This window comes from Eretmochelys imbricata, chromosome 1 (assembly GCF_965152235.1).
Source record: "Eretmochelys imbricata isolate rEreImb1 chromosome 1, rEreImb1.hap1, whole genome shotgun sequence".
Classification (NCBI taxonomy): domain Eukaryota; kingdom Metazoa; phylum Chordata; order Testudines; family Cheloniidae; genus Eretmochelys; species Eretmochelys imbricata.
In genome coordinates this window covers 213498800-213569916 of record NC_135572.1, presented here as the reverse complement: position 1 = coordinate 213569916, position 71117 = coordinate 213498800, and the positions used below count along the sequence as shown (strand labels likewise).

The following is a 71117-nucleotide window of genomic DNA, read 5'->3' as shown; positions in this document are numbered from 1 at the left end:
TAAGGCAAAGTCTCATTGACTTCACTCAGATCCCATGCCTAGGCTGGCAGTGAAAGAGTTAATCCTATTCACCCGAGGAAGGCCAGAGCTGTAGGCAAAGACACTGGGGGAGGGGGCAAAGAAAGCTGAATGCTGGGGTGAAGCAAGCCAACACCCTCACGGGGCTGGGTGAAGATTTTTCAGACAAATATTTTATTCACCAAAAAAATGCAGTTTCAAATCTACCAAAACTATTTGTGAGTTTTTGTGAATTTTGACTGTCTCTCAAATCAAAAAATATTTGTTTGGAAATGCTGACAAACTGTTGCAATATTTCCAAATTGATTATTTTTGATTTTTGGGGGGAGAGAGATTTGCAAAATGGCCAGAGGAGGAGATGGTGGTGTCCCACCTTATAACTTTTAGTCCAAGTGGTTGGGGGTACTCAGGTGGGATATGGAAGACCTGGGTTCAATATCATCCTCATTTGAGGTGCAGAAGGGAGTTGATTGGGGTCTCCTGCCTCTCAGTAGAGTGCTCTAACCAGTAGGCTATGAGGTATTCAAGAGGAGGTTTCTCTGTCTCGCTTATTGAAGCTGTTCCACTGTTCCACTCCCAAACAAACACACATACTGTTTTTAAAATTGCTCAGAGGAGTTTGAGGTGTATACCACAGAATCCTCTCAGTAACACTCCCCAAAATCCCCAGGCTGGCCGTGTGCCTACTGGGCTGATCATGGTGAAGAGGATTCTATGTCCTCTCAGGGCCTGGAGATGGCAGGATGAAAAAGCCATTGTTTTGCTCGCCTGCCCAAACAACACCTAAGGCCAGCTCTAAGGGTGAGAGCTGAGAAAGCAGTTGGAGAGTCTTGAACGGAGATCGCCCTCTTGGCAATCCTAAAATTTTACAATATACAGCTGAAAGAGTTCAGAGTAGCAACCGTGTTAGTCTGTATCCGCAAAAAGAAAAGGAGGACTTGTGGCACCTTAGAGACTAACAAATTTATTTGAGCATAAGCTTTCGTGAGCTACGTGAGCTACAGCTAAGGTGAGCTGTAGCTCACGAAAGCTTATGCTCAAATAAATTTGTTAGTCTCTAAGGTGCCACAAGTCCTCCTTTTCTTTTAGCTGAAAGAGTGGGACTCATGCTTTATAAATACTAAGATCAGATTTAAATGAGATTCACAAAACAAGCTGTTTATCTTTTCTATTTTTGTTGCAAAATCGCATCCAACAGGAAGTAATCCCTACCTTGATTAAAAGTCATATTGGAACCCTTTCCTGAAACGTTTGCTCACTATTTGAACATCTTGCTTTAAGGCACTCAGAATTATACCTATGTTCTTCTTCAATTAGAACACTTATGCAATGATGGAAGAAGTGGGGGATTTTGTTGAGTACTGACCTTAATGAAGTAGTTTGTTCCAGCAACCACCTGAGTTTTATATTTTATGGCTACAAAGACTGGATACGTCTTGTTCTCTCTCTCTTCCAGCTGTGGCTTCACCTGTAGAAAAAAGAAAGAGGGTTAGGTGGTGTAATGGGGTCAGCAAACCCCCTTCTCATTGTATGTCTACGGCCTCAGTTTCTTCTTCTCAGCTTCCCAAAGAATGCACATAGACTGACATGCAGCACATAAGCAAGGCCCAAAGAAGGGAAATGTTATTAACAAACAATTCAACTCAACTCAGATCTTGCAGCCTTATTCCCTAGGCTCCACAGTTCCTTGCAGCCAGGCTTCACACCCCTGTGAAAACTAGGATTGCTGCCTGGCTTTACCTGAAATATCTCTCACCTGAAGCTCCTGTTTTCTGCAAACATCTCCCCCAAAACACCTGTCCATCCCCTGACCTCAGAGTCTGTCTGACCCAGCTCCCTCTTAAAGGAGGCACCACCTCCAGTATGCCATCGCATGATACTTGGTCACTGTGATACAGAGGCCCATTGCTGCCAACTGGCAAAAGGTTCGTTGTTCTCTACAAGCAACTCCTGTCTAGACCTGACAAACTCACTACACCTAACACACTGCTTTCATGGTATTCACCCATGAAGGTTAGCATGTGAGGTCTCTGTTGAAAACTTGTAACTTATCAAACCCACAATCAGTGTGAGATGTGTGTATGGGTGATATTTAAAGAACAATGTAACTGTATTGAAACTTATGCCTTTATGGCGGTCTTGGAGGGAAAGTGAGTGACAAGGGAATAATATGTCTCGGTAACGGACAATTCAAGTGGGAGGGAGTTGTCACCCATCCTGGGCTAGCCAATTATGTATTGCATTACTCATTGTCTGCCTTGGCACCAACCCAGAAAAATCAATTGAAAAAACCATCAAAGACAAACTAAGCATTGAAACCACTTGAATGTGAAAAGGAATAATAGGACATGGCATGTTTGCTGAATAAAGACAAAAGACTGATTTGGTGTATCACAGGGTGGAGAAAGATGCTCTGTATACATTGACTAAGGAGGCTCCTTCATGAGCAGGGGTGCTTCATGAAAGATTGGGTCCTGGCTCCTTGGGGCTAGTAAGTGCAGCAAAAGACTGAACTGTGGGCTAAGAATCTACATGATTAGACAGGAAAGGTAACTTAACTGTAGGCCCTAGTTTGCAGTTAATATGGAACCATTGTTTCCATTACTCACACTTGTTTCCATTTCATCTTAAATACATTTTCTTTTGTTTTACTGGAAGTGAACTGAAGTGTTGGGTGTGCCACAGGAGCTGTGATCTAAGGTAAACCTGGGGTCCACTGTTCCTTTTGGAGTGGAGGAACTGGAATTTCTGTGGTGTCCAGGGATCAGGGGCTGGATACCACAAGGGGACACTTCAAAGGGACTCGGAAGCTGGGGTGCACCTATGTTCAATCTGCAGGGCAAAGGCAGGGCTCGTACAGCCCAGAGGAGAGTGGCTGAGTGGTTGACAGGCTGGTTGTGTTAGGGAGCTAACACCCAGCTGGCAAAGGCAAGACTCCCTTGTGCTGGAGGCAGGTTTGGGTAGATGAGTTTATGCAGGGGAACAACTTTAAACGCCGTGGATTTTTAAAATTTATTCAGTGCCAGTACTTCAGAAATATGATGTAGAACAAGGAGTGTTTCCCCATGATACCATACATCTGAAGGGAAGGGAAGTTTGGGGCTCATCAGTGAATTGACAGTGACATTATCAATGACCTTCTCAAAGGCTAAGTACCCACTATCACAGTTCAGGGCAACTGCACCTGCAGTCCCCCCTTGTGTCCACCAAGCGGAGGCCCCCAGCTTTTCAGGCATCACCTCTCTTGGGCAAAGGTGCATGTCTCTCTCCCTCCTGGCCAGGGAGTTCAGGCTGCACAGCTTCCTAATCTACACGGTGATATCTCCAGCAAGCCACACTGCCTAAACAGGCCAGCGTCTGTGTGGCTTTCTCTCCACAGGCTCTGAACACGGAGTACCAGCAGTGACAGGTTATCGCACAGATCTTTCTAAGCAAGCACATTTATTCCTAAGGTAAAAGCATTACACAGGAAGCATTAACTCAATAAAAATGTACACATGCTAAAAAATTTACCAGAGGTCACCCAAGCTCCAACCTAGGGCTCTGGTAGGTTAAGTCTGTCCAAGCTTTCCACAAGGATTGGACAGAAGGTCCTGACCATTTGCTGGATCAGAAAAAAGGCCCCAAATCAGTTTAAATTATTTATCTAAAAATCCTTTTAACCAGTAAATACAAGTATCTCTCCAGGTGGTGTTATAATCTGAATTAATTTGCCTCACCTCCCCACACTGTTCTTAGTTCCTAGAGGGCTATGGTTCCCCTCCCCCATTGAATTATGTACAATCCCTCAATCATACATAAATGTTTGCATTTTTAATTCAATGAACTCCTATAATACTAATTTAATTCAATATGCTTTGTCCAGGATATTGCAGGTGAGTGTCATATCTGTCACAATCAAGTGACTTTTTAAAATTTTCCCTGAGACTATTGTGATTACACTCACCTGATGGGGTCATTGGAATGAGATCTACAACCTATCCTGAAGGACGACCCATCACTCTTACAGATCTTGGGCAACAGGCCAGTCCTTGCTTACAGACAGCCCCCCGCAACCTGAAGCGAATACTCACCAGCAACCACACACCACACAACAGAACCACTGACCCAGGAACCTATCCTTGCAACAAAGCCCGTTGCCAACTGTGTCCACATATCTATTCAGGGGACACCATCATAGGGCCTAATCACATCAGCCACCCTATCAGAGGCTCGTTCACCTGCACATCTACCAATGTGATATATGCCATCATGTGCCAGCAATGCCCCTCTGCCATGTACATTGGTCAGACTGGACAGTCTCTACGTAAAAGAATAAATGGACACAAATCAGACATCAAGAATTATAACGTTCAAAAACCAGTTGGAGAACACTTCAACCTCTCTGGTCACTCGATTACAGACCTAAAAGTGGCAATTCTTCAACAAAAAAACTTCAAAAACAGACTCCAGCGAGAGACTGCTGAATTGGAATTAATTTGCAAACTGGATATAATTAATTTAGGCTTGAATAGAGACTGGGAGTGGATAGGTCATTACACAAAGTAAAACTATTTCCCCATGTTTCTTCCCCCCTCTACCCCCCACTGTTCCTCAGATGTTCTTGTCAACTGCTGGAAATGGCCCACCTTGATTATCACTTCCCCCGCCCCCCTGCTGTTAATAGCTCACCTTACCTGATCACTCTCGTTACAGTGTGTATGGTAACACCCATTGTTTCATGTTCTCTATGTATATAAATCTCCCCACTGTATTTTCCACTGAATGCATCCGATGAAGTGAGCTGTAGCTCACGAAAGCTTATGCTCAAATAAATTTGTTAGTCTCTAAGGTGCCACAAGTCCTCCTTTTCTTTTTGGAGTGCTCTGGTACATCAGCCCTTCTCAGATTCAGATGTTCTGTGTCTCAGAGGAAAGCATTCAAGAGACTTCAGCTGTGAGGCAGCATGGACTGCAACAGCTAGTGGGTCCCAAAAAGCTCTGACACCCAGCACAAAAGAAATACTAATTTACTAAGGCTGCCAGAAAAGGACAAATACCCTCGGCTCACTCAACAGCTCAGAGTCGTTCTCAGTTTATCCTTTGTGGGACAGTTAAAAAAAAAAAAAGTTGGGGTCCTCAAGCCTCACTGTCTGAATATCTTACTCCATCCACACAGCAGAGGTTGTTGGTTAGAGTTCAGTTCTGTGGTATGACTCATAGGGGGCCCCCCTGCCTTGCTCTTTCACACTGATGCAGCATCTTCTGCTTGAGTGTCAACTCTGGAGCAGCTGTTCTTGTGCGTCACAGGCTGCCACTCTCAACCCAAATGCTGCAATCACTACACTCCTCCCAAAATCCCAATACACCCACTCTTGATGAACTATTCTCCCAGTTCCCATGGAGCCTTTCCTTTCTGCTGATTCACCACACTACACCCAGGCGTCCCACTTCTTTGGAAGTGTTGAGTTAAGTGTCCCCTCAGCACCAGCTGTCCTTGTCTCAGACAAATAAACTGTCATCCTCCACCCCCACCATTCATGATCTTCCCAACCTCCAAGCACTATTTACCCATCAGTTATTTATTGAACGGGCCCACCCCTTCAAGGGAGGTCAAGCAGCCAGCTGCCTAGTCCCCAGATGGACAGTTTGAAGCCCTTGGCTCATGCCTATTTAATAAGTAATACATTCCTGAACAAATGTATGGTTGGTTGTTGTTTCTGGACTCAGCTAGGATTAGGGCAGAAATGAAGGTATCACTCAGGGGTCAACAATGCTACAAGAAAACCTCTCCAAAATTGATAGGGCTAGGGGTTCTGGGGCTAGGTTTCACCAGGGATCTTAGGCACACTGCTTACTAGTGTAATTCTTAGCCCTGAGTTAGGCACCCAGGTTCCCCCTGGATTGTATGGGGAGACTTAATTGCTTAAGAAAGGGATTCCCAGAAGCCAGCAGGCAGAGTGGGGAGCCATCTAAGCTGGCCAAAAGTAAAATGGAGAGAAGAGGGGCAGGGCACAGGGCCCAGATCTACAAAGGTACTTGGGCACCTGACTGACAGGCCGGAGAGAGGTGCCCATCTCTGCTTGGGATTTGTGCTTTCAGATTGCCAGATGAAAAGTGCCTTGTACGTGCTGAGGAAATCAGGGCTAAAATCCTTTTCTCTCAGAAGAGCTTTTGGCAGAGCATCATTTCCCTTTGCTGTGATTTTAATTGTCTGCTTTGGAGCCTCTTTTAGGAGCATTTGGATACTACAATGAAATCCAACATAATGACAGCATTGTATGTGGGGAAACTGAGGCAGAGAGCACTGAAGTGACTTCCCCAAAGTCAGGCCACACAGTGAGTCTGTGGCTGACACAGGAATCACATCTGTCTCATGACTACCAGTCCCAGGGCACCAACCACAATCCATTTTGCTTCATTCATTAGCTAACTGGGAACTTTGACCATTTCTTTAAAAGCATCTAGTCAAAGGCAATTCATGTATTTAAGCCAATCGGCAATGACATTTTTCTGCTGGAAGCCATTTTCCCTTTCCATAAAAGGATGCATGAAGGGTGGGGTGAGAGCCACCACGCGTCTTCTCGTCAGCAGTCTGGTAGTCAGACGCTCTCTGTTGCTAAGAAATACCATGGAGTTCCCAGGTGACGCACAAATGCCAAGTACTATTCAAAATCTACCTCTCCAAGGCACACACAGATCTAAGCACAAGGTAAAAGTTTCACCTTTTAGAAAATAAAGAGCAATGAATAATTGTATTTACATGTTTAAAAGATCACTGAACAGACGAGTGCTTTAAATGAGGAGTTCTCAACCTTTTCCTTTCTGAGGCCCCCCCAGCATGCTATAAAAATTCCACAGCCCACGGTGTGCCACAACTGTTTGTCTGCATATCCAGTAGATTAAGAGCCAGGGCCAGCGGTAGGGGGTGGCAACCAGGCCAATTGCTTGGGACCCCAGGCCACAGGGGGCCCTGCAAAGCTAAGTTGCTCAGGCTTCGGCTTCAGCCCCGGGTGGCAGGGCTTGGGCTTTGGCTTTCTGCCCTGGGCCCCAGCAAGTCTAATGCCAGCCCTGTCTCTGGTTTATTTAGGCAGACCCCCTGAAGCCTGCTTGCAGCCCCCCAGGTTGAGAACTGCTGCTTTAAATCATTCCAAATACATGACACTTTCCTGAAAGTAGTTCAGAAATCATACATATCTGCCCTCCAGAGGCAACACTCTGCTCTCACTTAACAGGGGAGTCAATTTTGGAACCTCAATTGACCCGTGTGAATGAAAGCAGAATCTGACTTGAAGATTCACCTTTTGCGCCATATTTGCATCCACTGAAAACTAAGAATTGTGGCCTCATTTCTGACACATGTTGGGAGCACATTTAAACTTGGATTCTAAGATTTTTTTGGACATAGACCATCTGTTACGTTTCTACAGTGAGCATACACACAACAGCAGTAATATTTTGTAGTTCTATAGTGCCTTTCGAGGAAGAATCTCAATGTGCCTTACAAATAGGAATTAACAGTCCCCATGTGCGGAAGGGAAGTGTTATCCTCCGCTGCCCCCCTCCATTTTACAGCTGAGGAAATTGAAGCACAAAGAGGCCATGTGATTTGACCAGGGTCTCACAGTGAGTCCACAGCAGAGCCAGGCAGGCCCAGGACAGTTCCCCCTCACCCCCCAGCCCAAATAACCTTCAAGGGGCCCTAAATCATTGTCAGAAAGGCCAAAGTTATAAATCACAGGAAAATACTGACTTTCTTACACTCTTAAAATCCACGATTTTCCAGGGATCCAACTAGCTTCTGGACTTCTAGAAGGTTATTTGTTTACAGGGCCCCTGAAATACCCACTCTCCTCCTCTGCCCCCCCAGTAATGGGACCCTAGAGCTAGCCCTGGCAATAGGAACAAAAGCCTGACTCCCTGGCCTGCTCTGCATTAGCAAATGGGACCTCCGATTCACCGCCGGTGCAGCTCCATGAGCCCAAGTACACAAGTACCAGTGTAGGCAGAACAATGATATTTTTACTGCCCTGTCAGCCAGTTCTGTACAGATCAGGGTTTGATGACACAGTTGTAAAGACACTTAAAACCCTGTCTACACAGGTGCTTCTACCGCTGCTACTACCCGTGGAACTGTACTGGTGGTTAATTAGGCAGTGTAGACTCAGCTTCAGGTGCCCGTACTGACCACTAGAGCTTGCTGTCTTTCATATAGTTCTATCTGCAACACAGCCGTAAATGTCTCTAGAGCTCCCAGAAGACTGAAAAGCAGAATAGCAGAAGACTGGAAGAAAGCTAATGTGCTACTATTTAAAAAGGATAAATGGGGTAACCCAGGTAATTATAGGCCTGCGGTCTGACACTGATCTTGGGTAAGAAATTGGAGCAGCTGATTCAGGTCTTGATTAATAACGAATTAAAGGAAATCACTATACTTAATGCCAGCCAATCAATGGGGATGTATGGAAAATATATTCTTTCAAATGGATTTGAAGTCTTTTTTGATGAGATTATAAATGTGGTTGATAAAAGGCAACACCGTTGATGTAATAGATTACTCTATGGCATTATACTTGGTGCCGCATGACATTTTGATTAAAAAGCTAGAACAATACAAAATTAACATGGCCACCTTAAATGGATTAAAAGAATGAAAAGTTCTATGCCTATGCTATACAGGAGGTCAGACTACATGGTCACTTCTGGCATTGGCAGATACAAATCGAAGAATTTCCTGGACTGGAGTCCGTGCAGTCACTTCTTTAGCAATTTTTCCATGCCACATACTACATGCTTCTAATCAATCAAGAGGGCTTCCATTTACAATGCTTCTTGTTCAATTTTAAAGTAAATTTTAGCTTCATTCCATAATCTCTCTGGAATTTGCTTTTGTGCTACTAGTTTCTGTTTTGCATCTTTCATGGGATGCAACTCACCTGGTCAGCAATCTCTTGGATTTCTGGAGTCGCGGGTTTGGTCTCGGTTAAGCCTCCAGGCATCATAGTGGCAAATAACTTCTTAGGATGTTTGGAAACTCTGACAAGCAAAATCTAGAGCAAATGTGACCAAGAATAGTCAGACATCTGATATTATATAGTCACACAGTCATGTGGTTTGTATAGGTGGAGTTTACCATTGTCAGCCTTGTGAGGGGAGAGGAGGGAAGAAAGGAACAAAACAACATTTAAAAAATGCAATATTGTCAATAGTGAGAGAGAGAGAGAGAGTTCTTTAAATATCATTATGTGAATAGTGCTCTGTGGACACCAGAAAAGCAGAAAACAAATAACTCCCCTACCCCTATTAATTATGGTAGTTGGTTCAGGCTGGTCTGGCAATTTCTTGACTCATCACCAGTTTCAACACCTCTAATTGGGGTGTGACTCTTTGTGCTTAGGGAAGTGATTGTGAACACTGAGCTACACCCAAATATTTCCCAATATTTGCCTTAAAATTACCACACATTCTCCCCTGGTTTCATTGCAGCAATTCTGGTTTATCCCTAAGAGTGCAAACGTAGCACTCTTTAATTCTTTTATTTCTCTATTGTCTATTACAAAACTGAAAGGTTTTCTAACTGTTGAAAGGACAGAGATAAGAATGCTGGCACATGCTGCCACCTTAACCCCTTCTTTTCCTTGTGTTTTACCTTTTATTTGAAGAAATATGACCCACCCTCCAAAATGAGCATGCATGTAGATTCTTTATCAAACTTTTTACAAAACCTACGTCCATTTAGCAATTAGTCTTGTTTCTAATTTTGCACCAGGAATAAAATTTCCTTTTTCTACATTATTCCTTTCGCATTTGTCTTTAAAAACTGGCAGATAGACCCCAATGAAAGATATGCCTAATCTTTAGAACAATTTCCCTTATTCCTACTTAAAGTAATGTAGTTCTTCACAGCCTTTTGTATTTATTGAAAATTAGCACCTATTGGCTTAAATTGTATTAGAGGCTCTTAATTTTAGTACAGTGTTTGAAGGACAAATAAATTTAAAAGTTTTCAGCAAAACATACAACACACAAAGCACCACTCATGCCTCCACACTCCACCCTGCTCTATTTCCCAAAGCAATTAAGCATACATTCAAGCCAACTTGTAAACTATTTTATAGATAAATCATTGTAAGGATACATTCAAAATAATTCTATAATATTATATAGATAAGTCACCGACACACACGCACATGTTCATACTTGTTTTTCAGCATTATTTTATGCTACAAACACGCACGTATACACAGCCTAACTTAAGAAATCTAACAATGTAAAATTGGTTAATACACCCGACCGTAGACAAAATGAAGATTTCGTTTGAACTATTTATGTAAAACAGCTGATTACTTTTGAGATAAGGATGCTGCTCATCCCCTTCAACACACAACACCAACATCCACCCATCTGTCCTCCTTCCCAAAACCATTAAGCATACATTCAAGCCATCTTGTATAGATAAACTGCTATAAGCATACACTCAAGCTAGTTTTATAGAAAAGGCGCGCAGACATTTATACTTGTTTTTCAGCATTCACAGACACACACACCCCCCTCTAACTTACAGTGTATGAGTACCTACATGGGGAACAAAGAGTTGACAATTGGCTCTTCAGCCTACCAGAGAAAAGGATAAAATGAGCCAATGGCTGGAAATTGGCTACTGATGATGAGGGGGAAGGTGATGGTGATGAGGAAGATGATGGCTCACATTTCAGGTTGTCCTGCAAGGGATGGGGCGCGTAGATGGATGTTCAAATGGACGTTCTGTAGTCTATCTACCTTGATGGGATGGAGTGTTTGTGACTTCGCTAAATGTATTAATAAATTCGTCGTAAATATAGAAGAGTTCCTACAGTGTGAGTGTTGCAACTGTGCACACTGGGGTTCACAACTATATAGTAATTTTAATAATACTGGGCCTGATCTTGAGACAAGGATCTGTCTACCATCAAAGTGACAACTGGGAATTCTTAAGTAATCAACATAAATAATACTAGGGCTGTCGACTAATCGCAGTTAACTCATGCAATTAACTAAAAAAACTAATCATGATTAAAAAAATTAATCACAGTTTTAATTGCACTGTTAAACAATAGAATACCAATTGAAAAGTATTAAATATTTTTGGATGTTTTTCTACATTTTCAAATATATTGATTTCAATTACAACACAGAATACAAAGTTGACAGTGCTCACTTTATATTGTTGTTTGTTACAAATATTTGCAGTGTAAAAATGGTGAACAAAAGAAATAGTATTTTTCAATTCACCTCATACGAGTACTGTAGTGTAATCTCTTTATCATGTAAGTGCAACTTACAAATGTAGATTTTTTTTTTTTATTACATAACTGCACTCGAAAACAAAACAATGTAAAACTTTAGAGCCTACAAGTCCACTCGGTCCTATTTCATGTTCAGCCAATCTCGAAGACAAACAAGATTGTTTACATTTATGGGAGATAATGCTGCCCACTTCTTATTTACAATGACACCTGAAAGTGAGAACAGGTATTTGCATGGCACTTTGTAGCCGGCATTGCAAGGTATTTACGTGCCAGTTATGCTAAACATTCATACGCCCCTTCATGCTTTGGTCACCATTCTAGAGGACATGCTTCCATCCTGATGACGCTCATTTAAAAAAAAAAGTGTTAATTAAATTTGTGACTGAACTCCTTGGGGGAGAATTGTAGTCTTCTGCTCTGTTTTACCTGCATTCTGCCATATATTTCATCTTATAGCAGTCTTGAATGATGACCCAGCACATCTTCATTTTAAGAATACTTTCACTGTAAATTTGACAAAACGCAAAGAAGGTACCAATGTGGGTCGAGGTACCTTGGGTCGAGGTTTAAAAATCTGAAGTGCCTTCCACAATTTGAGAGGGTCTAGGTGTGGAGCATGCTTTCGAAAGTCTTAAAAGAGCAACAGTCCAGTGCAGAAACTACAGAACCCAAACCACCAAAAAAGAAAGGCAACCTTGCTGCCGGTGGCATCTGACTCAGATGATGAAAATGAATATGTGTTGGTCCGCACTGCTTTGGATGGTTATCTATCAGAACCTGTTATCAGCATGGATACATGTCCTCTGCAATGGTGGTGGAAGCATGAAGGGGCATATGAATCTCTAGTGCATCTGGCACATAAATATCTTGCATTGCCGGCCACAACAGTGCCATGCGAATGCCTGTTCTCACTTTCAGGCGATACTGTAAACAAGAAGCGGGCAGCATTGTCTCCTGCAAATGTAAACAAACTTGTTTGTCTGTGCAATTGGCCGAACAAGAACTAGGACCGAGTGGACTTGTAGGCTCTAAAGTTTTACATTGTTTTATTTTTGAACGCAGTTATTTTTTTGTACATAATTCAACACTTGTAAGTTGAAAAGGAGTACTTGTGGCACCTTAGAGACTAACCAATTTATTTGAGCATAAGCTTTCGTGAGCTACAGCTCACTTCATCGGATACATAAAGTGGAAAATGCAGTGAGGATGTTTTATACACACAGACCATGAAAAAATGGGTGTTTATCACTTCAAAAGGTTTTCTCTCCCCCCACCCCACTCTCCTGCTGGTAATAGCTTATCTAAAGTGATCACTCTCCTTACAATGTGTATGATAATCAAGGTGGGCCATTTCCAGCACAAATCCAGGGTTTAACAAGAACGTCTGAGGAACAGTGTGTGTGTGGGGGGGGGGAGGTAGGAAAAAACAAGGGGAAATAGGTTACCTTGCATAATGACTTAACCACTCCCAGTCTCTATTGAAGCCTAAGTTAATTGTATCCAATTTGCAAATGAATTCCAATTCAAGCAGTGTCTCGCTGGAGTCTGGTTTTGAAGTTTTTCTATTGTAATATCGCAACTCTCATGTCTGTAATCGCGTGACCAGAGAGATTGAAGTGTTCTCCGACTGGTTTATGAATGTTATAATTCTTGACATCTGATTTGTGTCCATTTATTCTTTTACGTAGAGACTGTCCAGTTTGACCAATGTACATGGCAGAGGGCCACTGCTTGCACATGATGGCATATATCACATTGGTAGATGTGCAGGTGAACGAGCCTCTGATTGTGTGGTTGATGTTATTAGGCCCTGTGATGGTGGCCCCAAATAGATATGTGGACACAGTTGGCAACGGGCTTTGTTGCAAGGATAGGTTCCTGGGTTAGTGGTTCTGTTGTGTGGTATGTAGTTGCTGGTGAGTATTTGCTTCAGGTTGGGGGCTGTCTGTAGGCAAGGACTGGCCTGTCTCCCAAGATTTGTGAGAGTGATGGGTCGTCCTTGAGGATAGGTTGTAGATCCTTGATAATGCGTTGGAGAGGTTTTAGTAGGGGGCTGAAGGTGACGGCTAGTGGCGTTCTGTTATTTTCTTTGCAAACAATATAAAGCGAACACGGTCAACTTTGTATTCTGTGTTGTAATTGAAATCAATATATTTGAAAATGTAGAAAAACATCCAAAAATATTTAATACTTTTCAATCGGTATTCTGTTGTTTAACAGTGCAATTAAAACTGTGATTAATTTTTTTAATCATGATTAGTTTTTTTAGTTAATTGCATGAGTTAACTGCGATTAGTCGACAGCCCTAGTATTATTTATGTTGATTACTTAAGAATTCCCAGTTGTCACTTTGATGGTAGACAGATCCTTGTCTCAAGATCAGGCCCAGTATTATTAAAATTACTATATAGTTGTGAACCCCAGTGTGCACAGTTGCAACACTCACACTGTAGGAACTCTTCTATATTTACGACGAATTTATTAATACATTTAGCGAAGTCACAAACACTCCATCCCATCAAGGTAGATAGACTACAGAACGTCCATTTGAACATCCATCTACGCGCCCCATCCCTTGCAGGACAACCTGAAATGTGAGCCATCATCTTCCTCATCACCATCACCTTCCCCCTCATCATCAGTAGCCATCATTCTGGCACCTCCCAAGGGCTATATCTCTCCTACTGCCCACAGGCTCAGATGTAACTTTTATAAATATGTTATGCTGACACCACTGTGTCTAATGCATATTCAGTAGGAGTTTCTCCCCTTTTCCTTATTTGTATTTCCTTATCCTACTAATGTTGAGGTGTCCTTCTTCTATAGGTTACTATATTAATACGTGTAACTACCATTTCAGCTCATGATCATACCCATCACCCCTTGCTTAAGCGGATTTGCGGATATTACTTCCATGTTCCTTGCAGTAGCACTTACTGGAACATTCTAACTCCTACCATCGAGCAGCTCTTCTTAGGTCTTGTCTACACTGCCATTTAACAGCACTGCAACTTTCTCGCTCAGGGGTGTGAAAAAATGCACTCCTGAGCGCTGCAAGTTTCAGCGCTGTAAAGTGGCAGTGTAGACAGTGCACCAGTGCTGGGAGCCACACTCCCAGTGATGGTAGCTACTCCCCTCATGGAGGTGGGTTTTTTATAGCATACCCTTAGTTCCCAAAATCTAAAGGTAACTGTTAATCTATGCCAAGGGTTCCAACCTACTTAACCACACTTATGCTAATTTATGCCTTAGCTAATGTCTTACAGGATACAGGCCTGTAGGTTTCCTGCATTACAGCTGAATATAATGAAAGCAGCTAAATATAATGAAGGCAAGGCAGTGAATATAGCAAAGGCAAGCTAGCCCTATGGGCTACACCATGTACAAGACTAAATGCAGGCCTAGTTTAAACTATTTGTGGAAAAAAAAAGCTAACACCACTGTCAAGTTTCCTTCCCCATTCTGAACGCTAGGGTACAGATGCGGGGACCTGCATGAAAACCTCCTAAGCTTACTTTTACCAGCTTAGGTTAAAACTTCCCCAAGGTACAAACTATTTTACCCTTTCCCTTGGACTTCCGCTGTCACCACCAAACGTCTAACACCAGTTACTGGGAAAGAGTTTGTTTGGAAACATCTTTCCCCGCAAAATCCTCCCAAATCTTACCCCCCTTTTTCTGGGGAAGGTTTGATAAAAATCCTTACCAATTTGCATAAGTGACCACAGACCCAAACCCTTGGATCTTAAGAACAATGAAAAAAGCATTCAGCCTCTTAAAAGAAGAATTTTAATAGAAGAAAAATTAAAAGAATCACCTCTGTAAAATCAGGATAGTAAATACCTTACAATGTAATTAGATTCAAAACATAGAGAATCCCTCTAGGCAAAACCGTAAGTTACAAAAAGACACAAAAACAGGAATATCCATTCCATTCAGCACAGCTTATTTTCTCAGCCATTTAAAAAAAGCATAATCTAACGCATATCTAGCTAGATTACTTACTAAGTTTTAAGACTCCATTCCTGTTCTGTCCCCAGCAAAAAGCATTACCCAGATGGACCCAGGCCCTTTGTTTCTCCCCCCCTCCAGCTTTGAAAGTATCTTGTCTCCTCATTGGTCATTGTGGTCAGGTGCCAGCGAGGTTATCCTAGCTTCTTAACCCTTTACAGGTGAAAGGATTTTTCCTCTGGCCAGGAGGGATTTTAAAGGTGTTTACCCTTCCCTTTATATTTATGACAAACACTTTTACTTTATTCTCCACAAACTATGCCCTTGTTGTTCAGATAAAATGCACCTCTTTCAAAATTTAAAGTATGAAATGTAGATTAATTAAAATGAGTAACTTGGATTTAATTAACATAAAAACAGCAGTGGAGAGAAACCTCTGATTTAGTGTTTGAGAGGCAGAAGATATAAACAAAATGTTCTTAAAATTCAGTGTGCCTTAAATGCTTTAGTAAATATTTTGCATGAATAACTTTTTTGGCACATTTAGCAAAATATAAAAAAAAGTTAAAAATCATGAAATACATATGTAACCCCCAAGGAGATTCCGTAGATGCCTGGGACTCTGTCTGCGGGCAGCTCTGGGAGAGGCACGCTGTCCCTGGTAGGGAGGGGGAGCCAAAGCAGACTCGGAGTCCGCCCAGCAACCAATAGGGAGTGAGAGGCCCTCCTAGCGAGAAGCCATTTGGTGGTCAGTCTAGAGCCGGCCAAGAAAAGGGCGGGACTGGCTGCGTGGGGAGCTGGTGAGTCCCAGGCCTGCATGCAGGGTTCCCCCTGAGAACAGGCCTCTAGGGACCCGACAGTAGATCCCTCAGCTGGGTTTTTCCTTCCCCACTGATGATTCCCAATTTGTAGCATATGCTGGGAAACTTCCCAGCCAGGCTGATTTCTCCCTCCAGCTCCCTAGGTGAGACCAGTCACCACATGGTCAGCTCTGCTGTGTCTGCTAGTTCAGGGAAGCTGCCTGAGTGTGTGACTGGAGGCTGGGCTAGGAGGCTACAGTTTGGATGTTAATGTAGTTGTGTAATCTACACCTTGAGCCCTGCACCCCTTTGTGGTGAGGGGAAATCCTGGGACCCACACAGCCTGATTCCTGCCTGAGGAGGATCCCTGCCAGCAGAGATCAGCCCCTCTGCAGTGACTGAGGAGTCCAAAGTCATCTTCGAACCTGAGGATCATTCATGGAGTTTGTGAGTGCACCATCGTTTAGTTAGTTAGTCAGGGAATTTGTTCTGGGGACCCCCTGCTCCCTGAACTGTATCCTCAAACCAGGGTGTAAGGGTTTGAGGATTTTATAACCTGCTGCATATTACACCTGTGGAGGGATTTACCACCTTCTCCCACTTGTGAGTCCTATGGGCTGTACTGAACCCAGTCAGCCACGCTGCTAAACCACCGCAAAGAAGAATTTTGTGGTTATAGGTCATCAAGGGCCCCAGCAAAGTATGCGTACCAACGGGACACTAATTTTGCATTTGCTACATCAAGTCACGGGTATTTGCAGTGTGGGCATGGTGACCCTAAAAATAGGGTTTTACCCTGTTCTGTTGTATTTGTCTCCTGTTTAATGTAATTAATTGTGTTAAATATATTTTTATGTGTTTGTGTTATTTCTTGGAAGTCTCCAACTATCTGGCAAGTAAGTGGAGATTACTCTGTAGTTAGAATTTTCTGCCCAAGCTGCCCTGGTGACCCTGCCAGGAAGGAGTGAGGGGAGTGGAGGCACTGCCAAATAATTTCAAAGGAAAAAAAGAAAAGAAGATTCACCCCGCTGAGTGGGTGGCAGGATCCAAAAGAACCCAGACCTGTCCATCAAAACCTGTAAGCAGATTGGCATTAAAGGAGGTAACCAGGTGGAGAGGGGGCACTACACACAGTAGCCCAGAATTTTAAAGGTACGGGGCGGGAGGGAAAAAAAAAAGTACAAGGTTAAGAGAGTTGGTCTGGATTTTAGGGACATTTTGACAAATGTTTCAAATATTTAGTGATTCAGTTTTGTATTTATTCTGTTAGTTTTCATACTTTAGCATGGCTAAACACGTGTCATAAAGAAACTCTGCCTAACCTCATGAGGCATTATATTATCCCTTTTGTTATTCTAAGTTTAATAATTGCTTTCACTGAGGGTCAGAAATAGTAAATAAATTACATTTACAAAGGCATCAGAAGGAATGTGTACACATACCCCCTCCCCCCACACACACCAATTTCCCGCATGCTGGGGAGGAGTGTACCCTTAACAGATTCCCAAAATCCCAAAGGGAAGAGAGAGCAGCAGGGGGTAAGAGTTGTCTGGGAAAGGATGGGGAAGAAGGGAGAAAGGGGACTGAAAAGAGAGGACACCACAGATAGGAGAAGAGAGGGGCTATGGGCAAGGGGAAGAGCTAGAGAGAGAAGATGAGAGAAAGGGGAGAGAATTGAGAAAAAGAGACAGGGTCATGTTGAAAGCAGGGAGTGAAAGAAGAATGGATTTAGAGCGTGCAGAGCAGGGGTGGCCAACCTGAGCCTGAGAAGGAGCCAGCATTTACCAGTGTACATTGCCAAAGAGCCACAGGAATACGTCAGCAGCCCACGCATCAGCTCCAGCCCCCACTTCCAGCGCCTCCCACCCACTGGCAGCCCCACCAATCAGCACCTCCCTCTCCCTACCTCCCGATCAGCTGTTTTGTGGTGTGCAGGAGGCTGGGGCGGGGGGGGGGGGGGAAACGAGGGCACAGCAGGCTCAGGGAAGGGGTGGAGTGGGGGCAGGGCCTGTGGCAGAGCCAGGGGCTGAGCAGTGAGCACCCCCCGGCACATTGGAAAGTTGGCGCCTGTAGCTCTAGCCCCAGCATCGGTGCCTGTACACGGAGCCGCGTATTAACCTCTGAAGAGCCGCGTGTGGCTCCGGAGCCCCAGATTGGCCACCCCTGTTGCAGAGTCTAGTGCATGGGGCACCTACAATGCTTGACTCCGTGCTGGTGGTACACAGCTACCGTACCAGACATCCAGAAGGGACTAGTGTGCCACAGGGCTTAGAGGAAACACCCTGCAGTGGGGTTGGTTACCATAGTTTGGAGCCAGTCCTGCAGACACGTAAGCATCTGCGGAACTTTACTCACACAGGTAGTTCTATTGGCCGCCTAGGGGCGTGTGGTGCTTTGGTGTATAGTGTTTGCATTACACTGGTGATGAAACTGGCCCAGTAAATGCAATCTTACCTACAGAATGGAAGGCTTTGTGCTGATTTATTCTGACATAAATTGGCAAAGTTCCCTATGGATGGGAACTCTAATGGGCACCAGGTTATAGCTGTATAAAGCAGTCATAATTCCACTGTTGCGTGATGAAAGGGGGATGTACAGCCCAGAAGTGGATGGTTCTGGCAGAGAATGGGGCCTGGCTAGGGTCTCCATTGTACATAGAGCCGACTGGGCATTTTCTATTGAAGTGATTTTTGGACAATTTCTTAAAAAAAGAAATCTAAATTTTCAATGGGAAATTTTCAATGTTGCTGAATTTTTTTGGGGAGAATCAAAACAAAAGGTTTCATTTCAGGGCTGTTCAACATTAAACTGCTTCCGCCCAGAGTGCCTGGATGGTTCATGGGAGTCAGTTCAGGTGCTTTGTGCCCCCATTCTTTCCCATGACCTGGACCCTTACCCAGACTACATTCCCCATGATGCACTGTGGTCTCCCTTCTGACAGGGCCACATGGCACCTCAGGGAGATGTATTCTTGCAAAGGAGCCTGCCCCATAGGGAAGAATGAAAGCATGAGGTACCCAAAACTACCTGTCCCATGAGGCAATAAGCAAATGCAGTTTAATGTCAAACTGACTTGAAACAAAATGTTTCAACATTTACTAAACAAATTCTTTTGTGAAAATTTTTGGTATTTTTCCAATTTGGGACATAAACAAATGTCAAATTATTACAATATCCTATGAGCCAAATTCCTGTTTTGTCTCAGCTGCATTTATGCAGTATATACTCACCTCCTGTTGTGTGTGCTCTTCCTCCTCCTAGCCCCAATTCAGGAAACCTGTGAAGATTAGACTATTACAAAGCTGCCTGAATATGGATTTAAGAGCCTAACTTCAGGCACTCAACTGAAAATGTTCATGTTAACCCCTGTGCCTTAGTTTCCCCATCTGTACAAGAAGAATATTAATACTTCCCTTGTTCTTTGTGATGATTAAGTATTTAAGGATTTTTAGCTTTGCTTTACAGTCACCTGAATTCACATAAAAACCCCCAGTGGCCAATCCCCCACTCTCTCCCACCCTACCCCCATTTTATTGGGACAATTGGCCGCTGCAAATGTTATAATGTTGATGTGCACAAAGCCCAGCACAAGCAGGTTCCGCTTCTTCTTCAGAAGAACTAAAGATCACAAACATGCATTTCCCTTACTGTATTTCTTTCCTATAACACACTGTTATGCTCATGGTTGGGTGTCTCCCACAAAGCGTGTCTTTGATCTACAGGCAGTCACACACCTCACTGAGGCTATGGCATCCACCTTTCATTCAGGCGGAATAACATAGCAGTTAAATACCCATTTGTTTAATGACCATTGAAAAAATGGAAGGCACCACCCAAGGACTAGACTGGATGCAAACACAAGGGCTGGGGATTGCTTTGTGAGGAGCTGTGTGTGTGTGTGTCTGTAAGTCAGAAGCAGCCACAAAGCAGGGAAAGAGTTGATCTTCATTCCTGTAATGTCTGCCACCCCTTCCTACAAAGTAAATATTCCCTCCCCTTCCTGTAGGAGCCACCTGCAGCAGCTAGGGGCTGCAGGGTACCCCTGCAGCTCCAGAGGCCTGCAGTGGCCAGGAACTTGGGGGTTCCTCCTCCACCAACAGCTCCAGGGACCCTGTAATAGGGTCCCTGCAGGGCCCTCCTGGCTCCTTCCCATGCTGGGCTGAGCAAGTCATACAGAAGCCTTGGTGCAGTGCTCACCTGGTGCTTTTATTTACAGGCTGTGCTCCCACCACCTTTCCACCATACACATAGTCCCCTTCTTATAATCCACAGGGGGCAAGGAATCCCTCTCTGCTTCCCCCTCACTGCCATTCCTCTACTACAACTTCCCTCTTTCCAGCTCCTTCCCCTGGGGCTCTTATCCAGCCCCAGCCTGATGAGGCAGCAGCTGTTCCAGCTTCCCCAATCAGGGCCAGGTGATCTACCCAGCTCCAATTCACCTCCCTTAATTGGACTGGAGTGACAGATGGTTGGCTAAGCAGTTTTCTGCTTAGCACCCTATCACAGACCCCCATGGCCTCTGGCGGCTGGGAGCTCGGGGGTAGCCCGCAGTTCCCTGCCCCCACGGGCAGCGGGAAACCCTGCAGCTCTCGACCACCGCAGGCTGAAGTCATGGAGGTTGCTGGAAGTCACTAAATCATAGTCTTACATAGAGCCTATCCGCCACTGCTGTTAGCAGCGGTCTCCTAAGCTCAGTAGATGGGGAGGGCTCTGAGTTATTACAGGCAATTCTTTCCCAGCTGTCTAGCTGGTGGGTCTCACCCACACACTCAGGGTCTAAAAAATCACCATACTGAGTTCAGGAAGGAATTCTCCCCCAGGTCAGATAGGCAGAGACACTGGGAGTTTTTCACCTTCCTCCACAGCATGGATCTGGATCAGGATCACATGCACAGAGTGGTGGAAATACATCACCATGAAGACCTGGGGTGACCAGGAGCTACCCCAGAATTTTCATAGGAGGGCCGTGTTCCCTGAGCTGTGTGAAGAGCTCACTTGAGCCCATGCGCATCAGGACATCAGGATGAAAAATGCAAATGCCAGGCCAGAAGCACGGTGCAACAACTCTCTGGAAGCTGCTACCCCAGATTGTCTCCCATCTGTGGGTAACCACTCTGAGGTTGGCAAGTCAATTGTTGTTGCTGTGATGATGGATGTTTGCCAGGCAGTTATTGCTGGGCTGCACCCACATGTGGTGAAGGTAGATAATGTCCCCGAAATCATTTCTGGCTTTGAACAAAGGGCATTCCCAAACCGTGCTGGGGCTATCGATGGCACACGCATGTCTGTTACCTGGGCCCCCCAAGGTGCACGAGTACATCAGCAGAAAAATAAATTACTCTTTGTTATTCAGACCTTAGAGGACTATCAAGGGAGATCATGGACGTCAAAGTGCAGGGTGTCCAGGTATTCCGGAGATCTGGCCTGTCTCAGGGCTGGTCTACATTACCACTTAATTCAATGTATCTTAACTCACTCAGGGGTATGAAAACGACGGCCCCTGAGCAACGTAAGTTACGTCAACTTAAAGCGATGTCCCCACAGTGATATGTCAGCGGGAGACGATCTCCCACTGACCATACTTCCACCTCTCGCTACGGAAGAGCACTCTGCCATTGGCATAGCATGTCCAGCGGCACAGCTGCATAGGTGCAGCGCAGTAGAGTAGATTTGCTGTCAGAGTGGGAAAGCAGGTATTTTGTTCCTGCTAAACTATATGGATATCAGTGAGATGTCTGTTATTTTGGCTGACCCCACTTACACTCTGCTACCCTGACTCATGGAGGCTTACCATGATGTGTGGCAACCTGGTGGGCTGCTGCTATGTAAAAAGAAGAGAAGTGAATGAAGAGAAGTGGTCCATTTGGCTAGGCTCTCTATGGCTTTAATAACACCAACTTCTAACTATCACTCGTTGGCAGGGCAGATTAAGACAATCCAGGACCTTAGGCACAGCACAGCACAGGGCTCCATACTGCCCCAGCCCTAAAACCCTGGCCTCACCTCCAGCTGAAGTGCCAGTTGTTCAGTGTTTAAGCATAAAAGAGAGACAGCCCAGACAGAGCAATATTTAGGCTTTATTCTTTCCTCTGACATCGTTCTCTCTCATCAAGCACTTCCTGAATTCCTGTAAATTCCTATACAGAATGATACTGTAGCTCTCTTTACTGGGAAGCTATTTATCGAAACATCCCTTTTGTCATGTTTATTGGAGACAGCAAATTTAAACATCAATACCATAACTTGCCTGAATACTTAACACTCTGTTATATACCAATACAGGCTATACCATCATAGATAAACAGGTTCCAGAGTAGCAGCCGTGTTAGTCTGTATTCGCAAAAAGAAAAGGAGTACTTGTGGCACCTTAGAGACTAACCAATTTATTTGAGCATAAGCTTTCATGAGCTACAGCTCACTTAACTCTTATTATTTTTAATTAACTAACTCTTAAATACCTTAGCTGCCAAGAAAGATTTCTCTGATTTTGGGAATGCTGGTCTTTCACTCCTTAGTTCTATAAAAACGCTCACGTATACCTGGCAACTGGGTTGATGTTGGAGCAAATGCACACCTTTCTTGTGATAAGAGACTGTCTGCACTTAGTGCTCCTTGTGTGGGGCTGTTTTGAGAAGCAGTTCCAATATCTATTAGTCACTTTTTAGCTCGTGTTTCTTTGTGTCCTGCTGATCAGGTCTCAAGAGAGTGTGTATTTCACCATCCTCCACATCTGTGTTTTTGTCTTGTGTTCCTAGTGGGTTTAGGTTTTAGGGTGTAATATGTTTTAGGGTGTAATATGTGCCCATCCACTACTATATTATATGAATGAGGATTTATCATAATATATCCGATTTCCAATTACGCTTGTTAAAAAGACAACTTTCATATATGATATTTTTGTGAGTGGAAAGTGCTTTTGTGGCGTCTGACAGATATAGCAATTTCCTGCAATATCTTTTGGAGATGTTACTGCATTAAGTTTATGCATCAGGAATCGTATGTTATTCCATGGGGAAGGGTGACCACAACCCTCCAGGAACTGAGAACAGTGGAGAGTGAGTAGGAAAATTCACTCAACACCTCCAGAGAGGCACCACCGCAGTGACAGAGTGCTTCTGGGTATTTACATGGATCCTCTAGGTCTGCCGCTGACATAAGCATATGCTCTTGGAGTATACAGGGTGGCTACTGTTATTTTGCTTTCCTTTTTATCGCGTCCCATTGCAATTTTCGCACTTTTGCCATTCTGTTCTAAAGAAAGCCCAGCTGCTAAACACGTCTGCTTTCATGTCCCTCTGCTCAGGGTCAGGGCTCTGGTATGCTGCGAGGATTCCTGTTTTCTCTTTGTTGTCATTGTATGGTTAGTTGTGGGGATTGGTTTTGCATTAATATTTTGTGTTTCTGGTTTCACGTTCCTGCAGGCACCGACCCACTTCAGATGCCATGTTCAGTGTTCAACCATCAGAAGAGAGAGAGTGCAACATACGGGCTTTATTCCTTCCTCCACACGCTCTGTTCTCTCTCACCAAACGCTTCCTGGAAGCAGAGTTCTCCAAATACATAGAAATTACCCCCTGCATAATCACAATATAGCGCCCATTTCTGGAAATGTATTTATCATAACACCAGTGGCAAGGGGGCCACTGCATGGGACCTGGAGGGGCAACTGCATGGGACCCCTTCATCCATGGCAGAACTGGTAGCCGGGCCCCCATCCTTAGCAGCAGCAGAGATGGGGATCCCTTCTCCCCAAATGGAGAGCCAAGAGTGGCAGCACCCAGTATTTATCTTCACAGGTGAGGCATATCTGGTAGGTGACCAGGCCTGCTGCACTCCTCTGCCCCACAGAGAGTTCTCAGATGGGGTGGTGTTGGCAGGGAACCCCAGAGTGATGTCTATTAGAATGAAAATCCCATGGGGATGACTGGGACAGTTCACAACTCTCAGAGACGTGGTTTTCAGCTGTCTGCAGAGCCAGGCAGACACCACTGCATCGGTTACACTTGGGTCACAATTTCAAAGTATTAATTTGCTAGAAATTTACATTTTAAAGTGAAAGCTGAGATTCTGACCTCATCATTTGACTCTAGGAGCTGGGGCTCTAGGCACAGCTCTACAGTGCTTATGCTTTATTCTGGCCAAGCTCTTTGGAATACCTTACATAGAGAACAGCTGTATACTCATTTATCATTGAGCTCTAAATCAAATCCACCCAAGTTAGGAAATATTAGCTCACCACACAGGGTCACATCCACCAATGTGATATATGCCATCATGTGCCAGCAATGCTCCTCTGCCATGTACATTGGTCAAACTGGACAGTCTCTACGTAAAAGAATAAATGGACACAAATCAGATGTCAAGAATTATAACATTCATAAACCAGTCGGAGAACACTTCAATCTCTCTGGTCACGCAATTACAGACATGAAGGTCGCTATCTTAAAACAAAAAAACTTCAAATCCAGACTCCAGCGAGAAACTGCTGAATTGGAATTCATTTGCAAATTGGATACTATTAATTTAGGCTTAAATAGAGACTGGGAGTGGCTAAGTCATTATGCGAGGTAGCCTATTTCCCCTTGTTTTTTCCTAACCCCCCCCACCCCCCGACGTTCTGGTTAAACTTGGATTTATGCTGGAAATGGCCCACCTTGATTATCATACACATTGTAAGGAGAGTGGTCAGTTTGGATGAGCTATTATCAGCAGGAGAGTGAGTTTGTGTGTGGCGGGGGCGGGGGTGAGAAAACCTGCATTTGTGTTGGAAATGGCCCACCTTGATTTTCATACACATTGTAAGGAGAGTGGTCACTTTGGATAAGCTATTACCAGCAGGAGAGTGAGTTTGTGTGTGTGTGTTTTTGGGGGGTGGGGGGGGTGAGAAAACCTGGATTTGTGCTGGAAATGGCCCACCTTGATTATCATGCACATTGTAGGGAGAGTGGTCACTTTGGATAAGCTATTACCAGCAGGAGAGTGAGTTTGTGTGTGTGTGTTTTGGGGGGGGGTGAGAAAACCTGGATTTGTGTTGGAAATGGCCTACCTTGATTTTCATACACATTGTAAGGAGAGTGGTCACTTTGGATAAGCTATTACCAGCAGGAGAGTGAGTTTGTGTGTGTGGTTTTTGAAAAAAAAGGGGGGGGCGGTGAGAAAACCTGGATTTGGTTGGAAATGGCCCACCTTGATTTTCATACACGTTGTAAAGAGAGTGGTCACTTTGGATGGGCTATTACCAGCAGGAGAGTGAGTTTGTGGGGAGGGGGGGCGGAGGGTGAGAAAACCTGGATTTGTGCTGAAGATGGCCCAACTTGATTATCATACACATTGTAAGGAGAGTGATCACTTTAGATAAGCTATTACCAGCAGGAGAGTGGGGTGGGGGGAGGTATTGTTTCATGGTCTCTGTGTATATAATGTCTTCTGCAGTTTCCACAGTATGCATCCGATGAAGTGAGCTGTAGCTCACGAAAGCTCATGCTCAAATAAATTGGTTAGTCTCTGAGGTGCCACAAGTACTCCTTTTCACCTTGGGATTGTGGTTGGTAACAGTTGATTTGCTGTTGGTAGGTATAGGCTCTCTGGTGAGTCGCTGTGGGTGTGTATGTGATGAGATAAAATTCTGCATGTAGTTGCATGGCTTTATTTGATTTTTTTGTAGTTTTGAGCTGGATGTTGGTCCTGACTTACCCTGTTTGTAACAAAGTTTTTTTGTGTTTGACTCAATACATGATGCCACATTGTTATTTTTACAGAGACCCTTTCTCAGCTATCCTGCAAAGCAACAGCTCTGAGAATGACTCAGGGGTCATTGTAGATAACCAGCTGTGCATGAGCTTCCAGTGCAATGTGTTGTGTTGGCCCCTTTTGCCACAGAGCTCATGTACAGTTGGTTCAGATGCAAAGTTGATCAGCCTGTAAGTGCCTCCATGGAGTAAGGAGGGAGGGTCCCAGTCCCTGGGCTCCAGGCCAAACCGAAACATCTAAACATCAATTTTTAGCCCCACAGCCTGAGCCCCACAGGCCAAAGTCAGCTGACCTGAGCCAGCCGAGGCCATGCCACGGGTCGTTTATTCCTGTGTATCCGTACCCTATGAATCTATTACAAGGGTTCCTGCTTGATAACGTCTGTTACCTATTCATTAACGTACACTTAGATTAACTTTCCATTTGCCACTCCACCAAGACTGTGCTGCACATTCTGTTGCAATGTACCAGCGGGCAGCTGTGTTAGTCTGTATCCACAAAAACGACAAGGAGCCCGATGGCACCTTAAAGACTAACAGATTTATTTGGGCATAAGCTTTCACGAAAGCTTATGCCCAAATAAATCTGTTAATCTTTAAGGTGTCACCGGACTCCTTATTGTTTTTGATTCTATTGCAATGGGATGCCCCATCAGACATGGGGGATATGAGGCCGCCCCACTCCTGCTCTTCACCTGACCCATCTCTATCCATGGGTCTGACCCTTGTGAACCACCCACACAAAGGCTTTGGTGGGATTGAGTTGGGGGAGGGCATAATGCAGCAGAGTCACAGCTCCCCTCCAGCAGTGCCACCCCAGGGGAAATGCGCTGGTTCTAGATTCATTCTGCTCTGAAAAGCAAAGTCCAGTCTAGATGAAGGCAGTTACTATGCAGGAAGGAGCTCTCCTGGGGACTGAACCTTTACTGGCTATCGGAACAGGAGACGATTAATCCAAGTTTTCTTGTAAATCACTTTATTAGAGCAGGTTAACAATAAATCATTCAGTGAAGCTAGCAGACTGGAAACCCTTCAACCTGTACTTGGGAGCAGATATGAGCATGTTGGGATGGAAGGGGCAGGAAACACAGCAGGTTTGTGGACTCACCTGCAGGCTGGAGCTTACTCCTGTTTTTGAACAATGCCCTGGGTGGGTTCTACACACCAGTGTGCTCTGGTGCACCACATGTGTGGTGGTTCTTCTTCTTCCATCCTAGGCGGTGATCAACTCCATCAATGCTCAGATGGCACATTCTCTTCTCAGGGCATGGATGACCACTGCTGTGTGAGGAGAGATCTTGGCCAGTGGAGCACCTTGACATTTTCCCTATTGGTGGGTGCTCATTTATCCCCTGTAGATACTGGGAGGTGCTGGAGGTTCCTATCTCCGCAAAGAACATGAACCCCTCCTCATCCCCTTTCCCACCTCCCTGAAGCTGTAGAAACTGGAGATCTCTTGCTGTCTTCAGATTGTGGTGATCAAGTTTTGCTGACGATCTGTTTGGTTGATTCCTTCTGTTTCATCTATGATGGCATTCCTTTCAATCTGTCTGTGAGTGCCACAGTGTCTTTGCAGTGATAATGGGGCAGCTAGTTCCAGTGTCAATCCTAGCACCTCTGAGGCCCCCTCTGTGATCCTAGAAATCATAGAAACATAGAAATGTAGAGCTGGCAGGGACCTCCAGAGGTTGTCTAATCCAGGGAGAAGGGATCAAAAGGAAAAGAAATGGCAGACAAGAGGCCAGCAGAGCCCTGAATAAGCCTCCTAGTTAGAGCTGTGTGAAGGGTCTGGGAAGGGAGGAAGCTGCCAATCAGGGAGAGCATGAAGGAGACTGGGAGGGTGAGGTCTGGGAGGAAGTTCTGGCATGGCCTTGGGGGACAAACAGCAGGACACAAGAATATGAAGCACTGCACAGGATGAGCTGCACTTTCCCAAATTCACTGATTCTGTGGTGTGTGGAGCAATGAAGTGCATGCATGGGCAGAGCTCTAACTCTGCGCCTCCCTGTGGGGGCTCCCTCTGATCCACAGCACCCCAGGATGACAAGGTCTGCAGCTCGTCAGATCTGGTACCGTACAGGTCTCAGGGGACACAGCAATGAAAGCTTGTCGTTGGGACTGATTGAGTTATAGTTTGGAAGACATTCAGCTTTCTAGGCAACATAACAGAAGCCACTTCTGTCACCATGCTCACACAATAGCCAGGCACTGCTTTGCCATTGAAATCTCCATTGCTCAGCTTGGTTCCTTCTCTGCGAACAGGGGGCAGCGAACAGGGGAGTATGGGAAGGAGAGCCCTACTGAAGAAGGAGCCAGCACTAATGCTTGGGGTGAGCAGCCAGCTTATTTGTCTGTTTGGTTTTTCTTTTAGCTTGCGTAAGGTGCAGAGTGTGGTCTGTTGGGGATTGTGGTGGAAGGCAGCGTGGCTGAAGGTGACCATGAAATGACTGAGGGAATGGTAGGAGTGGAAACAGCAGAACAAAGACAATGGACTTCAAGAAGGCAAACTTCAGCAAACTCAGGGAACTGGTAGGTAAGATCCCATGGGAAGCAAGTCCAAGGGAAAAAAGCGCTGGCAATTTTTTAAAGAGACATTATTAAGGGCAAAAGAGCAAACTATGCCAATGAGTAGGAAAGATAGGAAGTCTGGTGAGAGACCTCGCTGGCTTCACCAGGAGATTTTCAATGACCTGAAACTCGAAAGAGAGTCACAAAAAGAGGAAGCTAAGTCAAATGACAAACGATGTGTGTATATATATATATATATAAAACCCCCACAAGCACAGAGTCTCAAAAAGAGGAAGCTAAGTCAAATGACAAGGGATGTCTGTGTGTGTGTGTGTGTGTATAAACCCACAAGCACATAGGGACAAAATTAGAAAGGCCAAGGCACAAAATGAGATTAAACTAGCTAGTGATATAAAGGGTAACTAGAAAGCATTTTATAAATACATGAGAAATGGACAGGGTACAAGTACAGGGTAGCCCCATTACTCAATGAGGAGGGAAAGACAATAATAGAAAATGTAGCAATGGCTGAAGTGTTAAATGCCTTTTTTTGTTTCAGTTTTCCCCAAAAATTTAGCAATGATTGGACGACTAACATAGCAAACATCAGTGTAAATAGCTTAGGATCTGAGGCTAAAACAAGAAAAGAACAAGAATTACTTGCAAAAGTTCGGTGTCTTCAAGTCAGCAGGACTTGATGAAATACATTCTAGAATACTTAAGGAACTGGCTGAAGAGATCTCTGAGCCATTAGCAATTCTCGTTAAGAACTCGTGGAGGATGGGAGAGATACCAGAGGGCTGGAAAAGAGCATATATAGTATCTGTCTATAAAAAGGGGGAAGAAGGACAACCCAAGGAATTATAGACCAGTCAGCTTAACTTCAGTACCTAGAAGGCCAAAGGAGCAAATAGTCAAACAATCAATTTGCAAGCACGTAGAAACAAATAAGGGAATAAATATCAGTCAACATGAATTTGTCAAGAAAAAATCATGTCAAAGCAGTCTAACATCCTTCTCTGACAGGGTAACAAGCCTGGTGGAGAGGAGGAAGCACTTGATGTGATATAGCTTGACTTTAGTAAGGCCTTTGGTACTATTGTTAGGTGAGAAAAGCTAAACAGGAAGCAGTTATGCCAACCGAACCAAAGTCAGGCTCAGAGAGGCTGCTGGGAAAGTCTCTGAAAGTAGAATGAAGGAATATTTGTTTAAGTTACAGAGAGTGAGAAAAAAGGGGAGGCCTGCATTCCTGTATTTTTGTACCAGATGTGCTGGGAACAGTCCTTGAGATACCGAGGCGCTGTTTTCCACTCCCTGCTCTTGTGTTATGTGTGTTTTAACTCCTCGTCTCCTGGTTGACACCCATACTGATAAGAAAGTTAGTGAAGCACTATGATTTGCAAAAAGTTATCTACAATAAGGGGGGTAGAAGTGCATGCATACAGAGAAAGAGGATTTTAACTAATATAGTGGGGGTGGGCTGCTTTATGAATAAATCTGTGACGCGACGGGACTGTCTATAAAAACGTATGAGTTTTACTTAGAGGCTGGCTGGTTCTCTTTGGAGACAGGCTGCTCTCTATTGTTGTGTGCAGTCTTCAATAAAGAGCTTTGTGTTTGGACCTTGCTGGTGTTGCCTGTCTCTCTCTGGTCAGACAACGAACTGTGCCGTCTGGGGTTCGAGTCCTCGACACTGTCTCTCACGGCCTTCTCGTAAACAAACTAGAGAAATATACCCTGGACAAACCTAATATAAGGTGGGTGCACAAGTGGCGGGAAAATCTTACTTAGAGGGTTGTTATCAGTGGTTCACAAGCAAGCTGGAAAGGTGTATTGAGTGAGGTCCCAGCCATAGGGGTCTTTCCTCTGTCTGGTTCTAGTCAATATCTTCATAAACAGTTTGGATAGTGGCACAGAGAGTACACTTATAAAGTTTGAAGATGATACCAAGCTGGGAGAGGTTGCAAGTGCTTTGGAGGATAGAATTACAAGTCAAAATTATCTGGACAAACTGGAGAAATGTTCTAAATTAAACAGGATGAAATTCAATAAGGACAAATGCAAAGTACAACACTTAGGAATGAATAATCAAACACACAAATATAAAATGGGAATAGCTGCCTAGGAAGGAGTATTGCAGAAAAGGATCTGGAGGTTATAGTAGATCACAAAATAAATATGAGTCAGCAATATAACACTGTTGCAAAAAAAGTGATCATCATTCTGGGTTGTATTAGTCAGAGTGTTGTAAGCAAGACACGAGAAGTAATTCTTCCACTCTACTCAGCACTTATAAGGCCTCAGCTGTAGTATTGTGTCCAATTCTGGGCATGTGTGTGGATTTGACAATATTTCTAGAGATTTCTACAACATTTTGCAGACTGGGCAGTGATTTTATGCCATTCCTGGTGCGAAACCATTTGCACTGCCTGCAGACACAGGAAGGGTCAGATGTGTTGTTGCTTGGGATCTTAAGTGATATACCTTTTGATGTGCTCCAGCCTTTTCTCCTGCAAAGGCAATCACAGCTGACTGCAAGAATACAGCTTGTTACAGTGTCCCTGCAAATGAAGTTGCTGAAAGGGAGAAGTAGAGGCGGGGTGTGGGCATGTTCTCCCTTCCTGTAACAAAAGGAAAGCAGGGTTAAGCTCAATTTACCTTCCCAGCTTATGCAGATAGATACCAGAGACTGAGGGGAGGGGAGGATGACACCATCCCCTGCTCCCACACTGGATATTTTACTGATGTGAAAGTGCATTGCCTGGGTCCTGTAGCCATGGCCAGGGAGAACAGATCACTGCCTGCCCTTACCAGGGAAACTGAGGCAGAACAGAGCAAGGTTGTGGCCGAGACTCCAGCTGCAAGTTGGGAATCTGAGGTAGCTAAGGAGTTCTGCCTTTCCTGTGACACCAACGTCTAATCCAGGGAGAAGGGATCGAAAGGAAAATAAATGGCAGATAGAGGCCAGCAGAGCCCTGAATAAGCCTCCTAGTCAGAGCTGTGTGAATGGTCTGGGAGGAGAGGGAACACCCCAGAGGAAGCTGCCAATCAGGTAGAGCATGAAGGTCTGCAGCTCATCAAATCTAGTACTGGACAGGTCTCAGGGGATACAGCAATGAAAGCTTGTCATTGGGACTGATTGAATCACAGTTCAGAAGCCATTCAGCTTTCTGGGCAACATAACAAAAGCCACTTTCATCACCATGCTCACACAATAGCCAGGCACTGCTCTGGACCTTGGGGGAAGGCACTTGGTCATTGAAATCTCCCTTTCTCAGCTTGGTTCCTTCTCTGCGAACAGGGGGCAGCGAACAGGGGAGTATGGGAAGGAGAGCCCTACTGAAGAAGGAGCCAGCACTAATGCTTGGGGTGAGTGGCCAGCTTGTTTGTCTGTTTGGTTTTTCTTTTAGCTTGCGTAAAGTGCAGAGTGTGGTCTGTTGGGGATTGTGGTGGAAGGCAGCGTGGCTGAAGGTGACCATGAAATGACTGAGGGAATGGTAGGAGTGGAAACAGCAGAATAAAGATAATGGACTTCAAGAAGGCAAACTTCAGCAAACTCAGGGAACTGGTAGGTAAGATCCCATGGGAAGCAAGTCCAAGGGAAAAAAGTGCTGGCAATTTTTTAAAGAGACATTATTAAGGGAAAAAGAGCAAACTATGCCAATGAGTAGGAAAGATAGGAAGTCTGGTGAGAGACTGGCTTCACCAGGAGATTTTCAATGACCTGAAACTCGAAAGAGAGTCACAAAAAGAGGAAGCTAAGTCAAATGACAAGGGATGTGTGTATATATATATAAAACCCCACAAGCACATAGGGACAAAATTAGAAAGGCCAAGGCACAAAATGAGATTAAACTAACTAGGGATATAAAGAGTAACTAGAAAGCATTTTACAAATACATGGGAAGCAAGAGGGGGACCAAGGACAGGGTAGCCCCATTACTCAATGAGGAGGGAAAGACAATAATAGAAAATGCAGCAATGGCTGAAGTGCTAAATGCCTTTTTTTTTTTTTTTTTCAGTTTTCACCAAAAATTTAGCAGTGATTGGACGACTAACATAGCCGACATCAGTGTAAATAGGGTAGGATCTGAGGCTAAAATAGGAAAAGAACAAGTTAAGAATTACTTGGACAGGTTGGATGTCTTCTAGTCGGCAGGGCCTGATGAAATACATTCTAGAATACTTAAGGAACTGACTGAAGAGATCTCTGAGCCATTAGCAATTCTCGTTGAGAACTGGTTGAGTATGAGAGAGATATCAGAGGACTGGAAAAGGGCAAGTACAGCATCTATCTATAAAAAAGGGGGGAATAAGGAAAACCCAAGGAATTATAGACCACTCAGCTTAACTTTGGCACCTAGAAGGACAAAGAAGCAAATGGTCAAACAATTCATAAGCATCTAGAAAAAAAAAGTGAATAAATAACCATCAACATGGATTTGTCAAGAAGAAATCATGTCAAAGTAGCCTAACATCCTTCTCTGACAGGGTAACAAGCCATGTCGATGGGGGGAAGCAGTAGATGTGATATAGCTTGACTTTAGTAAGGCCTTTCATACCGTCTCACATGACCTTCTCATAAACAAACTAGAGAAATGTAGCCTAGACAAACCTACTATATGGTGGGTGCAGACATGGCTGGAAAACAATACTCAGAGAGTGGTTATCAATGGTTCATAGTTGAACTGGAATGGCCTATCGACTGGGGTCCCGCAGGGATCTGTCCTCAGTCTTGTTCTGTTCAATATCTTCATAAATAATTTGGATAATGGCACAGAGAGTACACTTATAAAGTTTGCAGACAATACCAAGCTGGGAGGGGTTGCAAACACCTTGGAGGACAGGATTACAATTCCAAATGATCTTGACGCACTGGAGAAATGGTCTGAATTAATAGGATGAAATGCAATAAGAACAAAGGTGTATTTACCTCGGGGTCTGTGACAACTCTCCAAATACCTCCCTGGGGAAGAGATTTCTCAGAGTATACAGCGCTTCCACCGAGCAGGAAGATCCAATGCTTAGCAGCTGATGCTAGATCAGTTCAGACTAGAAATACAGCACACATTTTTGACAGTGAGGGTAAATTCTTAGAGCTATTTAGCAGGAGCTTTCAGGGTTTCAGAGTTTGTTTTCATTTTGCATTGGAAGAAAACCCAAAACTTTTGAACATTTACAGAACAATGGAATTGTGTCCAAAGGCTGGTTTTCCATTCAGGAGAACGTCAATATCTGGGGAGGGGAAAGAGAGAGCCTGTGTGTGTGTGTGGCCTGGTATGTGGGAGACCTGAGTTCCAGCCACTGCTCTGCCCGGTTTAGAGTGCCCGGGGTGGGTGCTACACCCCAATGTGCTCTGGTGCATCTCATGTTCAGTCCTCCTTTTCCCGCAACAGAGGGTGGCAACACCAGCAGGACTAAGATGGCACTTCAGGGCATGCATGATCACCTCTGTGTGAGGGGAGATCTTGGCCAGTAGAGGCACCTGGACAGTTTCCTGATTAGTGGGTGGATCATTTATCCCAATTTCACTCATTCCATAGTGTGTGGAAGAATGAAGTGCAAGCATGGTCAGAGCTCTTCCTCTCCGCCGCCCCTAATCCTTGACACCCCAGGATGGCCGGTTCTGCAGCTTGTCAGCTCTGGCGGTGGCCAGGTCACAGGGGAGGCAGAAATAAAAGCTTCTTGTTGAGACAGATGGAACCATTGTTTGGAAGCCATTCATCTTCCCGGGCTACAGAACACCAGCCATTTCCATCACTGCGCTCACACAACAGCCAGGTGCTGCTCTGGACCTTGTGAGAAGGTGCTCTGTCATTGAAAAGTCCCCTGGCCAGGTTGGTTCCTTCTCTTACCCCCTTGCTCTCTGCTCAATAGTGTGGGTGTTTGTACAGGGTGATCTGAGGACTGTGCAGGTTTTCAGTAATCAGCTGGAGAGAGGTGATCTCATCATTCATATCATGACCGACAAAGGTGGTATTCATCTTCCCCAAACACCCTGATCTTGCCCGAACAATGATGATGCTGGTAGGCCACCCGGGAATGACCTTCAGCGAGGAGATGCAGTCCTTCCAGTCTACAGACTCCAGGTGGGAGATGTCAGGGGTCAATTCTCTGAAGTAACCGTTGAAATTTCCATGCTCATAAATGATGATCTTATTCATTGTGGTGGGTGTTGTGGAATCCCTGCAGTTGGATCTTGGAGCGAAAAGAGCCTGACCCGCTGCGGAGAGAAGACAGAAAGAAAGAGAGTCATGGTTTGGGAGGCAGCCCCTGATCAGTGGAGACTTGCTGTACTGTGAGGAAAATGAGGAAATTAGTGTCATTTGAAACAACAGATAAATACACGAGTAGCTGAACAAACTGAGTGGGAGCATGCTCCTTCCTCAGGTGATTAGCCAGGGGGGATAACAGGGCCTTTGTTCTGTCCAGCTGTCTCCAACAACTCTTGCTGACTCTCTACCTGCAACACTCTCCCTCCCCATCGCTCTCATCCTCTCCCAGCTACTAACCTCCCTTCTCCCACTCAGATATTTTTACCCTCTCCCTCTTCTAGCTCCTTCCCCTCACAAGAATGCTCCTTTATCTTCACAACACCAACCCTGGACCCACTCCTGCCTCTCCATTACTACCCACCACCCAGGAGTTCTCCTTGGTGTGCTGGAGGTTGGTCCTGGCGGGAATAACCAGGATCGGAGACCTCCTGGTCTATGACCTGGGGGGTTGGGTGGATCCCCAGGCGCTCAGTCGGCGCATGGGGCTCTCCACCCTTATGACCCCTTGGCACGTACTCCAGGAGGGAGAGGCAGCCCTGTCTCCTGTGGCTCAGTTTTATCTCAAGCGGGTCCTGCGAGAGGGTGCCACCCGCCCGCCCCTCACTCCAGGCCCTCCGGATCTTTCCTTTGGCCCCCTGCCCCCTGAGCCTTCCTGGCCTCCCCTTCCTTGTACCTCAAGCCGGCTGCGTGCTATGCAGCCAGTTCGTTTCCACACCGCGCCAAGGGACCATCTATACACACTTGTGCTGCACATGCTACATTACCCCACCCTCGTGTCCCGCCCTGATACCAAGTGGCGGGACCTTTCACCAGCAGTGGAGGGTGGGGAACCCCAGTGGGCCAGTTTACATTCCATCTGAGTCCCGTGGCCTGCTGGGGATATCAGCTGGTGGCTCCTGCATGAAGCCTTGAGCATGGGCTTGTACTTGGCACGGTTCACCTCCGTCCCTGAAGCATGCACCTTTTGTGGCGTGAGGGAGACCCTGGCGCATGCGTACCTTCAGTGCACCAGGCTGCAGCTCCTCTTCCAGCTCCTCCAGAACCTCTTATTGAGGTTCTGGCTGCACTTTCCCCCGCACTTATTTATTTACGCACACCCTATCCGAGGCCCCACAAAGTCACGGGACCACCTCGTCAACCTCCTCCTAGCCATGGCCAAGGTGGCCATCTGTAACACCAGGGAGAAGAGGTTGGCAGAGGTGGGGCCCTGTGACTGTGGGGCTGTTTTTCATTCTTTTATCTGTTCATGTATCCGGGCAGAGTTGCTCTGGGCAGCATTCACCATCTCTCTCGAGGCCTTTGAGGAGCAGTAGGTGCTGTCCAGGGTTCTCTGCTTGGTGTCCCCTTCTGGTTCCCTTGTTTTGGCCCTTTGACCTTCACGCCTGTTCCCGTTATTGCATTTGTTGTCCCCCAAACTCAGTTGGGTTCCGGGTTTAGTAGCCCCTCCCTATGCTGGGGGAGGGGCTTTTAGCAGTGGGTGAGCTAGCGCTCGCCCATGTCCCAGTGCTCAAAAGGACCACCCACCTTCCCTTCTTCGCTGGACCCAAATGAGCCATTTACAACTGTTCTATTGTGTTCTTCTCCAACCTTATCCTGCAGCCCCTTCATTCTGCCTTCCACCCTTTCCATTCCACCAAAACAGCTCTCACTAAGGGTATGTCTACAGTGCAATGTAGGAACTGGATCTAGGGGTGCTGGGGGTGCTGCAGCACCCCCTGACATGAAGTGGTTTCCATTATATACAGGGTTTATATACAGGGTTTCAATGACTCTCAGCGCCCCCACTATAAAAATTGTTCCAGCTCCCCTGAACTGCAATTGGGAGCTGTGATTGCAGTATGTGTAGATAGACCTCAGCTCGCTTTGAGCTAGCTCGATCAAAGCTAACGCAAGTAACAACAGCAGGGAGGTCTCAGCAGGACAGTCTAGCTCTGCCCACCCAGGGCTCTAGGTACAAATGATCAGGCTGGTCCCGTCCGACCTTAAAGTCTCCAAGTTAAGCTGGATACAGCCTGGTGACCTACATGTGAAAACCCTGGTTCAAGAGACTGTCAGACAAAGAACTGAAAATAATCTAATGATCCATTGACTGAGGAAAGGGGGACAGGGGTCGCTCTCACCCCATCCAAAATCTGATATGAGATTGTGACCCAAACAGAACCAGGTCCTGTGAGAGAACCTGAATTACTTTGAAGCCTACTGGGGTCCTATGTGGCATACAGGTATTGCGTGATAAGCATGGGTGTGAACTGTTTATTGTTTTATGATATCCTTTCTCTGTAACAGTTTTGTTTTGAATAAATAATACTCTGCTGTATAAGGGCTGGCTGGTCACTGGTTAACTCTGCCACTGCCTTGCAGGCAGCAGGATGGCAGGTGCTGGACTAAACTCAGGCCTGGTCTACACCTAAAACTTAGGTCAATCTAGCTTCATCACTCAGGCCTGTGAAAAATGTTATGCCCTGTGTGACCTAGTTAGGTCAACCTGACCCCCACGGTGGATGCAGCTAGTTTGACGAAAGGATTCTTCCATCCACCCAGCTACCGCCTGTTGGAGAGGTGGATTACCTACATGGGTGGAAAGCCCCTTCTGTCAGTGTAGAACATATTTACACAACAGTGCTACAGCTGCGTATCTAGGGCAGCATATCTGCAGCACCACAGTTGTGCCATTGTACTGCTGTAGTGTAAACAAGCTTCAGACCTGTTCAGGTGATCCCAACAAAGGACAGGAGGAGTTGCCTAAATCCCTGATCAGGACTGCGAAGAACGTGGGTTCTGCCATGAGAAAGGTGACAGCTAGAAGCCCGAGACCTAAGTGGGGTGCCCTCACGTCAGCCACAAAGGAGTCATTGGTGCAGTTACCTCAGGAACTGTGACCGGGTGGCCGTGTGTGTGTGGGATCTGTGACAGTGAAGAGGAATTGTCAATAAAAGCCAACAGCAGTAAAAGCAAGTGTTGTAGGAGGGAAAAGCACGAACAAAAAGTGTCTCCCAGCCTGTTCAGGAAAGGAAAAAGGAAGGATGAATATGGAGCAGCTGAATAAAATTCAGCTGGCTGAGATATGCAGAGTGAGAAAAGTAAGCTGTCAAGGGTTGACAAAGGCACAGCTAACTGAACTGCTGCAGTCTGAGAACCAGAAAAGAAAGGATGGTCCAGGATCGCAAGGTTCCTGGCAGAGGTTCCAGCAGCCAGGGGAAATTGTGGAGATGATTTCCGAAAGGGAAGCAGGGTAAGGACAAAAGAGGCAACAATCATGCTCCATCTAGACTGTGTCAGAGACTGGGACTTGCGCAACTGTGCCTAGTGGTTACAACAGGGGTTGTGCCTAGTGGTTAGAGCACGGTGTTGCACTATCTGGAGTGGCTCACAACCTTGCATGCCTACCTCAGGGCAGACTGTCAAAATCAGAACAGACACCCCACACTGCTGCTATGAAGAACAACATATGTGAAAAGTCACCGCAGTGAAAAGTCATGTGACTTCCTCACGTGGAAGCACTTGGTTTCATGCAGTCTACTTTTTACTTAGGCAGAATCAGAGACTCGCATGAGTCTGAGCTCGACCAGGGCGGATCTTAACTGTGAGGTGAACTGAGGCAGCCGCCTCAGGTGCCAGACTGGGGGCAGGGGCTACACTTGTTCTAGTTGAACCTCATCAGATTTCTTTTGGACCACTCCTCCAATTTGTGTAGGTTACTGTGGACCCTATCCATACCCTCCAGCGTATCTGCCTCTCTCCCCATCTTAGTGTTATCTGCTTATGTACCTCTCTAGCACCCCGCAGGAGCCTGGCCTGATTAACACTAACTTCTCGGGAGCTTCCTGTTTCCTGCTGCTTCCCTGAACCCACTTGAGGAGAACAGGAAGTCAACTGAAATAGTAGGAGCCAGTTAGGCCCTTAAGACGCTGATATCTTCCCTCACTCAGGCCCTGCTACCAGCCTGCTTATTTGTCCCCTTCAGTAGAGTGTTGAGAGCCACTATAGCTGGCACAGAACAGCAGTCATGAGTGAAAGAAGAAAAAGCCCCTCTGGGGCAGCGTTCAGAAAAAGAAAGAAAGCAAAGGAAGCTTTTCTAGCTAAGCAGGAAGGAGCTCTCCTAAGATACATAGACACAAATGTTCAGGGTGAGCCTTCTGGCCCCACTGAAGTGATGCCTGATCTGCCAGTTAGTCAGAGTACAGGTGACCTGGCAGCTACTGCAGCATCCATATCTCCATCTCAATTGAATGTAACCATGCAAATTCCTGAAGAAAAGTGTAGAACAGAGAAGAGTGTGGTGAAGGCGCAAGGAACAGGTGCTGCTGAGTTTACTTCCTTAAGTCTAGATGATCCAGGACTGTGGACCCACTTGAACAGTAGCCCGAGGGACTTCCTTGTACTGCATGGGCCACAGCAAGTAAAAAAAACCTTCCTGTTCCCCAAAGACAATGAAAATAGATGTTTCCATCCTACACATTACTGGTGTGAAATCCCCAATGGTGACAAAGTGGCGAGAACATGGGTACTCAAAAACCCAGAATGCTGCATACTGTTTTTGTTGCAAATTCTTCCAGTCTAATGTTCCAGCCACATTGGGTTCTACAGGAACAAAGGACTGGAAAAATCTGGCTAGAAATCTGGCATGCCATGAGAAGGCAGCAAATCACCAGAGAGCATTCCATAGATGGAAAGAGCTTGAGACGAGCCTAAGGTTAAAGGTAGATGATCAGTGTCAAGTTACTCTGAAACCTATCAAGGGAAGAGTGCATCAGAGTCTTTTTACTGGCCTAGCCCTTTCACTACGTTACTCATACTCGAAGAGGCAGTGGTACAGCAAACAGTGGGAGAGTTATCTGCTTTTCATGCTCTATAGGGCTAGGCAGGGAGAGGAGGCATGTGGAGCAGTTTGTTTCTGTACATAGACATGTCCCTTGGATCCTCCCAAGGGATCTCTAGGAAACTTCCATGGAGGTGTTCTGCAACCCTCTTGCAGAAGTTTCTAGAGATGGCTGCCTTATTTCTTCCTCCACGATGGGGCGCTTTTCCACACCACTCCATGGTGAATTCAGCTGGCACCATTGCATACAGGCCCAGGTACGTTCCCCAGTAGCCGTTGTGCTCACTGTGCCTTTTGTTATTCTCAGGAGCACGATATCAGTGAAAACCACCACTACCTGTGGAAAATACTGTCAATATTCCGTCCAATTTAAAAATCCTCCCTTGTTCTTTTAGCTCAGACTAGGAAAAGAACCCAGGGGTCCTGAGTCCCAGTCCTGTGCTCTTATTTGAGTTATATCTTAGCCAAACAGAACTTACAATGGGACATGATTTATTAGCTTCTTACCGATAATAGTCCCAGCCTCAGTCCCTATAAAGGACAGAGCCCTTTATAGGTATGATCCTGTTGCCAAAGAACTTTTCCTAGGGAAGAATAATTCCTTCCTCTAGGGATCTCCGGATGAATTCTTATGGCCTGTGTTTTCCAAGAAATCAAAGCAGAGGATTGTAATGATCTCTTCTGGCCTTAAAAATCTAGGAACATCTAAATGATGTGAGCCATCTGAAGGACACTAACTAACCACAAGAGGGAAAGGGACTGGTTTAGACACCAAGAGCTGTAACTAGGGGCTTGTCTATACCCAAAGTTTCCTTTGCCATTATTCTCAATAGGTGGTTCTCCACTGGGGGAAGCTGTAGTACAAACAGTGTTGTGACCTTACAAACTCCAGAATACCAACTGGTAGATGGTTCACTGTTCTGTAACAATAATTCCTATCAGACCTGACACACTCACTGCACCTAACATGCTGCTTTCATAGTATTTATCCAAATGAGGGTCGTATTGATCCTCATGATTATTGTGTGATATATTTGGGGGCACTGTTTAAGGAGTTATGTATTTGTGCTGAAAGAGATGTTCATAAAATATATTTAAGAGGCAGAGCTGACAAACGGACGTAGGCTGTTTGTTCTCTGCGTTCTCCACTGGCAACTGTTACAGGAAGTCTTAGAAGTATGCGCAGAGCAACCAAAGCATTTGGAAAGAGGGTGGTCGTCTTATTTGCGCACATCTATTCCAGAGCAGCCTTTGGCGTTCATCCTGCTGAAATGTAACCTGAAAGGGCTTTCAGTTCATCACCTAAATCACTCGCATCAACATCGCGCATGTGCTCATGTCTCAGCACTGTCTCTCGTGCCCGGCATTGCTGGTATAGATCTTCTTCAGGTATAGTGAGGAACTCCTCACTATACCTGGAGAAGACCTACACCAGCAATGCAGGGCATACAACATCCCAAATATACTGCTGTGTTCGTTCCTTGAGATGCATGAAACGTTCTTCAACTGACTGTACTGCACAAACTAGCACCTGGTTAAAGAATTCAACTTAGAATTGTTGTTGGGGTCTCTTATGGGATTATCTCATGCCTCGTAATCAAAATGTCTTCTTCTTCAGTGACTCTTGTGAATTGTTAGTCTGGATCTGTAAAAGGGGCAAAGAATCCTGTTGCACCTTGAATGGGTGGGAAAATAGCTTCAGTGTGACGTTCCTCTGCCAACTTCTGTGCACTCTTCAGAACGTTTTGAAATCTTTCATCTGACGGGTAAGACTGTACGTATGACTTTGCTTTGTCCAATTGTTCCATTGCTCCAGATATATCAAGGGCAACACCTTGCAGTCTCTTGCTTACCACATTTATTTCAAACAGTATGTCATGCCACAACACTAAGCCACACAGAAATTTGCAGTTATGTATGTTTCTGGTGATTTCAGTTCCCTCTGCCACTGTTAGCCCAGGAACACTTCCTGTCATAGCATTATCCTCCATAATGTGTTTCTGAGTACAGAAGCCATGGCCACTCCACTTTGTCACCTTTGTGGATTTCACGCCAGTAATGTGTGCGGAAACTTCTATTTTCATTGTCTTTGGGGAACAAGAAGTTTTTTTTCACTTGCTGTGGCTCAGGCACTACAAGGAAGTCCCTCGGGGCACAGGGACGAGCGGCGTCTGTGGGTAGGATTACATTTTTCGAGCATAGCTCACAATAGAACTTATCTATCTGGTGAGTAGTGCTGGTGATAGGCCACTGACGCCCCTAAGCAGGAGTATTCCCCCCTGCCCACACACATGTACACAATACTAAAACATGCAAGTTCTTATAATAAAAAGCAAAAGGGAGATGCTTGAGCTGCTTGTGGTTCTAAGAAATTGCTTAGTCTTGCTTATACCCAGTGCCAGCTCTTCTAGTGAGATAAGCTAGAAGTCAAACAATAAAAAATAGCAAGTGGGAGAGAGGGAGATGGCAGAGAAAGAAATTAAAGGACTGTAGACGGAAATGAAGATTTTCATAGAAAAGGCATAACACTGGAAAGAAATTTATATGGACAGTAGCTGAGGCCAAGATTCTTTGATGATTTGCATCCCTATAAATGCAGTTCCTACCCTTAGAAAACACTTAAACCAACAGTGTCAATACCAGCCAGAGCCCAGCAGACCAGCACAAGAGTCACAATTTCCCTTTTTGCAGTTTCTCCAAGAACCGAAGAATCAGCGCAGGCTTGGAAAACAACAACTAGAAACACTCTCGCTCCAGCTCTCAGCTCACCGATCCTTTCGGGACCTGAGTCTCTTGTTGCAAGTCTGGGGAATGGAATTATTATAGTTGTGATTTTCACCGACTGGATCAGAAGCAGAAAGCTGGCTTCGTGTGAGCTTATTATTACCTCCCTGAGAGTCTCCAGGTTTCTCCCACCATGGAGTGTAATGCTAAGCAACGTCATTTATATCTTTTTTCCATGGACTTCTGCACTCGAATGCAAACACAAAGCATTCGGACTCTTGTGGAATTGTGTAAACTTGGTCAGTCTCTGGTGTGCCACCTGGCTTAGCGTCTTCATCTCTCTAAAGTTTGCCAACTTCACCCAACCCTTTTTTCTCTCGTTGAAGCTGAGAATTGTTTTGCTGGTGCCAAGGCTTCTCCTGGACTCCCGGATTGTTTCCTTCTTCAGTGCCATCCCATTAGTCTGGCTTGATGTTGGGGTTGATCTACGCAACTCAAGAAAAAGCCCAGGAGGAAACAAAACCTTGACTGAGTCTAAGGATATCCCAGATCTCTCCTTTATGCCTATGGAAGTAATTGTATCTGCCATCCCTTTCATTATATTCTTGGTTTCATCCATCCTATTGCTCATCTCTCAATGGAAATACACAAAGAAAATGAAAACCAATGTTACTGGTTTCAAAGATCTCCGTGTGAAAGCCCCACACCAATGTCATGAAATCTCTGCTTTCCTTCTTTACCCTCTTCATTATATATTTTGTGACTATAATATCATTCTGACGGAGACAATAAAATTTCAAAACCCTCATGAAGTTCTACTTTCTGCATATCCTTCTGGACACCTCATTATTTTGGTTCTGACCAATCCAAAACCGAAACCTTTGTCAGGAAGAGTCTGCATACAATCAAATGCCGACCATGAATCCTAAAGATCCAAAGAGGGGGCCTTTCACTCTCATCCAACATAGGAAGGGACTCAAATCCATAGTCTCCATTTCACATGAGATGTTTTTTCCCTCCATGCTATTCCTCAGATAAATGATTTCCTGAATTGCTGTTTCACTCCCAGTCCTGCATGGAAAAGGCTCCCACCTTTTTACGCTCTCCTTCTCTGTTCTCACAGATCCTTAATTAATAACCACTCTTTCCATGAACTATTCCTACGTTAGCCTACTGCAGCACCCTTTTCTGAATTCTTGGCCTGCATTTCAGTTCGGTAGTGTTCAGTTATAACCTCTGTGTCTTATTGTTTCTTTGGCACAAACCAAATATATTTAAGTTGCTATTTAGGGCCATAACAAATACTTTTCTAGTAGGGTCTTACTTCTGCATGCCCTCATTCAACATTGTGAAATATTGGTGACTGAAATCAAGTGTAATTGCGTGTGTAATTATAAAATAGAGTCATAGACCCTAGATCTGGGACACAGCGGCATAAAAGAGTAAAAAGCTGAAAGGCCACTGGCACAGCTACCTGAACAATCTGAAGACTTGCCACTTTGACAAATATGGTTAATTATGCTTGCAGTATTCCTAGTACAGCTTTGTGTGCTGCAAATACTGAGGTCTCCTGAGAGCAATTACTTATTTAATTGTCTAAGGCAATTAGCAAGCTTTGAGAGGATACAGCTGTCCCAATGAGACACATTTTTATGAGGGGAGGAAAAATTCACATTGATACTTTGCCAAGTGTAAATCAACGCTAGTCCTGAACAGTAACAAATGCCACTATTTTGATGCAGAATTTCTGACTCCAACAAAACATGACCACCCCCACCCCCACCCCCATGCCTGGGAGAACTTGTAGTGCTAGCTAATAGTTGTTCTGTTTATTTAATTGCTTTTCTTGAGAATGACATAATTGTACCTGGTTATTTTAATGTTTCATTCTTAATCCCATACACCGTCATGCAAATTTCCTGTCATGTAAAGAATGCATGGATTGTGCCATTCCTAGAAAATACTGTGAAGCAAAGCGCATCCCAAGTTCTTCAGATTTGCACCTTCATGCAAAGTCCAAGCTCCAGCGATGTTAAGGCAGACGAAATGCATGGACTGTGTGTCAGTCAGATGTTCTTGTCAGAGAACACAAAAGGCATTCCTTGGCTGAAGAATAGGTAATGCAAATTGTTGCTTCAAATAAAATCCCTCTTTCTTAGGCACATACCAGTACTAGCTACATTAATCAGCATATGGTAATTAACCATTCAAGCTGATCATAGACTATTTACTTCACACTTCCAAGAGAAATAAAGACAATGATATTATTACCCCACACATTTAATCAAATTGTGAATATTCCCATTTGCTCTCTCAATCAATAAAATACAGAAACAGACAAGAAATAAGTTTACCAGCTTCAAGCTAATGAGACCACATTTTGAGGGTTCTAACATATATAGGTAAACACAGACAAATAGAATTTGTACTGGCTTCTAATTCTCTAACAGTAGAAACACATTTTGAATACTCTGATCTATGTAATTTAGCTTTATGAACTATTTACAAGGGATGGCCCTGTTTAGCAATTCAGTACTTCTCTAATATGTTCTTAAAGGTTGATCTTGGGCCAATTTATCCTGCTGGTTGCTTAACCCATTCTGGCTTCATGTCACAACTTTATTGTCACTTTCAATAACACACAGAGAAAATATGTGTGTCCCTGCCCCCAGATACCCACGTGTTTCTTGTTTGGGAACTTACTGAGAATAGTCCTTTGTCAAGAAGCTAACCAAATGCTTCACTGAGGTTGCTTAGAATCAAACACATTGTGATACAAGTACATAGCCCATAATCATAACTTTAACTACAAAATGCTACACACCTACAGCTAGCATAATCATAACCAGCAAACCATAATCTTTTCATAGACACCTCATATGATAACCATTATACAATATTTGCTGCACATATATACCAGTGGTTGCAACATACAGTCACAGTTTGTGTCAATAATGTCACACACATCCCAACGCAAAAATTGACGCAGGAAGGGATGGTAAAAACTTTGCTGACTGCATCCCAATACCTCCCTTGGTTATTAAGTCTTACCACAGCTAGTATTGGGTTAGAAGCCATATCAGAAATGGTTTATCAAAGTCACATTTAGTAAAAAGATTGACTCGCTTTACACATTCAAGGTAAAACTTGGTTAGAACAATAATGGATTGGATCTGGTTTTGCAGCGTTGTTCCTGTATGTCTCATGTGATCTTGCCAAGAGCTAAAGAAGATAGTTGCTTTATCCATACAAGTGCTGGAAAATGTTTGGAACCCATTTAGTAGTAGGACAATGTAGATATTAATGTTGTTCATAGTATAGGAATCGGCATTCAGCTGTGAAAGCAAAATAGCAGTGTGCCTTAGTTTTCCTTTTCATAGAGTACATTAGGTCTGGAATGTCTTTTCTCCTGTGAAAAGTTCCAAGACTGTTAACAGCAGTATTTGTACACTGGAACATGACCATAAGTTGTAAGGGACTGTAGGCGTGCATTGCAGGTATATTTGGGCCTGCAAAGAAGGGAGAAGAGGGAATTGGAAATGGGAAATGAGACTGGGGACACAGGCAAGGTTCTGTGGCGTCAGAGCTGGGAAGGGGGTACGGGGTAAAGGCTCCGTGGCATCAGAGCTGGGAAGAAGGATACGGAGTAAATGCTCTGTGATGTCAGAGCAGGAAATGGAACACTAGGAAACAGACTCTGGTGGTGCGCAGAGCAATGTTTACTTGGCATTAACTCCAATAAACCTCGCATTGTCTGCATTTCAGACTTCTGGTCTTCTGCTTTCTGCCTGCGTGACAAGAACCAGGGGAGGGGTGAAAGGAAAACCCTCTAACACCTTCCATTACTATCTTATATATCTAGCACAGACTTATCGCTCATAAATGCTGAACAGCCTTAGACTCCTATACTACACTCTTCCATATGCCTATATTTATACCTATCAATTAAATCTGTTCATCATACATTGATTGCATATGGGTTAAGATTATTGGCTACAATTAACCCCTTTAATGGAATGAATATTCTGGAAAATAAGAACTCCATAACAACAATTACGTATTGATACACGGCACACACTAAAATTCATTATAAGCATAACTCAAAGTTCTATATGTAGCCTTAATTAGCCTATGCTTATTAAGTGCTAGTTTTTTCTTCGTATGGAAGTTGATGTATGTGGTTGATATACCGCTTCTGCAGGCTATTAGTGATGCACGGAAGCATATGGGGGGTTTGATACTTGATGTGGGTTTATGCTATGCATCTCTTAATAAATATCCGCCTGGATTATGTCTACAGTATCTATGGGTGCTGATAGAAAGTGGCCAGAAAGGGGATGGATGTAGGTTGGACTGAGTGGGTCTTGTTCCTCTGCATTTCTTGACTTGATCTTTCCCCATAAGGCAAAATTAATGCCCAAAGTCAGGCTACTTTGGACAGTAATCTATCCCTTCTATCCAATTCCCATCCCTCCAGGTTGGCTAATACTTCATGTAGTCTATCTATCTAATAATTTAGTCAGCATCCATTCTGCTTGATCCATGTTGTTACTAGTTTCTCTTGTGTGAATTTTTCCTTTCTAACAACTGTTTTAGATGTAACTTTCACCCTGCTGATTCTAAAACTATAGCAGAAGTAAAACTGATTCTAAAGTGGTGGAGGACTGGTCCATTGATTAATATATGAACTCCAATTAATTAAAGTCTACAATTCATTTCATATGAAACCTGATTTTTGTTTTTATCAAAAGCCTTGGGGCAAAAGTAGCAATTGATGCCCAGTTCAATAAGAAGGGTAAAGCCTCTAAGTCACTCCTGGTTTTATTAGGCAGTGGATAGTAACACTTACTATCCAGAGCATGTCATCAAATGTCTTTGGGTAGTTGCCAGGGTCTTCAAAAGCTTAATTACAGTGAATCTCTTTCAAAGCTTTGCTCAGATTACATGTGCTAGCTCATGACCTCCTTACAGCTTGTTAACGCTGCCTTCCTCTCCGTGTCCCTGACACTCTTGTGTGCAATTACAGCCATTTGGCTCTGACTTTCAGGAGGAGCTAATTAATACATATCTGGGAAGAGAATGGAAAAAACTCTCCTTCTGAGCTCTGAGAAGAGGCAAAACTTTGAATGAAGACGAGAAAAGGGGATAGAATATTAGGATGGGAGGAAAGGAAATATCAAAAACTGTGGGAAGAGCTTTGTCTTTCCATTTCCCAATCTCTCCTCTTAGTAGCAGGGAGTTATGAAGTCTCTTCTTTCAGATGGCATTTTGTGAGATTCAGAATCCCTATTGATCCCTGTTTCAGTTTTGGATTAAGCAAAATCAAGATAACAGAGTGTCCAGAACAATAAGATGCCATTACTGATATATTGAACTAGGATTATTCATAGACAGAGAAAATAGTAAATGACTGACGAGATCAGTGCAACCCAATATGAAAAGTAGAAGACCGTGAAGATCAGAGCCTTAATGGAACCAACATGAGCCTTGTTCTGGGGGGGGTCCTGGAAATTGGTAATTTCTCTTTGCATCCGTCTGGTGTGTCTCCACAGAGCAGTGATTAACAAGGTGGCTGAAACCATAAATATGAGGAAGGGAATGAATGGTTCCAGTAAATGCAAAATAATTACATAGAGGTGTGGTATGCTCAATTCTCTGGTTTGCTGGAGATTAGTGAGAAAGTCATATTTGAGTCCCAAAGTGAACAATTCATACACACACTAATGGGACAGAAGTGCCTGAGGACACAAATAGGGAGCTCATGAGCTTTTTATTCTCTGCTTCAGCCAGAGGAAGAGGAGCTGGGAGAAAGCGGTGATCTTCACTCAACAGAAGACACCAGCCAGGTGGCAAACCAGAGACAGAGAGTTTAAAATGCAAGATTACAGTTCTCTGGAGAGTATAGGTAGGTGACGCTTTCCACCATAATTAAGAACTGGAAAAAAATTCTGGAGATGCCCAGACTTGCCAGAATCATATCACAGAAGATCAGTTTTTCTGCTTTTCTACCAGTCACTGCAAATCACAGATGTGATCAATCCATTCCCCATAATCCCCATGATTAACTCAATCACTAAAATGATCAGAGCAAGGATAGGAAACACAGCAGACATGTTTCAATTCACAGTCACCAAACTCCTGAATTCTCTTCCACAATTTCTAGGAGAAATTGCACAAGAGAACAGCGCTAACTACAGTGCAAATCTGCTGGTATTTGGTTGGCACATGCACTCACCTTCTGTCTTTGTATATTAGTCCAGCAGTACAGCTGATGACAAAATTAGGGATATTTTCAGATGATTATAAAAGAGCCAGCTGTATTTAGGATGATGCAAATTTTAGGCAGATTCTATTACTGGTATTTCTTTCTGCTCACATATATTTCAATAGCTTCCTCTACAATGTATTAGTTTTATGAAACCGTGATGACTTTATCTTTGCTACTGCATGTTTGGATTCTGGAAATCAGACAGCTGAGTAGCAGATCAGAAAACTTGATCGATGAGGAGACAGTTGTCACTGACACTTTAGAAGTATTGAATGCAGCTTGCAACAAGGATCTCACAATGTGCTCACAAAGGTCTTTGTTGCTGTTACTATTTTTTGGGTGTTTATGATTTCTTTTGTCTGTTCAATGTCATTTAGTTTAACTGAGTTGTATAAAAAAATTTGTTGAACATGGGGAGAAGACAGAAGGAGAATTTTTGGTAGTTGAAATGGGACAAGTTAGTGAAGAAGCAGGGAAACAAGATATGTCTGACTGAAAGAAAAAGAGAAGGGTAAGACTCTTACGGACAAATGTACTTTTCCTATCCTCATTAAAGAAGAGGAATTGTTTGAAGTTTATTTACAAGGACTACAGCAGTACTTGATGCATTCCAGGGTCAGAAAGAGGTCTCACCTGCCACTACTGGTGAATTGAGGGAAAAGACCTCAGAAGCAAACGATGTTGGTATAGACAGACATGCGTTTCCAATCTGATCAGTTTTGGCTTAGTATTGAAATCAGTGCTAAACAACTATTGTATGACTAAATAGCAGCAAAACTGTACTTAGCATGCACCAACTGAGCCTTGAACCTCACTTACTACACGGGGTAGTGCTGCCAAATCAAGGAAGAAGTTAAAAGGGGTGCAACAGGGAAGCCTTTGTTTAAAATAGTTTTATATGATTTGACTCTCCCACTCCACTGTTTAAGGAGAGAACTGATCAGACTCCAGTTCTTACTTCTGCTCAATGATCACTAGAGCAGCATGATGAGCAGATATAGTGCAAGTACACTGTTACAGTGAAAACTTCCATGATAAAGAGATTGTACTACAGTACTTGTATATGGTGAATTGAAAAATATTATTTCTTTTGTTTCTTTTTTACAGTGTAAATATTTGTAATAAAAATAAATACAAAGTGAGCACTATCCACTTTGTTTTGTGTTGTAACTGAAATAAATATACTTGAAAATGTACAAAACATCAAAATATATTTAAATTAATGGTATTTTATTATGGTTTAACAGTGCGATTAATATTTTTAATTGCATGATTAATTGTGATTAATTTTTTAATCATTGCCAGCCATATTATTTATTATTTATACTGCAGTATCACCTACTGATCCCAGTCATAGTCCATTGCGGCAGGCACTATATAGAACACAGCAAAAAGACAGTCCCTGCTCCGAGAAGTTTATAGTCTCAGTATATAATAAGAGTAAACAGATGCAGACAAGGGAAGCACAAGGAAACAGTAAGAACTGTGTAAGATTTGGATTCAGCAGCTTCCATGGAGCTGCTTGACATCTGCTTCATGCCTTGTTTTGTCTGCTCAGTGTCCAGCTCAGCTACATGGTACAGGGCCTAATCCCCTTTTCTTTTCCTTTTATTGGGTAACCAGGTGAGACTGGGACGATCTTTATTTTTGTGCATTGTATAGCACCGAGGCTGCTGTCCGTGCTATGTAAATAGGAAATAGCAAAAAACGGGATTGTTTAAAGAGAATATGAAAGGCCATCTTCTGTTACAAATGCATCCAATGTGTTAGCTTCCTTATACACACATTTTCTCCTCTTTCTGTTTGAAAGCTAAGCATTACGCTCAGATCTAATTGGACTGATATTATACCAAATAGCTCTTACTTTTGTGAAATAATAATTAATTCAATAGCCTAGCTATGAAAACAATGAATTAGTGAGTGAGTCATTTGAGACAAGTCTATCTGATATCTGAAATTAGTGAAACAATTGTATTTGCTGTGACTTCATTGTCTTTTTTTTAAAGCCTTTCATTCTGTCTTTTCGAATTTGTACAGGAGAGGCAGAAGTCAGGCTCAGTTCCTGAGAGGACTTCCCTCTTATCCCATGATGGCTTACTTTTCAAAAGTCAATTTAAATTACATATATTTTTTTAAAAAAAATTATATATTTTTTAGAAATCTAGACCTGTTATGTGTTTTGGTGTAACTTGCATTATCCTTATGTTAAATTTGCATTATCCTAACAAAACATTTACTTTATTCATATCTCTTTTGTATGTTGCAGGTCACAGTGAAAATGAAAAGACAAAAAACGATACAACAATTTTTCCACTCAAAGGCCTCAAAAACTAACCAAGGTGAAGAACACATCAAGAACCAAGAATATATCAACATGTCAACTGAAGGTTCAAGTGGTGTATCTACAGCCGACCAGCCCGAAGCACAAATACAGCTACCTATTGAAGAAACAGTGTCTCCAAAACCTAAAGGCATTTCCCGATGTTTGTCGATCAAAGTGTTCCCATTTATTGAAGTTACAAAAGATGGCTACTGGTGCACCTCTTGCAAGAAAGCTTGCGAAGAAGGAAAGCTTCCCAATGCTATAACTGGTAAAAGTGGAGGAGCTTGGTTTGTCAAAACGATCAGCAAAGCCAATGCTGACAAACTACGTGAAAAGGCTGCAAAACACCAGGCCTCTGGAGTGCATCAACGTGCAGAAAGCTCACTATCTTTCCGCAGAAACTCAACTGACTGGCTAGAAGCATGTGGTGCAAAAGACTTAACAGTTGAAAAAGTGAAGAAACTCTCTCACCACATTCAAAAAATTTGCATACATGGCTAATGAATTCACCGATACAAATGGGCATCAAGTATTAAGTCATTCTGTCTTTTATCTTGATGTCAGTGGTAGAAGCTACTTTTGGATCAGTCAGAGAGCTATCCATTGAAAAAGTACTGGAAGAAGCAAAGACTTCAGTCCAGAAGTTGACTAATGAAAGCATTTATATTCAATTCTTAAGTGAAGAAGACAAGAAGTGTTTGTTAAGACAACTGAAAAAGTACATAGACTTGATTCTTAAAAATCTACAACAGCGATTTCTAGATTCTACTCAACTTCTATGTAGCTTTTACAGATGCCTGTCCTCTAAAACACTTGACAGTTGAGTGGAGTGAGGCACTACCAGCAATGGGACTGCCATGTGATCAGGACAGAATAGAGAATTTGAACATAGAGTGGAATATCATGCGACGAATGAATGAAGATTTGACTTCAACTAGTGGCTCGACCTGATCTTTGTGTTCCGTGTCCTGGGCTGAAAGAAGTAGGAGTTCATCTCTTGCTACTCCCAGTCACAACAGCTACAGCTGAGCTTTCTTTTTCATCACTGAACAGAATTTTGTGTTCTGAAAGAAGTCGCCTTCTGCCTGATCATGTGAATGAACTAATGAGCATATCAGTTGAAGGAATGGAAGTACTGGACACATGAGAAGCCACCAAAGATGAATGCAATGCATTCAAGAAGTTCATTAACAGAGTTGTACAAAATTGTAACACGAAACCAAGAAGGATGTAGATAGAGGTAGTGCTTCTTAGAAGGCTTGAGTAGCCAACTTTAATTTTGTGTTAAATCTCATAAAATGATCATGAAACATTTTTCAGTTTTTCCTATGGTGCCCTACCCCCCGCCCACCTTCACCCTCACAGCCTCACCCCTCATGGGTCCTGACACCCCCACCTGTAAATTCGAACACCCCCCTCCCATTTCAATTCCTGGGGAAACCACTGCGGGCACCCCACCCTCTGCCCTCCCGCACTCCGAACCCCTCAGCCCCACCGCGTGTGGCTCTCACATTGAAGGGGTTTTGCCAAAGTGGCCCCCACTTCAAAACCAGTGGCGAGCCCTGCCCGGGACCACGGGCGAGTAGAAGGCCCCAGCAGCCCTGGTACCAAGTCTCTGCGCTGAGGCGCGCAGGGCCGGCGGCAAAGGGAACCGCTTCAGGGCCCGGGGAGAGCGGCCAGCAGGGGTCAGCAGCGTCCTGCCGCAGCGCGGCGGGGTGAGTGTCACGCCGTGTGCCGCGGCCCAATACGCGCCCCCCGGCCAGAGGCCGCCACGGGGTTGGAGCGAGCGGGCTGGAGGGATCGCAGCCGGGCAAGCGGCGCCCCTGGGGAGCGGGGTAATGGCGGCGGCAGCAGTAGCAGGGGGAGGCTTTGGCGGCAGCAAGAAAGTGGTGGAAATCTTCTACGACGTGGTGTCTCCGTATTCGTGGCTCGGGTTCGAGGTGAGGCGAGAGCCGAATGCGGGGACAGACAGACCGAGAACCGCAGGGGGAGAGGGACGAGGGCAGCGGGGGCGGGCAAGAATAGACTTTAGGCCTGTGGAAGTCCTAGGAAGCCCCGGTGTTTCCTGAGTCTCCGAGCCCCAAGGTGCTTCCCCTCCGTGTCATTGCGGAATTTTCCCTGTCTGGCAGCAGGCCTGGTCCGGACCTTGCTGGAGAAATGGGAGATCATTTCTCCCCCACCGCTGCGCTTCTCTCCAGAAGTGTGTGTGTAGTAAGAATAGTTTGCAAGGTCACAGCTCCCCTCTGTGTGTACTTACAGCTGGTTTGTTGGCCAGCTCTGGCTTACTTGGTTTCCTACAGGATTCCAGCTCTTGTTTTCTTTACAGAGGTGTGTTTGTGAAGTGAGCTGTAGCTCAGGAAAGCTCATGCTCAAATAAATTGGTTAGTCTCTAAGGTGCCACAAGTCCTCCTTTTCTTCACGCTGACTGTGTTGCCTTGCCTGGAACAACCGAAGTTAGTACAACTGGATAAAAGCCAGCGAGGAGTGCTGACTGTTCACGGGAGAAAGTTACTCATTATACTTCAGAGAAGATTAATGTTCTACAGTTATTACTGGAGCAAAGGTTATGAGCCTGATCTTAATCTTAATTACACAGGGTCTTTGGACTAAATTGAGCCCCGTGGAAACTCAGTGAAATCAAAACCGTTTCAGGAACATCAGGAACCTACTGCACCTTATGCCTAAAGCTAGCTGGAAAATGCTGCTATTTTTTTTAATTTGCAATAATTTTCATTCTACACATTTGGAAGAGGAACCAGGTTTTGGGAGGGGTTGTCTTTGTTGTTTTTGTTTTATTTGTAGTTGGTTGAAAATGTTGTAAACAAACTTTTTAGTTTGCAGTTTCCTCCATTTCTCTCAACTATTTCCTGTTTCCATTTTGGCTAATGAAAGTGGGAGGAAGAGAAAGGAGCAAGGAAACAAATTTTAACAACAGAACCAAAAAATTTTCACTTTTGTCAAAAATTGAAAATTGCAACAAAAAAAATTGCAGTAACTTTCATTTTTTTTAAAATGACCTTTGTTTGTCAATGTTTAGAATGAGAAATTTCAACCCACTCTATTTGTACAAGACTTACAAGGGTGACTTTAGGGATACACACATTGACATCATACCTGCCTAACCTCTGGTTTTTCAGGGATTTCTCAAGCCCAGTGGTGGTGTTTCCAAAATCTCAGGATGTTTTTTTTTTCTTTAGTGATGCTTTGGGTGGCATGTATGTTGCTACCATGAAAATGACATTAAAATCAAGGCAAAATTAAGGCAATCTGAGGCTAAGAGTTATATCTCAAGCAATAGATAGTGGGTTCAGTCTCCACTGCCAGTGACACACTTGGGGCATCACATTACACACTCTTTAAAATGAAAATTGAGATTCTCATTTTATCACATGACTCCATAGCTGGGTCCTATAGCATCTATATCATCATCTGGTCCTGGATTAAATAGATTAGAGCAGCAATAAACAGAGTTGTTCTGTGAGACAGGCCCAGAGGAAATAGATCTAATTTATACTCATGAAGTGCTTAAAGAAAGCGGAGATGTTGTTATTTTCCTGATTTAAAAGAGAGAAATGAATCTGCTGTGTTATTTCTTCTTCCTGCTCCAGAGAGAAACCTGGGTGCAGTGGTGCATTTATCTCCATGGCTATCATTGGAGTGCATTTCACAGGGGTTTAGGGCTGCTTGATATTTTAATTTCTGGTCCCTCTGTAGGAATTTACAAACCTTCCCCACAGTATCACTGGCATGAAGATCTGAAGTGCCTTGCTGATCCCGAGGTTGATTTCTAATGGTCTCAGACAGATTAGGCTTTATCTGCTAGATGTATTTCAGTGCCCAGATCCTGGCTTCTGTCAGAGACTGGGCCCCTGGGCTTCATTGCAGGTCTTAGATGTTGTTTATCCATTATTATTTGTCCCATTGCAGGTGCTTTGCCGGTACCGACACAACTGGAGCATTGAGTTGCGTTTTCGTCCTGCTTTCCTTGGAGGCATAATGAAGGAGACTGGTAGGTGTTCGACTGCTCCTGACCCTCAACAGAGAACATCTGGAACCTCCTGCAGAGTGTGGCTATGAAAGAGTGGAGATTCCATCTTGCACTCGAGCTCTGGCAGGGCACTGCTGTTAGGGAGCTCACCACAGACCCCAAAATGGATTCTATGGGGAATATCACAGACCACTGAGACTCCCTGCTGTCATTAGCCAGGCATTGCTGAAGCCCTTCCATTCTACTTGGAGGTCTAAGGCTTTGTCTACACTAGCACTTTTGTTGGTCAGGAAACATCCTCCTCCCTCTCCCCCCCCCCCCCCCCCAACTGACAAAAGTTTCACCAGCAAAAGCTGCTAAAGCATAGCTACTGCTGCTCGATAGACTGAATTATGCTAGCAGGAGGGCTCTGTCATGAGTTCTGATTCTGGCTCTGTTGGAGATTTGATTTGCCTGAAATCGCAAAGCACTTCATCTTGCTGTCCCTCAGTTTCTCACTTTTAAAATAGGATAATGATCCTCATCCTTCTTAGTAAAGTGTTTTATGATGAACAGCACTTTACTGTACCCAAAAGTTTATTTATCTTTTAAAAACTGATTTAGCTGGTGCAAACTCCTTTGTGGACATTCTTATTGGTTTAAAACTGGTTATGTCAGTTTAGCACCTGCAAATTTACTGATGCAAGTGAAACTGAAGTAAGCCAGTTTTAAACTCATATAAGAGTGTACTCACACAAAGTGGCAACTGTTTTGTTAAATCAATATAAAATTACACTTTTCGTTAGACTAGTTTAAACTTGTGTGTAGACCTGGCTTACCTCATTATAACTGGAATCTTCATTTTGTAATTCCACCTTTTCTGTAAGGTAACCAGCCCCCAGCGATGGTGCCCAAACGTGGGGAATACATGAAGAAGGATATAGAGAGGATGGCAAAATATTACCAGGTCCCACTGCAGCTCCCCAAGGATTTCTTTGGAAGTGTTATCAGAAAAGGTAAGTAGAGGAGGCTGCTTGGTCAGTGAGTTGACCTTTCACCTTAAGGAGCTCTGGGTCCAAATCTTACATGACATTGAAGGGGGGAAAATGAGATTAAATGTTCTCTTCTTCTTCCCCCATTTGTGATTTGTATGAAGTCAGTGCATAGCTTCGCATGAGTGGAAATTCCTACTCGGGAAAGGGCTGAGAGTGGGATAGCATAAGAGTTTCTGCAGATTGTGACTAAGGTGCTTTGGCAGAGCTGGGAGGGGGAACAGCTCAGGGTAGGAGGCAAGCCCACAAGCTCTGACACGGTAATATTTTTTTTCATCACTGAATTACATGAGGCACAGATCTGTGTTTAAAAATAGCAAATAGTTTTGCAAATAAAAGCAGTAAGTTCAGATCAGTCCTATTCACAGGGTCATGTTACTTGTGACTGTTCAGATGACTGCCAGAAATTCATGACAATATTCACAAATGCTGAAAATCTAAAATATTAGCACAAAAATTATTTGGTCAAAAATTCATACAGGAAAGCGTGTTCTTTGTTATTTACAGGGTGGATTTGATTTAAATCACTAGTCAGGAAGGCTCGATTATATAGAAATCAAGATTAAAAAGTGCATTCTTGTTGGTTGTTATAACCTAAATACATATTCTTCGCAACTCAGATAGATGTAGGTTTCATTTTTAGAAGGTACACACTATACATTTTTTAAGTGATTTATTTTGAAAACTTTTCAGATTAGTTTTACAGCTATATCAGAAAATGAATGATTGTTTGGTTATTTCATTTACCAAAGATAATTGAAGCACTTCACCTCCCAATGACTTCATAAATATCTCCAATTCAACAGTTAATCATTAATATTTGGAGGATTTTCTTGCCATACTGTATTAGGAGAAGAACATCACCAGACAGGCATTTAAATTGTTTTGTTTAACTAAAACAACCATGTTATGTGTTCTGGGTTTTTTCTTCAACAGCACACATATAATATTTTAACAAAACAAACATATGAATTTTTGAATTTAGTTAAACAGTCAAGATTTTTAAAATCAGGTTTGTTTTTGTTAAAATGGTTTCTAACTAAAACAGTTAAATGAAATATTTAAAAAACCAAAAATTAAATCGACTGTCAACCAGGTCAACATGAGAAGCTTAAAATATTGGGTTCCGCAGCTAACTTAGTCGTCTTCACCTTCATTTTCCTGTTCATAATCTGTAAAAGAAAAACAAGCTTTCCTGCTTTTTCAGGTCCCAAATGATTTCTCAGTTTGGAATGAATTAGTCCAAAGTAAGAAAATATTCTTTCTACACCGGCAGAAGAAGCTACTGCTGTTAAAAATGAGATTATCACTTCAACAGTCTCTGAATCCAAGTGCTTAAGTGACTTCTACCAGCTCACTGGTGTGACTTTCTTTAAAACATCATCAGCAAACATATTTCTTGAATGGTTTCACCCTTAGCTCTGAAGTTTATTATAGTTGGCATTCTGGAGGGATGATTGCTGGATGGCCATGTCATAGCCAACTCCTCTTCTTCAGCAGTTATGGTTTGACCCGGTACCGAGTATTGAGAATATTCCCAAGAAAATGAGCTGGGGATAGTGCTTGTCCCATTTGTTTTTTAATGCTTGTAATCATAGAATCATAGAATATCAGGGTTGGAAGGGACCTCAGGAGGTCATCTAGTACAACCCCCTACTCAAAGCAGGACCAATCCCCAACTAAATCATCCCAGCCAGGGCTTTGTCAAGCCTGACCTTAAAAATAAGGAAGGAGATTCCACCACCTCTCTAGTAACGCATTCCAGTGTTCCACCACCCTCCTAGTGAAAAAGTTTTTCCTAATATCCAACCTAAACCTCCCCCACTGCAACTTGAGACCATTACTCCTTGTTCTCTCATCAGCTACCACTGAGATCAGTAGATCCATCCTCTTTGGAACCCCCTTTCAGGTAGTTGAAAGCAGCTATCCAGTCCCCCCTCATTCTTCTCTTCCGCAGACTAAACAATCCCAGTTCCCTCAGCCTCTCCTCATAAGTCATGTGTTCCAGTCCCCTACTCATTTTTGTTGCCCTCCACTGGGCGTTTTCCAATTTTTCCACATCCTTCTTGTAGTGTGGGGCCCAAAACTGGACACAGTACTCCAGATGAGGCCTCGCCAATGTCAAATAGAGGGGAACGATCACGTCCCTCGATCTGCTGGCATTGCCCCTACATATACATCCCAAAATGCCATTGACCTTCTTGGCAACAACGGCACATTGTTGACTCATATCCAGCTTCTCGTCCACTGTAACCTGTAGGTCCTTTTCTGCAGAACTGCTGCCGAGCCGTTCGGTCCCTAGTCTGTAGCGGTGCAGGGAGTTCTTCCATCCTAAGCGCAGGGCTCTGCACTTGTCCTTATTGAACCTCCTCAGATTTCTTTTGGCCCAATCCTCTAATTTGTCTAGGGCCCTCTGTAATCTATCCCTACCCTCCAGCGTATCTACCTCTCCTCCCAGTTTAGTGTCATCTGCAAACTTGCTGAGGGTGCAATCCACACCATCCTCCAGATCATTTATGAAGATATTGAACAAAATCGGCCCCAGGACCGACCCTTGGGGCACTCCACTTGATACCGGCTGCCAACTAGACATGGAGCCATTGATCACTGCCTGTTGAGCCCGACAATCTAGCCAGCTTTCTGTCCACCTTATAGTCCATTCATCCAGCCCATACTTCTTTAACTTGCTGGCAAGAATACTGTGGGAGACCGTGTCCAAAGCTTTGCTAAAGTCAAGGAACACCACGTCCACTGCTTTTCCCTCATCCACAGAGCCAGTTATCTTGTCATAGAAGGCAATTAGATTAGTCAGGCATGACTTGCCCTTGGTGAATCCATGCTGACTGTTCCTGATCACTTTCCCCTCCTCTAAGTGCTTCAGAATTGGTTCCTTGAGGACCTGCTCCATGGTTTTTCCAGGGACTGAGGTGAGACTGACTGGCCTGTAGTTCCCAGGATCATCCTCCTTCCCTTTTTTAAAGATGGGCACTACATTAGCCTTTTTCCAGTCGTCCGGGACTTCCCCCGATCGCCATGAGTTTTCAAAGATAATGGCCAATGGCTCTGCAATCACATCCGCCAACTCCTTTAGCACTTTCGGATGTAGCACATCCGGCCCCATGGACTTGTGCTCGTCCAGCTTTTCTAAATAGTCCCAAACCACTTCTTTCTCCACAGAGGGCTGGTTACCTCCTCCCCATGCTCTGCTGACCAGTGCAGTAGTCTGGGAGCTGACCTTGTCCATGAAGACAGAGGCAAAAAGAGCATTGAGTACATTAGCTTTTTCCACATCCTCTGTCACTAGGTTGCCTCCCTCATTCAGTAAGGGGCCCACGCTTTCCTTGACTTCCTTCTTGTTGCTAACATACCTGAAGAAACCCTTCTTGTTACTCTTAACATCTCTTGCTAGCTGCAGCTCCAAGTGTGATTTGGCCTTCCTGATTTCACTCCTGCATGCCCGAGCAATATTTTTATACTCTTCCCTGGTCATTTGTCCAATCTTCCACTTCTTGTAAGCTTCTTTTTTGTGTTCAAGACCAGCAAGGATTTCCCTGTTAAGCCAAGCTGGTCACCTGCCATATTTACTATTCTTTCTACACATCAGGATGGTTTGTCCCTGTAACCTCAATAAAGATTCTTTAAAATACAGCCAGCTCTCTTGGACTGTATTGTAACTCTGTCCTCACATATTTCTCTTTTTAAGATCTCACTCTGTTCCTTCCCAGTTTCTACAGCATCAGCAATAAAACAGCAATTTCCCTGCATTTTGTTCATGGCTGCAGAAATAGGCTTCAGGATATTCAGCATGTGGTCGACATTTCTCTTGAGCCCAGTGTTGAGAACTTTGGCTGTGACAGTGCCATCTGTTTTTTCACAATTTTGTTCACAAACTGTCATCAGATTAGGCCAGTTCTTGATATAGTGCTCAAACCAGTCCACTGCTGAGTTCCGTCGCACGTCTTGTGGGAGAGTTAGCTTTTTGTTCCTTCCACTTTTTTTTCAGAGCAGCTGCTGCAAAGTGGCTGTTACGGAAGTATTTTACAATTTCAACTACATTAGCCTTTATTTCTGGAACACTGAAGTCTTTGGCTAGGAGGTGCATCAGATGAGCACTGCAACTGTATGTTATTAGCTTGTGACTCTCTTCTAAATAATTTCTTCTCATCTTGGATACATTTGCAGCATTGTCTGTGACCAAGCTGTGTACTAAACATTTGAATTTTTTTTTCCACAGTTTGTTATAATTTTTACTGCTGCTACTTGTAAGTTGTTAGAGAGCTTATTCCTTCACTCTCGCACTTCCCTGGTCCTTCTCGCATGAACAGAGAGCAACAATACCCGAAGTCCGAAGGTGCAAACAATTCAATGTTTATTGGGGTGAACTTCCAGCAAGCTTAAATCCAAGTTCCTTTTTCCTTATTTTCGAATCCCAACTTACTTCCTGTTTGCCCCTAATTTATATAGTAATATTCTTAGCTATACCTTTACCAATCATTCTACTGAAATTTAACTAACCAATCCTAACATATCGTAACATGATTAGCTAACTAATTATATCCCACCACAATAATTAGATTACACCCAACAAAATTAATTATACAGCAGACAGAAACAATCACAGAACCAGACAGAGATTATACAGACAAACAATAGCAAAGTGGGAACTATAATGACAAAACAATACAGAAGTGAGGATTTCACATCCCAGCTATTGATAAGTGAGTTCTTGCCAGACAGGATGCTATCAAACTAAGTTTCCTTTTCCATTTTCTAGGCACTTCCCTTTCTCTGGAGGTGATAGGAATACAATTCTGTCCTGATAGTGCCTAACAGCCCAATAGCACCTTATTTCAGTGTGACTAGTTTGGAATGTGAGGATGTGACTGTTCGCTTCCTAGCTTACGGCTGCCTCTGCTGCTTAGCCAAAGGCCTTAGCCTAAGAAGAGGGCCTCAGACTGTCACAGTAAGAGAAGGCTCTTACACCAGCAGACAGTGATTTTGATTCTTTCTTTTATACCTCTAACCAGCCAAGTGATAAGAATACACCTAAATTCTTAAAGTACAGGCCTTTACAGACAGGCCTGAATATCTATATCCTAACATAAGTATTCTGCGGTGTGTGCATTTCCTGATGTATCTATTGTTTCTGTAAGGAAGACATTCCCTTCTTCTGTTGTCACACAAGCACATATAACAGGATCATTGCAGACATTGCTCCACCCATCAAGAATCAGGTTAACAATTTTACCCTCTAGACCTTTTGCATACTGCTCAATTTCTCTTTCATACACTTTATCCAGCAATTTGCCTGCAACATCTGCTCTGTTGGGTGTACTCTATCCTGTTCTTAATGACTGAACCATGTTATTGAAGTGTGGGTTCTCAATCACACGGAAAGGAGAGGTTTCAGAGTAACAGCCGTGTTAGTCTGTATTCGCAAAAAGAAAAGGAGTACTTGTGGCACCTTAGAGACTAACCAATTTATTTGAGCATAAGCTTTCGTGAGCTACAGCTCACTTCATTGGATGCATACTGTGGAAAGTGTGCAGTATGTGGAAAGTATCCACAGTATGCATCCGATGAAGTGAGCTGTAGCTCACGAAAGCTTAAGATCAAATAAATTAGTTAGTCTCTAAGGTGCCACAAGTACTCCTTTTCTTTTTATGGAAAGGAGAGTTTGTTGCATAAACAAACAGGGCAATTTTTTCATCAATTACCACTTTTTGTAGACTGCTGGTTCTTATCACAAACTTATCTATGGTTGTTTCTGGATGATTTTTTTTTTTTTCTTTTTGCTACAGTTGATATACTGTGGCTATGTGACATACATGATGTGACTGAAACGCTATCATTGGCAGATAACTCTGAAACTATAGAAAATGATGGTGATCTTGAAGTTGGATAGTCTTCAGAATCCTGCATGTTGAGGATGGATTTTCCTAAACAAAATGAGTCAATGCAGTTATTTAATTATTAGTACCATACTGCTCATTTAGTATTACTCCATTGCATTCACTGACACTCAGTACTACTTTAAAGGTGAAATTGTAAAAGGAAGATCTCTCTATTTCAGCTATTTATTTTTTATCACAACTGCATCTAAAATGATAGTACCATAGAGTAACAACTGTATTTTTTGTTCAAACATGATAATTTAAGAATAGTCCAGAAGGAAGACAGGCAGTCCTTAAGAAAGAAGTATGAAATAAAAAAGTTTAGCAACCTGAAGATTCTGCATGTTCAGACATGTTCCTTTCATCATCTTCAAAGCAGCTTCCTCCTGAGAAGGAACACTTCTCATAATGTTGTTTCATTTGACAACCAGGCCCTGTATTTCTTTGTTGCACTGTTTGCATTTTGCACGCATGCCGGTCTTACCCACAGGTAGAGGAACTTCATTAAAATATTCCCAAACTGGATCTCTTTTACGGCCTGCTGCCGTTATAGGTTTTCCCTTCTAGTGAGAGAATGGTATGGTAGATCTCAAATCAATGAATACTACACTCAGAAAGACCTCAAGACTTCTGGAATATGCCGCTCAAACAGTTCCACTTTTTTTGTTTCTACTGCCTGTCCCTCCCTTCTGACTTTTATCTCCAAGCTTCTTCTCCTTGTCCAGGTCTATTCCGCCCCCAACAGTCTTCTGTTCATTGAACTTTTTTAAACTTTGCACTTTTAGAGAGAGGTAAGGGATTGACTCTGTGTCCACAAATTTGCAGAGAGACAGTAGGGTTGAGGTCTGTTATTTCTCCCCTCTATATTTTATTTATTTAAAAACATTTTTGCTGTTAACATCTCTGGAGACGCAAATCCACAGTTTGAGAACTGCAAAACTCAGCATCTCTGATGGTATCGTCTAGACTGAGCACTGAGTCACAGTGGGTAGATAGAAAGATTAACCTAAATAATCTATACAGAAGCCCCTGGAACCCCATGAGATTGGGTCCCTAATCCATAAACTATGAAACTCATTTACAAACCTTTTCTTAAACATTACATGAATATATTGTCTCATACTATAGAATTAGAATTTATAATTCCCTATTCCATGATGAGATATCTTTGAGTTATATTGTTTCTTAATTAAAACAGTCTTTAGATGGGTTTTTTCCTCAAAAAGGTTTATCAAAAAAATCTGATTTAATAACTTTAAAAAAAAAAAAAAACATTGATTTTTTTTATTCACCCTGGTTATTTATTATACTACTGCTTCAAAAAAGTTTCCATCATCAAAGCAGAGTGCAGAACCAATTCCATGTGACTTAGGTGACCAGCCACACGCAACCAGAAACAAATTGCAACTGACTGAAGTGAACGGTTTACAACAACCCTCCATAGGCTGAAAATTCTTCATCAAGTTTATTGATTATTTAGAAATAATGAATAGATCAGTGGGAATCAGGATAGACTTTTGAATGAGTCACTCAACAGAAATGGGGCTAAATTCAAAACAAGTATTACTGGCAATGAATAGTTTGACCTGTTCTAATAGAGAGGGTTAAGACCCCAAGGACTGGTGCCACTGTACATTGGACATTCACGAATATAACTAGTGCTCAAGATATTAATACTGCTACTTCTTAGCACTTAACTTGAAATCTGCCATGTGCAGTTCATACATTAGTGAGCTAGTGCCTAATGTGCAGAGAAGCTGAGTACCCACAGTTCTGGTTAAAATCAGTGGAATTGAGGATGTTGAGCACCTCTGAATATCAGGTCCTATTTGTCTCTAGTTGGACTTCCAATTTGGAGGTCCCAGACCTGGAAGCAACTCTTGAAAGTTTGGCCCATGATGTTTTTGGCCATAACAAACTTTGAGTCCACTCTCCATCTGAAACCAGTGCAGACTGTGTTCAGCAAGCTATTCCCATAGATGAATCCCAACTACGTCCCTTTCCTAGAGCACCCTCTCCCTGTTCAGACCCTGCTGCAGACTTCAGTAGCTAACTCCTTGGGACAGTCCCAAGAAAATCCCGTACAGAAGTAGGCTTCTTATGAACATTGGCAAGAGTTTCATTAATGGCCTTTTTGCTCCTTCGGGACATTCCCAGGGCAGTGGCAGACTTCATTGGTTGATGCTGTTCCTATGTCTCCTCAATGTGTCTTTCTGTCTTTCACGTCAAACTTAGGGAGCCTTTCTGCCATGCGCTTTATCACAGCCGTGGATATGACACAGCCACAGTTCCTGGAGCCCGTGTCCAGAGAGCTCTGGATGCGCATCTGGTCCCGGGTGAGTACTTCTGCATATCCCCAATCCAGCTCCTTTCCCCATCTTCCTGACCCTCCTCTATCCACAACCATGTAGTGTCAGCAGGAGGGTTGAAATCTGTGGTTCATGGTCCAATCCAAGGAAAGCACTACATTTCAAGTCAATTTCAGTTTCTGTTTCTTTCAGTGTGTGGATGCTGCACCAATAGTTAATTCCAGAGTCCACATAATCCAGTTCCAGTTTGGGTGAATGGGATCTTTTCCTCTTTCCTGTGGGAAATTCTCCAATAGGATCCCTGTCCTCAGCTGAGTTTTTTTTCTGACTCCATCCCTGCAGGAAAACAGGGTCACTGTGAGAAATTCCCTTTGTAGATTCAGCATCTTGTTCATAAACATTTAACTATTTGATTTACTCCTCCTCCTGCTCTCACCAGGATGAAGATATCACCCAACCAGAGAGTATATTGGCAGTAAGTTTCTCCCTGTCGCTACTGCTTCTACATTCATTTGTTGTGATTTATTGGATGTGGGTCTTAGGGTTACCGTCTATGGAGACAAATAATTTTCACTGGCTGTGGATTTTTTAAGGGATCATTTGGCGTTATCAGGAAATTCCCTTAGGGAAAATGTGACTTCCATGTCAGTGACTCCAATACCCTAAATCTGTGGAAATGTGGGGGTAATTTCCCAAGTAACTTTGGTGCATTTTATTGCCAGGCCTAGGGTGGATATTTAGGTACTGGTGCATTCCCTAGCAGGATGCCCCGGAATAGGCAGTGGATACACAATTAAAATATAATTAATAAACAGTAATAAAGCCAGGAGCAATGTTCAAGAGGGAGCTCAGGGAAGGGAATGGGTTTGCTTCTATAAAAGGCTTTTAACTTGAATTAAAATTTGATTCAGAAGGCAGATTGTAGAGGGGGCAGTGGTGGTGGTGTTGCTGGGCTCCATTCTCAAACCCCAATTGGTATGCCTTTCTTTGAAGTTGCTTTGAAATAGTGTCAGTTCTTCTTTTCCTCAGTTCCACTCTCTGCATCCTGCCTCTTCTGTTTGTTAGATCTCTGGCTATAATGCAGAGATAGGCAGAAGACAGTGTTCAGATCTGAACCAGGATTAGTTTTGGGGTTTGTGTTTGAGGACAAATCAAGGCCACAGTTCCAATTTGATCCCAAACTAGGATCTCATATTCTAGCCCTAGATGGTAGCCAAGTATTAGCTCCCACCTTAATTTTACAAACACTGTTTTTACGACTACTCTTATATAGCACTTTTCATCAGTATATCTCAAAGCAGAGAGGTTGCAGAAGATTATTTTAGGCAGTGTTAGCGTGAGAATCCAGGTCTCTAAAAGTCTTAAGCTATGTCTACACTGCTAAGTTGTTTGTTTGTTTTTTACCAAAAGTTATGCCACTTTTATTAAAGCACTTTAATTAAACTTCTGTTGCATGTCCACACTCTGCTCCTTGTGTCGCTGGAGTGCATCCAAACTAGCAGCTTTTGCTATTACTATTACAAGAGAGCAATGCACTGTGGGTAGCTATCCCACCGTGCAACTGGCTGGGTGCTTTGGGAAGGGTTTGCAGTGCCTCACCTGATGCAGGTTTCTCAATCCCATTGTTCCACGGACATCCTAACAGATTGCCAGTCACTTTTCAACTGAAATGTGGAGGGTAGCAGGGGAGAGTGTGTGTGTGTCTCCTCATGCTGTTTCGTAAATTCAGACAGCCACCAGAAACAATCAGTCCTGGGGAAAACCCAACATCAGCCCCTGCCTCCCTCCCTCCCTGGCTCTGGGACAGACAGACACGCACCCAACCCTGCTTGCCTCTGTGTTTAGTGTGGGAGACAGCAGGAACATTCCATGTTAATGATTTGCTCTTTGTTTCCCTGGAGCGGAGCAGCACAGCGTGCTGACTGTCAGAACGGAGCTTTGAAAGGGGAGGGGTGCATGCCCGCAGCGCTACTGAGCTCAAAACAATGAGCAAAGTGGTTACTTCAGGCATTGTGGGACACCTCCAGAGGCCAATTACAGCGATAAAAGCAAGCAAGATGTTTACGCTGGCACTTTGGCGATAAAAAACCTTACCACTCTTACCTAGGTGGTTTTATTAAAATGCTGCAACTGAGGAGATTTGTCTCAAAAAGTGGCTTTGTAGTATGTGCATCTCTGCTGTTTCATCGCCAAAAGCTGCCTTTTGGTGAAAAAACTTGGCAGTGTAGACTAGCCCTTAGCCACACAGTCACACTACCTTTCAGAATAAATGTTCTAGGTATATGTGCTGTGGCTTGTCCTGTCTCTTTTCCCTCTTAGACCAGAGCTAGAACTCAGTACATCAGCTCTCCAATAGTCTACTTCTTTCTAGCAAATGTAAATCCAATGGGAAAGGATGTGTCAAGGCCACTCTTAGTGGCTGGTCCACATAGTAATTAGCAGTTACTCCTGTAGCTCAAGCAATAAAGCTGTGTGCTGTTGAATTGAGGCTTTAACTATGTGAGAAAGTTGCACCAGTTTAATATAAGGTGTGAATTCAAAATAAAGTAGCTAAATTGGAGCAAACCCCTGTCTAGATACTTATTTTGGTTTGGGAGCAGTTTTTTTCAGGTTAGCATTAATTGATGGGAACAGGTTTAAGCTAAACAGAAATAAGCAACCCTCAGAATGAAATAAGTGTCCCCAGAGCAGGGAGTTGCAAACCACTTTACATTCAACTGGTGCAGCTTATTTGTATAGACAAGGCCTGAATATCCAGGTTCAACCCTGCTGATGGTCCATTTTGTGGACTTTATGGTTACATGTGAGAGAATTTGTTCAAGTTGTGTTGTTTTTTTTTTCTTTTTCTTTAAATGGGGTTCTTTCATTGACACAGGGAGATTTTATAGTAAAGATCTTTATAATCTGTACATTATGTTGTGACGCAGTAAGATATGGGTGTCCCACTTTTGGGCCCTATGTCTCACGTTTTGATTGTTGGCATCACACCATGGCAGATTTGAAGTTTGAGAAGTTCACTGCTAGAACAAGGGATGAGGATCCTCTTTTTGTCTCCAATGAAGTAGAATATGCGTTGCCCTTCTGTACCAACATTCCAGTTCTGAAGATCACCCACCAACTTCCAGTTAGGCTTACTGAGTTTGGTCTCTGTCATGCAGTGTCACTCCTCGTTCCTCTCTTGCTGTGTTTGGCAGGTTCCTTCCAATACTGTTTTGACACTTTTAATACATTAATACTCATCTTCATCTTCTTTTCCACTACAGCACTTCATCCGTCTTAGTTCGTATGTTGAAAGTACTTAACTTGAACTAAGTGTAAACTCGCTTTCCCCCTTTTGCTAGCTAATTGAAAGCCCACCTAACAAGAGCTGCATATTTTGAGCCTGGGAGGTGATATCTCTTCATCTTCATATTCAAAAGTCACTCGGAATAGGTGATGTAACCAGGCAGTGGGAGAAAGTAGGCCAGACGTCCTGCCAGAGAAATGTTGTAGGAGGAATAATTGTGTGACAACAGATCTTCAAGCAATGAAGCTGCATGTAATTTATTATGTAACTATCATGAAAACAGCGGCTGTTCTTATTTTCCGTCTGTCTGCCTCCTTAGGCTGCAGGGGAGGCTGGGTTACCCTCAGCGCTGGCCCAGAAGCTCCTGGCAATGACCTCGACCCCTGAGGTGAAGAATCGCCTGAAGGCGACAACAGAGGAGGCACTGAAATATGGGGTGAGAAGCTCCCATTGCCACATGGGGTTAGATGTGTGTGTTCCTTTCCCAGCAGTGATATTGTGGGTCAAGGCAGGATGAAAGGGTAGATCAGAATACACAAGGATCCCATTGCTCTCAGACTTTTTTGTATTTTAAACACACATCTTTCAAGCCAGCTCAATACCCTCAGTATTAGTGCAGGAAACTATCTTTTGGGAAACCCAGGTCTGATTCCTGGCCCATTCCAAGGGAGGTGTCGAGGGACTGGCATGCCAGAGACCAGAGGTAGTGCCTGGGATCACTGCTCTCCACTACCATGCATGAAGGCGTGGTTTGATTCTGATTCCTTTTCTCTCAGTCCCATGGGATGACAGGGCCATAAGAGTTTTGCAGAATTCAGGCTTGGTGCATGGGACCCAGATTTGAGATAGAGAAAGAAGAAAGGAAGGGAAAGGGAAAAAGAAAGTGAGAGCGCGAGGGAGGAGGAAAGGTGATACAGTTCTTTGTAGAAGTTTTTCTTAGAACTGGTCTTGTGCTTATTCGTCTCTTTGTGATTCTCCCTGTTTTGTCTCCATGGGGGCATTAGGCATTTGGAATGCCAGCAGTTGTGGCCCATGTTAATGGTGAATCTCACCTCTTCTTTGGCTCTGATCGTTTAGAGCTCCTGGGCAATGTTATAGGTGAGTGTTTCTAGTAACATTTCCCTCTATTTTCTCTCCCTGGTAATTATCCATCTGCTCTAATGGGATGTGTAATGTGACAAACAAATTAACACTCTGGGGGTATGTCTACACTGCAATTAAAAACCCATGGCTGGCATGTGCCAGCTGGCTCAGGCTAAGGGGCTGTTTAATTACAGTGTAGACACTCGGGCTCAGACTGGAGCCCAAGCTCTAGGAACCTGCAAAGGGGGAGGTTCCAGACCTCGGGCTGTAGCCTAAGCCCGAATGTCTGCACCACAATTAAACAGCCCTGCAGCCTGAGCCCTAGTCAGGTGGCACAGGTCAGGCTTGGGTGTCTAATTGCAGTATAGACATACTCAGAGAATCAGAATCTCCTTCCCTCTGGGGCCAGGGGAAGGGAGAGCTATATCTTTGTATCATCTGCATGTTATCAATTATTTTACATTTTCTTCCAGATCATTGATGATAATAGTGAATATCATTATACCAAGAACTGATCCCTGAAGGATCCCAGTGAAGGCACTCCAAGTACTTAAGTCTCAGTTAGTAGCTACATGTTGAAACCTGTCAGTTACCCAGCTTTTAACCCATTGAGCCATATTGATTTTGAGTAGCACTCATGTTTGAATCAGAATATCAGGTGGTATTAATTCAAATGTCTTACCTAAATCCACATCTCCACAGAGTTACCTTTATCTACCAGACTTGAAATCTTTTCAAGAATTATATAAAATTTGTTTGACCGGACTCTCCATTATTTTTGCCTGGGCTTTGTTAGACTGACTAGCCCTTAATTATCCAAATCATCCTATTTACCCTTTTTAAGGATTGGCCTGACAGTGGCTTTCTTCCACTTCTGTCCATTTCTAGTTTTCCTAGGGTTCTTAAAAATTAACATCAGTGGACCAAAGAGCGCCTTGATAAGGTCTTCTAAAACTCTTGGTTACAAATCAATCAGATCAGCTAACTTTACAATGTTTAACATTAGAATCATAGAATCATAGAATACCAGGGTTGGAAGGGACCTCAGGAGGTCATCTAGTCCAACCCCCTGCTCAAAGCAGGACCAATCCCCAATTAAATCATCCCAGCCAGGGCTTTGTCAAGCCTGACCTTAAAAACTTCTAAGGAAGGAGATTCTACCACCTCCCTAGGTAAGTTGTGTAACATCCTCCTTAGTTACCACTGTAAAAGAAGGTATGCTTGTCTGATTAACTCCACTTTGGTGGCAATATTCCTTTTCCCCATGCCAGCCCCCTCCCCAGTGATGAGGTTACATGTTGAGCTCTGCCTCTGCTGGCAGAATGTCTGGAGACTGATGACCAGATGCTCAGCTGGGGAATGGTGCAGCTACACACTATGGACTAAATCCCCAGCTAAAGATCCAGACTTTTTAAAAAAATAAAAAAAATTGAAGCCTTCCCAGTCACCTGATGTCCTGTTTTAAGACTGTCGGCATCTCCAAGGTGCCATTCTCACGCTACTGTAGCTGATTAAGGTGGAATTTTGAAAATTAATTGTAGGTGCTGGACAGGAAATTGCAGCTAGCTAAGTCAAGTAAAAGTTTATTTTTGGTATAAAGTGGCAAAAAAAATTGAGCTCAGGTGAGACCCTGTATTTGTTGGGTGTAATAGCTGAGGAACCACCTGTCCAAATCATTTCAAATCTGACAGAAGAATATACCTCAATCCTAGACTTACCCTAGTAAAGGGAAATCAGCCTAAAACTTGTTTATGGATTTTAGCAAGGAGAAAGGGAACAAATTCAGGATTACAATGGAGACCTACTACTACCAGGACTTCATTAATCCTAAAACGAGAGGGGTTCTAGTTCCATTTCCATAGCAGACAGTCCAGTTGGATGTGTATTCTGCTTAGCTTATAGTTTTGTGATTTCTTTTTCTTTTTTGTTCTAAAATAACTTTGATTTTAATTAAGAGAACTGGCATAGGTTGTAGTGACTGTAAAAAAAAAAAAAAAACCAAAAAAAAAACCAAAAAAAAAAAAACAGCATTACCCACTGTTGGATGAGCCAGAAAAAGGGAAACTGAATTTCAACCTCAGATTTGGCAGTGTTTGGGGAGTGGCGTGTCAGTCATGGGAAATGAGTTCATGATCCCTTTTTGACCTAGCACTGGGAGGAAACTGGCTAAGGGATGCCAGGCTTGATGACAGACTCCATAGCCCATCCTTAACCCCCAGATCTTAACATTCAAGCTTATCTTTGGTGCTGGGCAGTACATGTCAGGTAGCAGAGTCCAGTAGCCTAGATGTGAAAAGCTCTGCATCCCATTAATTACATTCCCATTCCAGCACAATTACCCATTCCATGAGGAGGAAGGGCAGCCTTACCCTGCAACCCACCCCCAGTATCAGGATTTAATTTATGTTGGCTTTTCTTACAGGAGAGAAATGGCTGGGACCAGTTCCTGCAGCTTCAAAACCCAGGATGTGAGAAATCCAGGTGCAATATGAAACAACCAGAAAATAAGTGACTAAAATTCGAATGAAGCAGTAACATCCATGCCTGAGACGTGGCATCTAGGGTCCCAGAGGGTCTGGGAGGAGAGCAGTGATGTTCCCCTGGAATCCTCTGTCAGGAGAATAATGGGGACTCTAGTTCTACTGAGGTAGAGCTCTGTGATAGACTGAGACTGATTTTTCACCATACAGAGAGATTTTTCCAGGCAGGTTGGGGATGTGGTGACACTTTGGTGAGTGAAATGTTAATACAGGGTCATGGGCAGTGGCAGAGCTCTGGCTGGCTGATAAGGGTGATTGAAATCTTGTCTCACTAGTGGTCTGCAGT

At 43.7% G+C, this 71117-nt stretch overlaps 4 protein-coding genes across 5 annotated transcripts in view; 2 read left to right on the top strand and 2 right to left on the bottom strand.

Moving 5' to 3' along the window:
• Positions 1 to 9044, bottom strand: part of LOC144268540 (cystatin-A-like) — a 9760-nt gene extending 716 nt beyond the window's left edge. The window contains exons 1-2 of the mRNA XM_077823467.1: positions 8933 to 9044; positions 1385 to 1486 (exon numbers count right to left, since the gene is read on the bottom strand). Of these exons, the coding sequence (XP_077679593.1) occupies positions 1385 to 1486; positions 8933 to 8998 (168 nt within the window). The 5' untranslated portion in view covers positions 8999 to 9044. The remainder of the gene's footprint in view (positions 1 to 1384; positions 1487 to 8932) is intronic.
• Positions 9045 to 34306: 25262 nt separating this feature from the next.
• On the top strand, positions 34307 to 42889 carry LOC144266831 (taste receptor type 2 member 41-like). Its single transcript, XM_077820396.1, is given in 3 exon segments — positions 34307 to 34380; positions 42438 to 42810; positions 42812 to 42889. Coding segments are annotated over 3 exon segments (525 nt in total).
• Positions 42890 to 47493: 4604 nt separating this feature from the next.
• On the bottom strand, positions 47494 to 48222 carry LOC144266743 (taste receptor type 2 member 4-like). Its single transcript, XM_077820275.1, has 2 exons — positions 48136 to 48222; positions 47494 to 47829 (listed from the first exon to the last, which is right to left on the bottom strand). The coding sequence occupies exons 1-2, from the start codon at positions 48220 to 48222 to the stop codon at positions 47494 to 47496; spliced, it is 423 nt and encodes a 140-aa protein (XP_077676401.1).
• Positions 48223 to 52431: 4209 nt separating this feature from the next.
• Positions 52432 to 71117, top strand: part of LOC144268468 (glutathione S-transferase kappa 1-like) — a 19082-nt gene continuing 396 nt past the window's right edge. Inside the window, exons 1-8 of one of the 2 annotated variants that reach the window (XM_077823408.1) lie at positions 52433 to 52640; positions 54628 to 54709; positions 55555 to 55683; positions 63849 to 63949; positions 64362 to 64397; positions 67528 to 67644; positions 68213 to 68306; positions 70714 to 71117. The exon at positions 70714 to 71117 is cut by the window's right edge and continues 396 nt beyond it. In XM_077823408.1, the coding sequence (XP_077679534.1) occupies positions 52539 to 52640; positions 54628 to 54709; positions 55555 to 55683; positions 63849 to 63949; positions 64362 to 64397; positions 67528 to 67644; positions 68213 to 68306; positions 70714 to 70763 (711 nt within the window). In that variant the 5' untranslated portion in view covers positions 52433 to 52538 and the 3' untranslated portion in view covers positions 70764 to 71117. Of the gene's footprint in view, positions 52641 to 54627; positions 54710 to 55554; positions 55684 to 63848; positions 63950 to 64361; positions 64398 to 67527; positions 67645 to 68212; positions 68307 to 70713 lie in introns of both variants that reach the window. The other variant, XM_077823417.1, reaches the window with a different exon arrangement.

Excerpts from the sequence above, each read along its gene's own strand:
- LOC144266743 (XM_077820275.1), bottom strand. The coding sequence starts at position 48,222 with ATGTCTGCTGTGTTTCCTATCCTTGCTCTGATCATTTTAGTGATTGAG. Across the intron at positions 47,830-48,135 it reads GGAATGGATTGATCACATCT|TGTGTGTATGAATTGTTCAC; the intron begins GTGATTTGCAGT and ends CTGTCCCATTAG.